The sequence below is a fragment of the Schistocerca americana genome, chromosome X (assembly GCF_021461395.2).
Source record: "Schistocerca americana isolate TAMUIC-IGC-003095 chromosome X, iqSchAmer2.1, whole genome shotgun sequence".
Lineage (NCBI taxonomy): Eukaryota > Metazoa > Arthropoda > Insecta > Orthoptera > Acrididae > Schistocerca > Schistocerca americana.
This window is the reverse complement of record NC_060130.1, coordinates 525,998,730-526,070,818: the sequence shown is the minus strand read 5'-3', so window position 1 is coordinate 526,070,818 and position 72,089 is coordinate 525,998,730.

The window sequence follows — 72,089 nt, the reverse complement described above, 5'->3', positions numbered from 1 at the left end:
AGCGATCTGTAGAAGATTATGAGCCCCATCCTTCCGTTCCTTGCTGACATGTATCAGAGCTTCCAATTCTTAGACCTCAAATACAATTCGTATAAATGAAAAGATGCACAAGATCTTTCTCGCGTACAATTTTTCGAGGAATATATATATACTAATAAGAGCTCTGTTCGAGAAATTTAAAATATGGTACAAACTTACTTTTGGAGGGGATAAGAATTTTTCCGAAGTTAAAAACTTTATAAATTTTTCCCCCATTTGTTGATTTTGTTACTAATTTGCCTGGGGTATGATGTCAGAATCCTTAGTCGGGCAGGTAGTATAGAAAATTTAAAAAGGAAAATCACTATGTGATGAAAAGTATCCGGACACCCCCAAAAACATCCGTTTTTCATATTAGGTGCATTATGCTGCCACCTACTGCCAGGTACTAGATGAAAAGTATCCGGACACCCTCAAAAACATCCGTTTTTCATATTAGGTGCATTATGCTGCCACCTACTGCCGGGTACTCGATGAAAAGTATCCGGACACCCCCAAAAACATCCGTTTTTCATATTAGGTGCATTATGCTGCCACCTACTGCCGGGTACTCCATATCAGCGTCCTCAGTAGCCATTAGACATCGTGGGAGAGCAGAATGGGGCCCTCTGCGGAACTCACGGACTTCGAACGTGATCAGGTGATTGGGTGCCACTTCTGTCATGGGTCTGTATGCGAGATTTCCGCACTTCTAAACATCCCTAGGTCACCTGTTTCCTAATGAGGGCCGTAATGTGTAATAAACAGACATCTATTCAGATCATCACACAGGAATTCCAAACTGCATCAGGATCCACTGCAAGTACTACGACAGATAGGCGGGAGGCGAGAAAACTTGGATTTCATAGTAGACTTGAAGCGTATGGAACACCTTTGGGATATACCTCTCCTCAGTCCAGCACTCAATTCTCCAAGAAACCTTCCAGCACCTGGTTGAACGTATGACTGCTAGAGTGGAAGCTGTCATCAAGGGTAAGAGTGGGCCAACAACATATTGAATTCCAGCATTACCGATAGAGGGCACCACGAACTTTCTACAGTGTAGACAGGTTGAAATTAGGTATAATGGGAATTACTGAAGTTCGGTGGCAAGAGAAGGAGGACTGCTGTTCAAGTGAATACAACAAGGAATACAAGATCAAATAGCGGTAATGCAATAGTAGGTTTAATAATGTTAAGAAAATATGAATGCGGTTAAGCTACTATGAGCAGTATAGTGAACGCATTATAGTAGCCAAGACAGATATTATGCGCAGACTCACCTCAGTAGTACAAGTTCGTATGTCAACTAGCTCCGCAGACAATGAAGAGTTTGAAACGGTATATGATGAGATGAAAGTAATTATTCAGATAGTTAAGGGAGACGAAAATTCACTATTGATAAGGGACTGGAATTCAATAGCAGGAGCCGGCCGGGTGGCCGAGCTATTCTAGGCACCACAGTCTGGAACCATATGACCGCTACGGTTGCAGGTTCGAATTCTGCCTCGGGCAGAACGTGTAAGTAATGGGGTGTTTCGGAATAAAAGAGGAGAGACAAATTTGTGGCACAATTTGATTAAAAGAAGGTATCGGTTAACAGGAAGCATTCGAGACACCAAAAGATCACCAATTTAGTATTGGAGGTAGGTATGGGGATAAAAATTGTAGAGGGAGGCCAAGATATGAATACAGTAAGCGGATTCACAAAAATGGAGGTTGCAGTAGTTATTCGTAGAGGAACAGGCTTGCACGTGATAGAGTAGTTGGAGAGCTGCATCATATCAGTCGTCGGACTGGAGACACAATAACAGCAACAACAAATATCTTCACAGAGAAAATAAAGCTTGGAGAAACATAATACGCTTTCATTGAGCACGAACGGTCTAAAGGCGGAGTTAAATTTTCTGTGAACGCTGTCGAACAGTTAATTCACTGTTGAGAACCAGACATACGCAGTTTTAACACAGTAGCGACTAAAGCACTTACAGAGAGCACGTAGATTATTATGTGCGTCTTCAGATGGAAAGTAAGACTCTGAAACACGCCGACAAATTTTGTAACTAAAATAATTTATGTAAAACATCCATTTACTTGGATAAAATATATCCTTTTAACACTAAAAGCGCTTTCTATCATATTATTCTTATAACAGTTGAACTTTATTGACTTAGCTATGGGCATATGGATTTTCTCAGATACCGTTGTGCGGCATTTCACTTCTTTTCTTTTTCAGAAGTGACAACAATAAGTGTTTTTTCCATCATCTATTTATATAGTTCATACGTTGAAAATCATGGCTCATAATCCGTATATATTATAATAATTATTTAAATAAAAATCTTGTTAATATAACACTTTTTTAAAACGGACAAAGAACTACAAAGTAATTTCTTCTAGTCCCACGTATATAGTCGCGAAAATTTGTACTTATGAATTTTTAATAGCTATGAAAATACTTTTAGCATTTAAAACGGAAAACGTGGGGCGTATGCAATAGCTAACAGTAAGGAGGTGAACTACTCATGCATCAATAATGTATTTCACGTTTTTCATTTTAAATTCTACAAGTATTTTCATAGCTATTAAAAATTCACAAGTGCAAATCTTCAGGACTAGCTGGATGCAGATAGAATCTGTATGGGGCAAGGAGAAATTATTTTATACTTCTAAGTGTGTTTTAAAAATGTGTGATATTACGAAGTTTTTTATTTAAATAATTCTTTTCTGTTTTTTCGTCTTGTATGTATCGAATTTTTTAACCGATTTCAAACATTCTGATGAGATTAGAAAGAAGAGATGTAGTAAATTTCAGCAATATTTCACTTTCTCTTTACCTGAATCAAACCAATACGTTGCTCCCACGATTATCTCAGAAAGACCTGGAAGCAACCATTTCTACCACGAAACTTACGCAGGCGAAACAGGAAAAGGGGGAAATCTCAGTGGTATATAAAGAACCCTCTGCTACATCCCAGACACGAGAGCGAGTTAATATTGCGTTGTCATTCACTTTTGAGTTATGTTGAAAGTTTCAAGTCTGTAGCTCATCCGGAAGCTAGTTGAAAATCAACTATAAAATCTGTACCGAATAAACAGACAAGAAAGCGACCTAATAAAAAGTGTTAAAAAGTATGTATGTATGTTCCACATCTCCTTCTAAACCAATGGACAGATTTCAACCAACTACGTACACATATCACTCACTGTGTGGAATGTATCGCTGTGGAGGAAGCAACCACCTAACTATCAAAGGGTTGAGAGTGGAAGTGAAAAAGAAGTATAGTGTACGACGCGCGAATATCCAGACTTAATACATCAAATATTTGAGAATGAGAGCATTTAAGGACTTACGGCATACTTTATATATAATTCCAAACCTTTACGAAACTTTTTCTAGCTGACAGCCACTACAAAATGATAAAAGTGAAAACAGTTATATGCTTACTATAGTGGATCTGCCAAGAGAAGCATAACGTTTTGATTTGTTACTTATTTACTACAAACTGTATTCACGGTACTTTTCGCAGACAGTACTCACGTATATCACTGAATGTACCTTAAAAATCACGTCATTCTACGAGCAATAGTTCAAGAGATATGACGTCATATCCACGGAGATGCGTGAAAAACTGCCGCATCATGTATGACACTTTAATTTGCTGCTAATTCGATTCACAACACATTTCGCAGACAATATCTACATAAACCGCTGATTTGATTGATTGATTTATTTATTCTTATGTGTGATTAGCTGTGAAGATATGCGTCATATGATTTCAAATTTAGATTTGTTATTGTTGACACTGCTCAAACTATGTATCTCTGACGGTTGTACGATATATTTGACGTGCTACCGTAAACATAGAGTCTAATTGTACGACATCAAACAATTATCTGTGTTTCGGTAGATTCGATATAAAATGCTGAGCGCTTTACGTCTGCTTTTGCTATTCAGATTTCAGATTTGCTTTAAATCCAGATTTGCTGTAAGTGAGACTGTGGAAAAAAATTAAATTCTTCTCAATCAGGTAGTTGTACGTATCGTTGTGTTAGAAGATCTTTGGTGTAACTGTTGAAGTTCTTAGTTGTTTTACAACGATTTAGGCGACTGATTGCAAAGAAAAGGTAAGTGTAATTTATATCAGTTGCAATCGACGTTTACGATAAAATATTTTACTTTTTGAAGAGTTTTATCGTCCGCACTTTGACAGGGAGCGAAGCATTTAAATATTGCTTAAATAAAATAAACTAAAGCGCCATTTTGTGTAAGAAGTATTATAAAAGTTTGGACGTGGCACATAAGATGAATTTACTCCGTGTAGACATCTAGAACCAATGGTCGCATTAATTTGTGTAACTTACGCTACGGATGTTTTTAAAATCACTTGGTTCCAGTGACTGAGGCTACCTGTTTTAATATTTTCGTACAGGAATTTGCGCCCTTCATGATGTATGAAGTGCAAAAACCAAAAATAAATAGATAATGTATGAAGTGCTAGTTACTAAGTAACGTGAAATAACTTTGGTTACGTTTTGACTTAAGCAGCCCAACAGACTAGAGACGGTTTCATAACTCATAACAACTAAATATAATTTCAGAGATTTGAATTGCGTTGATTTTTATAAATTTATTTTAAGTAAGAAAGCCATTTTGAAGATTCTTGAAAACATTGATAAGTGTGAAAAGTCTGAGAAATACGACTGTTGTTTTGAAAGTTGTTAAGGTTTCTTGCTCTCGAATAATCAGAGAAAAAGACATTCGTATTTTGCTTTATTTATAAATAAACAATTGTGATATATAATTATTTTACTTGTGAGGTAAAAAAATTGAAATGTCTGAGTTTAACGCGAGAGAATCCGGGGTTTTCGACCTCCTTGTCCTGGTTTATAGATTTTACAGATGGTAGTCTACTTCTACTGACCAAGTGCTCATGGCTCTTACGATATGAGTTTTAGAGCCCATGTTTACTGGACGCTTTTTCCCTCTTGGCCTACACTACCTCTTACCAATATATGGAAAGCATCGAAGATGAACAAGTGCTCATAGCTCGTAAGGTATGCATTTTAGAGCTCATGTTTACTAGAAATTTTTTTCTTGCCTTGATCCTTACCACCAACCCTGAAAGTTTTTCGATGGAGCTCTGATTCATTCCGCATGTAATACGGTGCTGAAGATAGGCTTGTGCACGATACAAGTCCATTTATCAATTTTTAAAAAAGTTCAGTCAGGTGGGCAGCTTATGTCTATCCCATGTCTACATCAGAGAGATAATTCAATTTGTGCAGTAGTTAAATATGATTACAAATCTTTGGATATTTAATAATTATAACGTAGAAGAAGAGGAAAAGTTATCAAGGTTTTTAGCAAGCTTTATGTTGGATATCTCTTTTCGAAAACTGCAGTGCGATGTTGAATGATAGCCCTGATTTCATATTTTTTTTAGTCATCGTCCCACCACCAGACTGTTACTACACAAATTAGGAACACATACAACAAGGAAAAACATATGGGCGTGCACTGCGTATTTCGTAGTTAAATTTATGCCACCCATAAAATCTTTCAGTTTTGCGTTGGGGGCCAATATTTGCTTTACGTGTCTGAACGCGTTAATGACAGGAACATACCGCCCAATATCCACATGATCCTGCGGAATTCGCGGTAGTTATTTGAATACATGTGATTTTATGACATATTAGTCACCACAGTGGTTGTTAAATGATGCACTTCACTGCGTTTATTTTCAGTGCTACAATTAGGTCTATATTTCGTAGGGGTTCCTTAAATTATGCTCAGCGCATTTAGAACGATAGTACTCTACAAACTCGCTAGAATCTTGAGCTCATTTAATTACAACTCTATGATATATTGGTTTTATTAACACTTGAAATATCACCATAAGACTGATGTTTGGTTTCATTTTTTTAAAACGAGAATCCATTTTACAATTTAACAGCAATGTTTTATGCTGCAACTGACAAACAGTGGGCTTTTGCCTTTCTTGTTGTAATTCTGAATCTCATTACCTCAGTTAATTAATTATAAGTGTCAACTTCAAGAAGCTCCCTTGCTTGTGCGTAGTTTAACTGACAAATCTCCGAAGTAACGCTAAATCATTACAGCAAAGGACAACCTAAGTGCAGTAGTGAGGTGAAGAAAATTTGTTCGCTCAGTATATTGTGTTTTTTGTACAATGTGATCAAAAGGCAGTATATGAGTAATATTCAGGCAGTTTATAAGTCTTTTGCAGCACCGTTTAACGATAGCGGTGGCAGAGCCCTGTGGATGTGACAGCGACATGGCAGCACGGCCATCTGTATCGCAGCAGCACCATCAATTCGTACTTGCTGCTCTGTTGCCAAATTTCGCTCACTGTCGTTTCCACAGGAAAAAATAAACTTGCAGCCAGTGTGAAGTGAACATTTATCAACAAGGTAGATTCTGGTTCCCAGCGTGGCAGCGCTTGTGTGTTTGCTACAGGGGGAGGGAGAAAGTGAGTGAGAGATAGAGATAGAGAGAGAGAGAGAGAGAGAGAGAGAGAGAATCGAAGTAGGAATCCATAAGCTCCGATCTGTTTACAGATGGATCGCAGGTACACACTGCTTGAATAAATGAACGTTATACTGTCACAAGAAACCTCACAGGACTTTCTTTTTCTCTATTAGCCACGGCCCTTCGCTGTTGACATACGAGCAATTATTTTCTGTGACCGTACCGCGATTTTCGTTATCTGTGGCTGTAGGAACTGTCATCTCACGATTGTGCGCAAATGTTCATGATTGTTCTTCGTTTGGGTATGGTCCTACTGATATTACGCTATTCAGAATTTCATATTTAAATCCCTGGAAGAGACACGGGACGGTTGTATTTCCGACATTCAAAGTAAGGTGGATGTCGGTGGCTGCTGGAGAGGCTTAAGCAACAATATCACGTAGATTTGTTTTGGACAGCACTGTAGCAAAAGATAATCTGTTCTCGGTGTGGAAAAGAGTTTGAAATCATCAGTCATCAATATTTCTAGTTATTAGAGCTGTCGATGAAAAATGGTTCAAATGGCTCTGAGCACTATGGGACTCAACTGCTGAGGTCATTAGTCCCATAGAACTTAGAACTAGTTAAACCTAACTAACCTAAGAACATCACACATCCATGCCCGAGGCAGGATTCGAACCTGCGACCTAGCGGTCTTGCAGTTCCAGACTGCAGCGCCTTTAACCGCACGGCCACTTCGGCCGGCCAGCTGTCGATGAATTATCTTCCAAAAGTCCGATGACCGCTACGCGCATCCAGTGCCTTATCCTCTGAGCAACCCCTCTCGGAATGGTCATTCTAGACTCATGTTAAAAAGGGAGTGTAATTTTAACGTCATACTCTATACGTATTTTATACACAGTTGCAAGTAGATTAGACGATATTTGGTAACAAGTACAGAGTGGTTATAATTAAACTTCCGCTGCTTGAGCCAGTGTAGACGGAAAACTATTTACTGTATGGGTAGTGAACTTTATAGGCATGAAGTTCATAGCTTGCTGTGTAGGATTTGCGTTGTTAGTAGTGTTGGTCTTATGACCTGGCGTTAGGTGGCAATACTGGTATGGGGACGTAGGGCTGAAATACGGGCATCAACTCATTACAGTTACAGACTGCAAAATGGGTCTGGACAAGACGAGCAGGATGTTACTCGGAGAGCTGTTTTACCAAAAAACAACAGCAGTAGTGCTGCTGCTCCTCACGGGTATTAACGCATTAAAGGAATACGGAGAGGCACTCTCTCCGAATCAGGATTGAACAACATAAATCGTAAGTTAGAATTAACTGGTGATTTTGGAATTGCTCCTAGGAGAGGCCAACGGCCAGTTGCGCCACAAATTGTTGCAGAAGTTACTGTTGCCATGGCTGAGAATGCTGGATGCAGCATGAGACAAGCAGTGCACGAGCTGTGTCATAGCTGCTGAATATTCCATGGTCCACCGTTCAAAAATTATTGCGCACAGTTATGAAATAGTAACAGTACAAAGTTCCTGGCTGTTGTGGATACAAATGGTCGTCACATTGACCAATGTTTGTTACCACAAGCATAAACATGGTACACAATTAATAATTGTTACCCTCTCATGTGGAAATCAAAAATGTGCTTCTTTCAATGGTTTATTCGTTACTTTTCTTCGCACGTCGTCACAAATTTTTGCACAAAGTTTCATTGTCCTACGATCACTCGTTTTTCATGGGACCCTCTGAAGTAGCGAAAGTTTTATTATTATTATGCAATGATTCGCTAGGCGAGAATGGCAAAGGCAATTACAAACGAAATCGTAACAATTGAAATTTTCAACAATCTGCTGCTGAGAGATAGTGATGAACAATATAGCGGATAAATCAGGACAGCGTCTTTTGTAGAAAATAATGAGGCTTTTTCAGACAAAGAAAGAAATTAAAATTAATAAAACAGCTCCAGCCTTTGAATAAACTGTTACCTGTAAGAAGATTTTTCTTGTTGTTATCGGCGATCTGTAAATGTGCTTTATAGTTACGTTTCACTGACGCCAGGATTTCAGCATTGTCAGCCGTTGACGAGCTATTGGAGCCATTGTCTTTACCACAATACTCCGCAAGTAATCTTGTAGTGTGTGACGGAGGGGACCTCGCGTACCACTGTCACGTCTCCCATTTCCCGTTCCAGTTGCGAACGGTTCGCGGGAAAAACGATCGTCGGTAAGCCTCCGTGTGTGTTTAAACCTGTCTAATTTTATTTGCATGACTTTTTCGTTTGATACATGTGGGAAGAAGCAATACATTTGATGAGTCTTACAGGAACGTATTCTCTGGGAATTTTCAATATATATTTTATTCTTATAGGAACGTATTCTTTAGGAATTGTAACTGTAAACTACACCGTGATGCAGCTTCAGTGAATGGTAATGGAAGAGACGTTATAGTTTTACATCTCACTTAAAAAATAAAAATTTTACTAACGACAATGCAATCTTCTTCATAATGTGGCTACTGGTATTCCGCCTGTATTGAATCAGTTGTGAGCAGGGCGTGGACTTTTAGGTTTTTGTAATAAGGATTTTAAACTTTTATTTTCTTGTTATAGCCATTTTAGGCTTAAACAAACTACTTTGGCGTTTAGGAGACCTTTAATGAAAAATCTAATGAAAATTGATATTAACATAGAAAATATTATTGTAATTTTTACCCACTTATTCGAGTTCTTTGTGGAAAATACACAGTTAACTATTCCATATACCGATACTCGAAAAAATACCCAAAAACTGAGATATTTGCTCGTGATACAATTAATTTCTATTTTTGTAATAATTCAGTGAAAAACCTTTTACCCAAAAATTTTGTTTCATGTGTCACTCACGTGTGATGTGTACCTATCTATGACAACAATTCGTGGCCAAATCTGCAACTACAAGAAATTTTATCTTACATTATGGTGTTGCAGTGCACAATTGCAAAGTGAAGCTTTTTCTATTGTGTGTCAGAACATTTTTGTAGGCTGAGAAAGATATATTTGCAGCCAGTGCTCAGTGGTGCATAATTCATCGTCGCAACTGTTTTTGGCCCCTAATACGATCCACATTCGTACATTATAAGCTCAATAATGACGGACACTTTCTTCATAACCCGTATTCATCTGCAGAATTTTCCTTAACTTAGTTACGCACGTTGTACCCGCTTAACGTGGTATGTATTCCAGGTTCATCTGCACCTCGGAGATCATGCTTACAGCATCTTTCAGTGATGGATATGTCGACATAATATAAAGTTGCCAAGAGCAAGATGCACCGACGTGTAGGTGTGGATTCAGGTGGGGAGGAATGTTTGGAGGTATTTTCTTAAAGAACTGAATGCGAGTAGGAGCGCTAGGAAATACTTTCTAAACAGAGAAAATGATACTATTAACCTCAGGAAAATTATTTCTGACTTCCCCTGCTATACGTTGTAGGTTTGTAGGTGATGGTCGCGGCAGGTGCGATGCATCATATAGGGATAGGATCATTCATTGTTGCTCCTGCTTTTATCATATAGACAGGACAGTCTGTTACCAACAGCAAAAATTCCTATCTTTTCCTCGTTATAGAATACATAGGTAGGGCATCTCTGATAGTGTGGGCTACAGTATTGTGATTCTTCTTCTCCAATTATTTATACATGAGTAGGTGAGATTTCCCTGGTGCTCTAGAATCTAATCTCCATAGCATGATATTAGCTATAAATCTGCAACTGCCCGTGGTCACGTCGACTGAGAGCCAAATATAGTGGTTACCCATGCCTGTTTTAATATCAGCAATAGCCTTGTCATATATTTTTGCACTATGTCAGCTCATCTGGTATACTGCGGCTGCTGATACTCTCCAGGAAACCCTAAAAGTAGGGTTCTTCAGCACGTTCTACGGCACAAGTGGCGACACTAAAGCCTCACACAACTTCAGATTAAAGCTGTCCTCTGCACTACATGTCATCGAGGAAATTAATGGTTGAATGTGTTTTTTGTTCTTCTTCTTAGTGATGCTTGTAATGTGAGCTGCGGAATCTCTGTGTTGAAGGATTTGTGACATTTTATCATGGCTTATTTAAAATTAAATCAAACGAACACTAAGGGGATGACAGTAACTAAAATACAAGAACCAGGTCATGCAAAATATCCACTGCAGTTGAACAGCATATGTATGTTAGTAAAGGAATTTTAAATATCGATTTGGAATCGAGAGAAAGAGAGTCGCAAGAAGACTGGTAAACAAAATGAATGATTAAAATACCCTGTGGTTACCCAATTGCTTTTGATAGACTTGGAAAAAAATTACTCGGCCGTTAGTTTTCAAATTGGAGTCTTCCCAATCCATTGCCGGAAAGACCTATTTTTGACGATTTTTGTTTAGGCATGACAAAATTCCACTTCAAGTGCACTACTTAATGCGAATCAACACACGACACCACTTTATTTTGTAACTACAAAAATAAATAGACTAAGTGTCACCGATTTGTTCCTTCAGCATACCACTCTGTTCTCGGACGGCATTCAAGTAAAGGCTGGTTGAGTTTGTCCCAATGCAGTGGCGTGTGGACATATTCCCAAATCGACAACGCGGCAACAACGCGTCAGTATCTGTCTTTTAACATCAGCATCAAAGTGGTTCCAAGAATTAACTAAGTCTTTGAATCTCTAGAGACGTTTGGATGCTTCACTGACACCTAAGTGAAATGATTGACGTTCACATTTAATTATCGCTATCCTGGACTCCATTCATAAAAAGAAGTAATCTGAGACTTTTTGGGACTATCATCACGCTGCACTCAACTGAAAACAATGTTGTCAGTGGGAGTGCTACACTGTTTAAGTTTTATAGTAACACAAAGAAACAGATGCACCGTCTTTAGCATTGTCATACAATTCAGATGCAAAATATTCCGTAGATTATAAAATTTGGTGACTTATTCTGTATTAGTGCTTATCAAAATACCTAACCACAATGCCGGAGTATCTCATTGGTTAGATTAGTGAATTCACACGGGTCGTATATCAATAAATTCAAGAGAAAATATACTAAATTTCAGCGAAATTTATTTAGCACTTTTTCGTTAAAATTTTTTGCAGTGACGTTTTCACTCATTTCTGTACACTTCGTCGGCTTAATTTTCATTCTTTCCACGATAAATGAATCGGTCCGTTGCTCTTTAACCACTCCTTGCCATTGTTCCACTGGTCTGAACGATGTTTTTTCTTAATTAAAAAACCTACACGCTTTGTTCGTGAATTTTGAACTCCCATCATTCTAGTCGGTTTGGCAAAATGAAGTCTCAAACCTACATTGACTGGCAGCTAAAATACCTATCATCTTTATTACGTATTTTTACAGTTCTTGGTTATGAAATATTCTGGATGTCCCAGGCGGAATGGTCAGTATTCAAGGATACGAACAATCATTCGAAGCAAAAAAAGTCTAGTAAACATAGGCTCTAAAATGTACACCTCAAGAGCTATGACCACTTCCTCATCTTCGATACTGTGAAACAAATGTCCTCTACTACAAGCTCTTTGTTTTCCACATTTTGGACGGAGGTAGTCACAAACTTTACACTTATACGATACGATATTGCAGTACCTGTGTTATTCTTATTACGATGCAAAGTTCCTTTGGACTTGCATGCAATATCTTATTTATCTGCCGTTATCAAGAAAGCGACTTTCAAGTACAACGTCTGACCTGTACGGTAATATACATAATGGATGTACGAGTACAGGTCGTAGACGGATGGTTAACGACATATGGAAGTTTGGATCTCGCCATGAGCCCTGCACGGATAGCCAAATGATAAGGTGACCGCTCGCGATAAGCGGGAATCCGAATTCGAGCCCCGATCCGGCACAAATTTTCATTGTCGTCATGCCATTCCACAGCTGATTGTAATCTATTGCGAGTAAATTTAATGTATAACTTTATACTTTGTCTGTTCTTCGCAGATTGATGTACTGTATGTGGAGATAATAATGCTTTCAGGTTCTAAAAATTTCTTACCATCTTTTCTTCTGTTGCTTCTTTCGCCTAATTTGAATTGTACCTTTTTCTGAAATAGAGGGGAAAGTATTGCGTCGCAGTAACACAAGTAAGGGTCATAGAAAACTTTAGTAAGCCACAAAAGCAAGCAGAACAGTGTCGCACACAAAGCTTCCGTCGATTCCTACCTTCAGTGCGCAACGTATTAATCTATCGCTGTTGGGCCCGAAACACGCCTTTTCTGTCGATCTTTACCCACGAAAAGGTGCACCGTTTTTCATAACATGAGTGGGCGCGTGGCGTACTTTGTACGCAGGTAAAGAATAGATGTCTTTACGTTACCAAAGTAAACATGTATGAGGAAAATCACAGTTTAACCTTAGTTTAATTAAACAACGATAAAAGAAACTTATAACGTGTGAAAGTCTAATTAAATAACGATAAAATAAACTTTCATTTTACGAACTAAATCAGCGATTAATTAAACAATAAGAAAATAAACTTTCGTAACATCAGTCTGTTGCCGCGTACACTATTGCCACACACTAATGACCCAGTCGAAGCATTAAACAGCGCAGCTACATCAGACCCCTTGCCAACGGCTTATTTTATTGCTAGTTATCTTGCAGGTGACGCCTCAGTGTGGGATTTGCTGCTATCTCGGAATCTGGGTCATTTTCTTGCGCGGATCGTACATTTATTGTACGGAACTCGCTGTTTATTTTATATTACTGATGCTCGCTTGGACGTGTGAGAACACAGCTTATCACTGTTTAGCTGAAACAGTAATGAAGCAATAGGTACGGACTCGCAATTGTAAAACAACAATGGAATGGCACAAAACAATATTTTTTGTGGCTGATGCAATTTATACATAGTCGCGCCTGCTCGAAAGTTAAGGCTGCAATCTCAGTATTACGTGTAGGTCAGTGGATATGTAGATGCAACACTACAACTCAGAGGCCCGATAATCAGTTATTAGTCTGCCCTATGTCTCCATTCCGTCACTTATCGCTTCGTTCCTATCTAGCAATGATTTCTCTTTGTGAAAAATGGTGAGGTGTACTGTAATGCTGAACTGCAGGTCCCCTTGTAACTGGATTAGTGAGTCAAGAGCAGACACATCCAATAGGACCATGCGTAATAAAGCACTGCGGTGTTCAGGTCATCCTTCGGATTGAGAGAAGCTTTACGAAAATGAAATACACGTCAAACTCAGTTAGCAAAAGCAGGATGTTTTACGTATTGACGTAAAATATCTCCTCTTCAAATTATTACACGTGAACGTCACCGCGGCAGCATTTAAGCCTTTCGTTTGATTTGGATTGTATACCGTACATAAGTGTCACAAATGCACATGTACCATGAAACAAAACGTTTGGTAAGTCTATAACCGCCCAATCACCTCGGTCGCTTCACAGTGTCGTTGTGAGAGACGCACTGTTCAGTAGCTACATTGTTAGTGTCTTTTCAAACAGTATGCGCTAAGTATTGTTAGACAGTACTTCGTGCATACTGCTTCGTCTAAATAAATCATTGGTCACTCCAATTGTGCAACAAAACTTGTTGAAAAATATCCCATATCGCGACCATGTTTAGTCGTTCGTTAAATACCACTCGTTTACTTTTGCCCATCTTCAAAATGAATGTTCGAGATAGGTCATATTTTCCTAATTCTTTTTTTTGTTATCTTTGAAATCCGTCTGCGTGTTAGAAATCCAGAAATTTTTTCACACCTTGATGGTATCTTCAGCAGGATATTTCTTTTCAGCATTTGGCTTGTTAGTATCTAGCGAAGATATTCGAATGCTAGAATACGACTTCCATCGGCATAATTATGTGTACATAGTCTACCTGTTTTATCCTCAACATTTTGCCATCATGCTCTGTAGACGTCTCTGCCGGCAATGCCCCTTCCTTTCTCTCTCTTTCGCTCTCGTTGTCAAGAACTTTAAAGATGTTAATACCAAGCCATCACGCCTATCCACATAGAGATTTTAATCTGCGACCGCTCGCACCTATTGTTATCACGCAGTAACTCTCGTGTTAATTTTTTTTTCTAGTAAAGATAAATTTTATGTTTTTTAACTGTAAGCTGCATACAAAGTTACATTTATCAAGTAAATTTCTTCTTTATTATTAACAACACATTATAAATTCGTATGACCATTAAATGATACATGTGTATTATTTGCCTAAAATATATCAGTATGCAATAGTTACAGAGTTTAGCATTGCATTCGCTACATATGCCTGAACAGCGCTTCAGTGCAATCGTACTAAGTGAGCAACTAAGGTTAACTTCATTCTCGTTTTACCAAACTGTGTCAGGCCCCTCTTTTTGTGACATTTTCACTTCTGCGCGGTAAATGTAAAACACCAAGGAAAGCCGATAATTCTTCAAAATCTTTCTGTGGGTAGTCTCGAGCACTCCGTGAATAAGCGGCTATTCTGTCTAACAGTTCTTGGTTTGTGTATTTTGCAAGACCGTCAATTAAGTGGCTGTATAAAGTAGTTTCCAGGAATCCAGAGCCGTGTTAGAATCCTTTGTTCCCACTTTTCACCTGGAAAATTTATGGTAATATTTTGACGAGCAGTTTTGCTCAGGAGAGTGTCAGTATCTGGATGAAAACTGGTTAATTTTAGCGTCAATTCACTATCTACGTTCAGACTACTCCCGTACTTATTTTACAGAAGGGTTAAGTTGAAAATGCTCGTTTACGTTGATTGTTTGTCGGAAAGCCCATCAATTGTCTCAACGCAGTTTTGGCGGTTGCTGGATAGCCTTTCCGAAACACTTACCCAGAACATGACTAATGGACTGTTTAAAAAAAGGCGGTTTAGGTTCTTAGACACATGATAGTTCAATTACTTGACGACATTATTAATTTTTTTTAAAATAATAATCTTTAAAGGGATTTATGATCCATTGGATTTCGCCCTCAAGTTTACGGAAGTAGTTCCTAAAAGAAACATAAAAAAGCTTGAACACTCCTATAGTAAGTCCGGTCAGTAGATTTCTTATTTATATGAATGAAAAACAAAATGTATAATCGTGGTATAAGGCAAGTAACTGTAATAAGTTACTATTAATTTCAGAAAACCTAGTGTTTGAAAAGTTAACTACATCAGAGAAAGGTTCAAATGGCTCTGAGCACTATGCAACTCAACTGCTGAGGTCATCAGTCGCCTAGAACTTAGAACTACTTAAACCTAACTAACCTAAGGACAGCACACAACACCCAGCCATCACGAGGCAGAGAAAATCCCTGACCCCGCCGGGAATCGAACCCGGGAACCCGGGCGTGGGAAGCGAGAACGCTACCGCACGACCACGAGATGCGGGCTACATCAGAGAAAGCTACAGTTTAAAGGATATTAATGTTTACAATTAGACCCATTAAAACGTTTGCATAAAATTTAGGAAAGTATATAATTTTATGTTATCTGAAGTTGGAGGACAAATATCTGAGATGATCTTTTATGGTTGTAGCTGTTCTTTTATGACTTTTGGCTATGCTGGTTTCCGGAAAATCTTGTAATACCGAAATACGTCGAAGAAATCTTGTTCCACTGTTGGAGCTCATCGCTGAAGATTCATTATCGTTGCTTCTACATTGTCTAGCACAAAAACTTTTAAACGTCCTTGCCTTTAGGAGTTAAGAACCTTCAGGAAATTGAGAATATCCGCCAGACGTGCCAACCGTGTCAACTAATTGCCATTGGTCACGCAGTCTAAGTAGGAACTTGCAAATTTTCCATCACAGACTCCATCCATGCTGTAAGAAAAATCGTGAGTTCGTCGCAGAGTTCAAAAAATCTGAACAATCCTGTACCTATCGCCAACGATCAAACTTTACATTGAAGTAGAAGCTGTGTGTATTCACTGTCGATTTCATCTTACAAACCACCAAATAGTCTCCAGTTTTTAGGCCTTGCTTTAACAAAGTTGACGATTTTACTGCATAATCAAGAGATTCTTTGAGATTCTCGTCCAAACCTTCAACTGCAAGAGCCTCTCCCTGCATACTGTAATGTGCCCACTGAACCAAGGGAGCAACTGATCTAACTTGGGTGACTGAGCCACTGTGACTACCAGACATAGCAGGTGCAACCCCCCCCCCCCCCCCCCTCTTCCCTCAAAAAACTTATACAATTCGGCCAATCTGGTACATTCCCTCTCATAAGTTTGAAAATCTCTTCGCCAATTGTATTTGTCGGTGAAGAATGGCAAAACAATATTGTTTTTCAATATTACCGTTAAACTCAAAACGACCAAAAGCTAGTAAATTAGCTTGACCAGCAACGTTTGTACACTCATCAAGCTGCAGCGGATAAAACGATTTATTGACAAACAGCACGGATTCAGGCAAATCGTTCTTGTGAAACACAACTAGCTCTCTATTCTCACAAAATAATGAGTGCTATCGACAGTGGTTGTCAAATTGAGTCCGGATTTTAGATTTCCAGAACGCTTTCGACACTATTCCTCACAAGCATTTTCTAATAAAATTGATTACTTATGGAGCATTGTCTCAGTTGTGCAACTGGATTCGTGAGCTCCTGTCAGGAAGTCACAGTTTGTAGTAACTGACGGAAAGTCATCGAGTAAAACAGAAGTAATATCTGGCGTTTTCCAAGGAAATGTTATAGGCCCTCTGCTGTTCCTGATCTTCATAGACGACGTAGGATACAATCTGAGCAACCCTTTCAGATTGTTTACAGATGATGCTGGCATTTACCGTCTTGTAGTCATCAGATGATCGAGACCAAATGAAAAATGATTTAGACAAGATATTTCTATGGTGACCGCTACGTTCGCAGGTTCGAATCCTGCCTCGGGTCTACAGAGTCTAGGGGACTGATGACCTCAGATGTTAAGTCCCATAGCGCTCAGAGCCATTTGAACCATTTGTTAGAGAACATCAAGCATTTAGTGAAGTGTCCTTATAAACGAGAGCTTGGTAAGACACAAAAAACGGGCCTCGCCTTACAATCAACGCATTGCGGGCGTTTCACAACTACGCCCCGTGGCAGCCGTGCATACATTACTGCTAATTAATAATTTTTTCACACATCCCTTTGTCACAAATATTACTATTATTCAACGGTTCTGATAAATATGATACCAACGAAAGCTCAAACTGCATTAAATACCCGATAATCAAGTTTCAGCATTTTTCGCTTGACGTAATTGTGATAAGGCGATTAACATGAAAACAATAAATTGAGAAACATTGTATCCTTAACATGTATTGTACATAGGAGATTGCTCACAAAAATGTGGCCTGTCTTACTGAAATCTTTTACAAAATTATCCCAAATATCATCTTTCTCGTAAGTAGTTGCGTATACGTCACCCGCTCCCCCTCTTTCAACTAAAATAAAGTACTCTCATTGTAAACGGAAGAAGACGATTCAGCGATTATGGCGAGGTGTGATATACCTATGTTTATGATCCGATGGACCGACAACCGGAGCTCGAAACGAAAGGTCGGTTGTTATGAAATCGATATCACTACTATACGTAACATGCAGTACTTTCCCATTCGGTTTCTAACGACTTCTTTACCAGTGGTTGCACTGAAAACCCACCTGTTTTATACCGACATTTAGCCCATCAGTTGCGTGACAGTTGAACAATGATGTCTTCTGCTTGTTACCGGCATCTAGGTGGCACTTCAAGTACTCGGTGTTACATGTCGTACATTCCTCGCCATTCCGGCTTTCAGATTAGCAGCTGTTGCTCTTGCATCTTGTGCACTCAGCAGTCTGTAAGTTCTTTTTTGTGGTCTTACAATCGAGAGAACTTCGGCTTCTGTTGAAGGAAATGTTTATATGTCTTTAAATTACAAATTGTCTTCCACAAGCCGTTGGCAAGCATCAGATTTCGTACTAAACAAGATAAACGTGTGGTTTCAATCTGTTATCATTGGCAGGTAAGGGTCATGTCATCTCCTCTTCTCAGCCAAGTAATCATAGAATTTACAAGCTGCTGACCTGACTAGTAAGTTGTAATTTTAGGTACTCGATGAATTACCAAGTTACCATTGGTCACTAATCTCCGACAGTGACAATGAAAGTGGATGTGGAAATAGTGAAGATACTAAGCTAAAAAAAAATTTAAAAAAATGTGACAGTGGAGTCTAGTATTTCAGACGCGGTGTGACAGAAAATGATGCTGAAGAAATACGTGTGTTACCAAATTGTAAAATCGAAATAATTTATCTTCAGCATCTCGGACACAATACCATTACCAACTGTTTGGGTTGGACTAGACCCAACGTTTCCATTGTATCAAGTATTCCACCATAATGTTTACAGACTCTTCTTACTCCTGAACTTGTAGAACATGTTGCACATCAAACTGATTTGTGCACAACATAGAAAAAGTGAGGAACAGCGAACTTTCAGCCAATGAATACACGTAAATTAAAAAAAATTCAAGACATCTCCTTATTAGTGTGAAAAGGCTTCGCAGTTACTCATACTACTAGCATTCAGAGGCAACAATGCGGACAACTGCATCTCGCTTATTATGCCTTGAAACAAATTTTCATGTCTATAAGTAACGTTCATGTAAATGCCAACATCTAACAGCAGAAATGTATGTGCTATACATGTGACGTTGGACTCTGCATGAGTAATAATATTAACTGTTCGCGGGGTACCACAAAAAGTGAACATGCGATGATTTATTAGTGGTTTTGTTCTAAAACCACATACAATAAAAATATAACACTTGTTCTGAAAATGCTTGTGCTTGCTTTGTTTTTACTTGATAGTATGTGCAAGGGCATTCTGAAAAGTAATGCTCCCGAGTGTTCTATTCTATTCTAAATATCCGTTTAGGTGTTACATATCACACATATTACTCGATTGGTTCAAATGGCTCTGAGCACTATGGGACTTAACATCTATGGTCATCAGTCCCCTAGAACTTAGAACTACTTAAACCTAACTAACCTAAGGACATCACACACATCCATGCCCGAGGCAGGATTCGAACCTGCGACCGTAGCAGTCGCGCGGCTCCGGACTGAGCGCCTAGAACCGCTAGATCACCGCGGCCGGCTTACTCGATCGACTTTCCCGCTTCGCTGACGCAAGTTGTAGCCCGCTGCCGCTAGAGGGCTCCGAATCGTAGCGTGTAACATGGCGGTGTGTGATGTAGCGATGTCAGTGAGTGAGAAAAGTGAAAGCTACGACATCTCTAATAATCCCGACTCCCCGGTTTCACTGTCATCGATGATCTTATACAGGGTGGTCAGAAAATGTGTGAAATGCCTGTAGGAATGTTACAGGGCAGGTTGTACTGAGACATAAATGTTAAGAAAGAAATTCGATACGTTGCTCCGTTTCCGAGTTATTTAGCATAGAGTTTAGCCAATCGGGGCGTCGCGCGCTCGCATTCAAGCAGCCTGCCAGGGGCGGTGTTGCCCAACGAATGCTTTGTCTCGTTAGCTGAAACTTGAATTTACGCGCGCGACCATCTGATTGGCTAACTTCAATGGTAGATAACTCGGAAACGGCGCAATGTATCGAATTTCTTTCTTAACATTTATGTCTCAGTACAACCTGCCCTGTAACATCCCTACAAGCATTTCACACATTTTCTGATTACCCTGTATACTGTACCGAATTGGCCCCGTCCGATTTTGATCTGTTTTGTAAACTTAAACAACATCTTCGAGGACTTCACTTTGGCAGCGATGAAGCGGTGAGTAGAGGTAAGGTCGTAGCTCTGCCAACAATATCAGACAGTGATAACAAGGTCTATAGTGACAGTATTAACAGACTGGTCTCTCGTTAGGAGAAATGTGTTCGTTGCCAGGATGACTATGTTGAGAAATAAATATGTAGACATGAAGAATAAAGATGCAGAATGTTAATAAACTTTGTTTTATTTAAAAGCTTTATGAATTTTTACGTAAAACATTCGAGGCATTACATTTGAGCACGCCCTTGTATGATGAGAAAATCCATTACAATCTAAAATTTCTCTATGCGTTCTCATGTTATTTCTGATAAAACAATTATGCCTCCTGCTACGCTGTATATAAAACCATTAAATGAAAAAAGAGAGTTATATGGAATCGCTGACTGGAGGAAGCCGAGGGTTTGTTCATCTCCATAATCAGAAAGGGATATCTTCCGCCAAGCACAATGCACCTATTCCACGCGATGTGTTAAGAGTTGTGTTTTAAAGTGCATCATGTTGAGTGTGTGTGATGGCAATTAATGAGTGTATAGTATGGTGTTATGTTTGTGTTGTACGATGGCGAAAAATGTAAGAGGGTGAAACGAGATGCAGTTTCATAGCTGACTTCTCTCGATTAGAACCGATGGTGCCGTCTAACTTACGTTTACATTGAACGGGCGGATAAGCATCAACACCGCCACCGTGAGACACTGCGGAGAGGTCTCGAACTTCATACAGGACACAGGCCGAAAGTTCGGCGATCAGGAACATTATACCGCCAACTCTCTTCCCCTTTTCAATCAAATACTGGCGGTGAACAGTTACTTTCCCATCAGGATTCTATCCGGCTAACTCCAAGTCGAGCAGTACCACTCTGGTGTACGTTAGTGACCTCGGCTACGGGGATGGGTAGCCCCGCTGGTAAAAATATATTGCTAAACTTGATTTTATGGTAATACTGAAGCTGATGCTTATGAATTTCCTTGACTTTATTATGATCTTCCGTTTTCTTATGGCTGTCATTAATTTTGATTCTTTTACAGCCCTGTTAAGACTTCCTTGTATTTCGTATATGAGTCAGTATATTCAACTTCTCCTTGCCTTTGCCTTCGCCTGTTGGCGACAATATGATGCTTAAATTGGGGCTGATGGTCTTCTCTGTGAACAGTTGCTGTGAGCTGAACTTCTTGCTACAATGTGTAAGTGTGGTACAAAAATGAAATATTCGTTTCCGACCATTAATTCTTTATCTAAAAGTACGGAGGTTGCACAAAAATATGGAAAAACTGTGAGAGATGCATCCTTGAACATAAATGCAGATGCTAACCAAGACTGCAAGTTGCGTTGTTGTATTTCACCATGAATGGCAATTGGGCAATGTCGTCAAGAAGTTGCAAGTGCCAGTCGTCTTCAGAACATTGTTCTTTGAAGTTGTGAATGAATTATGTCGGAGATAAGTGAATTCGAACGTGGCTAAGTTGTTGCTGCCCGCGTGAAGGGTTCTTCTGTAGGGAAGGGAGTCGCAGTGTTATTTCAAGAAGCACCGTACCGAAGATTATACCACACACATGGAAAGCGGAACAAACATCATCCGCTACCATCACAATGAATGTGTGTGTTGAGTGATTGTGACAGACGATCATTGAAGAGGATTGTGACGAAAAATCAGGGGAAGACAGTTGCAAAAGTCACTGCAGAACTGCGAACCATATCAGCACAAAAATAAAATGAATTGAGGTCGATGAGCAGGGAATTGCAGGGCGAGTTGGAATTTCAAAATAAGTCATCAGCGATGCAAAGCTGCATGACAGGAAAACGTGGTGCTGAAGCCATAAAACGTGGACTATGGAGCAATGGAAGACAGTCATTTGGTCGGAAGAGTCTCATTTCGCACCTTTTCACAACTTCTGACCGAGATTAAGTTTGGGTACGCCGTCCCAAGCCTACCATGCAGACTGCTTGCTGCTAAGATTGAAATACGGCGGAAGTTCGGTGATGATTTGTGCAACCATATCGTGATATTCAAAAATGGTTCAAATGGCTCTGAGCACTATGGGACTTAACATCTGAGGTCATCAGTCCCCTCTAACTTAGAACTACTTAAACCTAACTAACCTAAGGACATCACACACATCCATGCCCGAGGCAGGATTCGAACCTGCGACCGTAGCGGTCGCGCGGCTCCAGACTGTAGCGCCTAGAACCGCTCGGCCACTTGGGCAACCTACCGCTGTTTAGCAGGAAGGCTGGTATAAGAATCCCTTGAAAATCATAGAGGACATGTATTTATCCATTCCGAGACGACGGGAAGAATGTGTCGTGTTTTTGGTGTTTCCATATTTTTGTTGTCCCCTTGTACTCAGTTTAAGATGATCCATCTACATAATTTTGATCCTAAAAGTTTCGGACACCCTGGCTCTCTTAAGTTTTGTGGCTTGCCAATGCTCTCTTTGAAACATGTTTCATCTTAGTAAATTTCTCCTGGTTTCTAGTCGTCATTCAGTTCTGTACGTGCCGGACTAAAACGTTGACTACCTTAACGTTCAGATGGGATAAGAAGTCGCACTGTTGGAATGTTGGAACAAATTTTTGCGGTTAATCTTGTATTCTCTTTGTATGTTATTAGTTGACTTACCGACGTGGACTCTGTCCCTACATCCAGCTGTACATTTAGGCCATCGATTGTTAATATGACTACGGTCTTCTCTCAACTATGTACTTAAGGCACCCGGATACTCTAGTGTGTTTCTGAGTTGCAGTTTGAGTAACAAAAATAATAATAAAAAAGCAAACACTGACGTACCTAACGTGTTCCAAGATCTGAGGTCACTGTTAACTTTCTTTTGCAATGTTCTTTCTAAATTTGTTGAACTTAATAGAAGAGACAGAGAAGATCAAAAGTAGAGTGGCACGTTTCGTCTCGGGTTTGTTTACTAGGCGCGGCAGTGTTATATGGAGACGCCCAATAAATTCTAGTGGCAGACGCGACAGGAATAGCTTTCGCCTCAGAAATACCTCTACGATTCGAAATCCGATAGCGTGCGTTCCAAGATGAGCGGGGCACGATATTACTTCTCCCCCCATACGTTTCACGAAATGACTACGATGAGAAAATCATTGAAATCTATGTTCATACGGAACTTTGCTGACTTGTTCTTTTCACAAGGAGGTACCGCAATACCATCCGGGACACACCATTTAGTGGCTTGCGGAATATAGACGTAGATGCACGTCGTGGTAAGTCAGTTTAAGCGGAGTCATTTTGCATTGTTGAGCTACTTTTCTTGTTAGTGTTTCGTCCACCAATGACGTTGTTCGTTAAACACAATTAAGCATCAACCATATATCAATAATGTTATTTTTATTTTGTGGTCGGGTGCTTTCCTTGCCGTTACAGTCATCAATTACGCAATGGGAGGAATGTCATGGGCACCATCTACCTGTGAAACACATTTTTGTAGACTTTGTTCAGTATGTATTCATATTTTTCGCGACAGGTGTAACTCATATCCGTGTCTTGAAAGAAAGCACACTCCACGTTAACTATTCGAGCTGGTCTGTTTTGCCATATTAAATGGTAACGTATCAACTAGCATGGTTACAGTGCCCCATGCAAATAGCTGTTGTAGTAATAGAGTGGCAGTTGGACCATCAGTGGAAGAAAACGCGTCAAATGTAAAAGGGTGATTACCCTTTAACGTTTCTTCGATGACGAGGTCATTAGAGACGGATCACAATCTCAGAATGGGGAAGGAATCTGCTGTGCCATTTCAAACGTAACTTCCCGGTATCCGCCTTAAGCTGTTCAGGGAAATCACGGATAATATAAATCTGAACGGTCCGACGGGGATTTGAACAGCTGCAATGCCGAATACGTGTCCTGTGTCTTACCACTCGGGCACTTAGCTCGGCATACCAAACTTTTTTGCTCGTCCTTTTTTTTTTTTTTTTGAGGGGTGGGGGGGGGGGCACGTTGCGTGTACCCTAGCATAAGATAGTTGGTTAAAAGAGTAGCAGTTATCATAGTAATAGCAATTTACTACTGATCGTTTTATTAACGTCAATAAGTAATTTGTTACGTTATGAAAGATGAATGAATGAGCATACCTTTTCCAATTAAAGCACGGACTCTTGGCTGCAGCTGAATATAAAAATCTCATTCTAGAGAAAGCGAAATAAGAGGCTGAGGTTTGTGGACAAACAGATTGGAGAACAGTCCGACAATTTCCCGCATTAAACTACAACTACAACTTTGTCTCCAGAGGTTTCTGTCATTGAACATGATTGTGTAGACATCTGTATCACTTCGTTTGTTTTCTCAATCCATTTCGTCTACAGAGGCCTAAGTAAGGAGAAATCATGTGAAAAGCAACTGTATGAGGATGTTACGAACAGTGTAAGCCTTGTGAATAGCAATATCGACAGTATGTTATTTGTATTCTCTCAGAGAATTGCTATCCAGAAATTTCCTACATTTAGTTAAGGCGTAATATGTGGTATATTCTACGTCATTCGAGACACAACGGAAGCTCAGATAAACATGCGGGCTGGAGGCAAATGACAATATTCTTTTTAAGGGGCCATTGTGAATTTAGACTGCGGCTGAAGTTTCTGGGAAATGACAAATTCACACCTCGCCGTATAGAAATAAATGGTATTTATTTCGCGTAAATGATATTTATTTTGCGTGACTGATTTCGAATCTTTCTTTCTCACATTTTATGAATATAGAGTAAGTGGAATAAGGACGGGAAAGATCCGCCGTGGTTTAGTAACAAATGTCGGAAAATTGGACAATGCCGAGGAAGCAGAGACTGCTGCACTCTCAGTTCAACAAAGAAAGTGCACATGACAAACACGTAAAAGAAGTGAAACTTCCTGGCAGATTAAAACTGTGTGCCTGACCGAGACTCGAACTCGAGACCTTTGCCTTTCGCGGGCAAGTGCTCTACCATCTTTTTTTTTTTTTTGTTTTTTTTTCGTTGCATCTGCTCGGGGCGGACGTCTTAAGACGTCCGTTTAAGTTCTTTGTTGATCGATTGACTCAGTTTTTTTATTACAGAGGGCTGCTAACCCTCTGACCGAACACGCTAAGCTACCGTGCCGGCTAACCATCTGAGCTACCGAAGCACGACTCACCCCCGGTCCTCACAGGTTTACTTCTGCCAGTATCTCGTCTCCTACCTTCCAAACTTTACAGTAGCTCTCCACGTAAAAGAAGTAATTCGTGTATCTGTAAAAAGATCGGTCCACGAAGTATACAATAATTTCCACCGCCATACCTTAGCATAATATCTTGCTGAGAACTCGAAAAAATCCTGATTCTGCATAAATTCACTAAGCGGAACGAAGGCTTATACTCAGTCACTCATACACCAGACTGGTGTGGTAATAGAAGACAGCAAAAGAAAAGCTTAGTTTTATTTCATTTTATTGGCGTTTGAGCATTCTCCATACAGCCATCCACTAAATCATAAAGCGATGCAACTGCCCTAGACACCAATGCCAACTGATAAAACAAATGCAAATGATGATGACATAAAACAAAAGGAAAAGCAACGTTCAATAACATACCGCGGTCACAAAAAGTTATTTACTTCACGTGAGCTAGCTCATATCTCTCTTTTCGCTTCCGTTAGAAAAGCGTAAAGTTGTTTATACCCTCCGAAGTCTGTAGTTGCCAATAATGTTCGCGCAGATGTTAGTAGCTGGTATGTCTTGCTCACAACATTACTTAGCAGCTTTGATGAGAGGTCCCAACGGTTAGAAAATATGTGATTTGTGTCTTTCATTTCGCGGTAGACACAAAGTGGAGATGGTGCTATGTCCGTGCAGTGTAGGTGCAGTGCAAATCGGCAGTGGTTGAGCTTCAGTCGAACTATGGTAGCTGCAAATTTCCGTGAACATCTAAGTCCGTGGTTCGAAGGCCTGTTTGGTAACACTGGTTTTATTTGCGCATAGTATTAGCTTAAGTTTTGAATTTCGCGTTCAAGAAATCATTCAAACAGGAGGATCGTACAAACATACCGTAGTTTGATCGTCGCGCAGACACCGGTATGGAGGACATAGAAATAGGCATCCTTGCGGTTGAGAAGAAACTTGAAATGAAAACAAGTAAGCCGTCAGGTTCAGGTGGTGTCCCAGTTCGGCTTTACGGAAAGTACTCTACGCTACTGGCCCTTTATTTCGCTTGCGTTTCTTGCGAAACTCGCGCCCAGCGCAAAGTCCCCAGCGAATGGAAAGAAGCACAGGCGGCTCCCGTATATACGAAGAGTAAAATAACGGTCCTACAAAACTGAAAACCAATATTCTTAACATTAGTTTGCCGCATAATTCTTGAGCATATTCAGAGTTGGAATATAATAAATTTGCGTGAGACGGAAAAGATTCTGTCGACAAATTAGCTCGTGTGAAACTCAGCTTGCCCTTTTCTCACACGATATCATACGCACCGTGGATGAAATGCAAAAGGTAGATTTCGTATTCCTAGATTTCCGGGAAGCGTTTGACACGGTGCAACACTACAGACTTTTAACAAGTTTGGAGCATGCGAATTATGTTCATAGATGTTTGAGTGGCTTGAAGACCTTCTAAATAATATCCTCTGCGGTGAGTGTTTATCAGAGACAACGGTATCGTCAAGAATGCCCCAGGTAAGTGAGATAGGGCGGCTCCTATTCTCTATATACTGTAAATAAGTGACTATCACGGACAGGATGAGCAGCACTCTCCTGCTGTTTGTTGTGGACGCTGTGGTGTACGGGAAGGTGTCGTCGTTGAATCACTGTAGGATAACAGAAGATGACTTAAACAAAATTTCTAATTGGTCGGATGAATGACAGCTTGCTATAAATGTAGAAAAATGTAAATTAATGCAGATGATTGGGAAAAATAATCCTGTAGGGTTCTAACACAGCATCAGTGCTATGCTGCTTGACACAGGAGCATATAAGGGCGGTAATAGAGAAGACGAATGGTCGACTTCGGTTTATTCGAAGAATTTTAGAGAAGTGTAGCTCATCTATAAATGACACTGTCTACGGAACACTAGTGCGACGCATTCTTGAGTACTTCTGAAGTATTTCGAATTCCAAGCAGATCGGACTGAAGGAAGACATCGAAGCGATTAAGAGGTATGCTGCTAGATTGTTACCGGTAGGCTCGATCGCCACGCGTGTACTGCAGAGATGGATCTTGAATTCAAGTGGGATTTCCGGAAGGGAACACGACGTTCTTTTCGCGAAACACTACTGAGAAAATTTAGAGAACCGGCGTTTAAAGCTGACTGCAGAACAATTCTACCACCACCAACGTACATTTCGCGTAAGGACCACGAAGATAAGGTGGGCAGCATGCAGCCCAAAGCAATCATCAGTGCGGCCCAAGAAGTGCGCATCTATAAGACGCTCGTTTTTTTAAAATAAAAAATAAAAAGAAATAAAAGAATTATGCATAAAATTCCGTTTATGTGAAGTTATGATAAACTGAATGTTTTCCATTTGATACTCCTGGTCCTTCCAATTTTTCCTTTTTTTCGGGGATTATTGTTAGTGTTAAATATATTGTGTGTGACAGAAAAATATTCGTCTTCTCCCAATGTGGTCCAGCTAAGCTAAAAAGTTGGACACCCCTGCACTAGAGGCTGCATCGTGGTCGCAACTAATATTATGTAAAATAAAAGGTGACATGAGCGCATAATCTGATAACTATGTTGCATCAACAGTCGTAACAGTAATCAGATTTTTAAGTGTGAAATGCGAGTGTGGAAAAAAAATACAATGTTAGACACTTCATTTGGGGCAGGCGTAGGCAGGAAGAATCAAATTCCAGTACACATATTTTTAATTACATTTAATTTAAGATAAAGATAGAATGGGATGGATAGACAAGGATTTGGACTCACTGACTCCCAAGGAAGTGTTGTGAGTCGGTCAGTCAGGTACCGAACGTCCCTCTATAGGTTACTAGGTGAGAATCCCGGCTTTACCCAGGTATCTATTGACTCCTATCTTTTATTAGTCCACCTACTCCTCCCTCCTTTCTATCTCCATCTCTTCCTTCCTCCTCTCTTTGTCCGTCTCTTCGTGCCCCCTCTCTTTGTCCATCTCCCTCTTCCCAATCTCTCTGTCCATCTCCTCCTCTGCCCTCCCTCTGTCAATGTACTCCTCCCCCCTCTGTCGATATGCTCCTCCCCTTCTAACTCCACCTCCTCCTACTCCTCTCATTGTCAATCATCTCCTCCCCCTCCCTATGTCCATCACCTTCTCCCATCTCTCTGTCCATCTCCTCCTCTCCCTCGTCATCTCCTCCCCTTTACTTTCCGTGTCCATCTCCTCCTCCTCTCCCTCTGTCTGTCCATCTCCTCCTCTTCCTTTTCTCTGTCCATTTCCTCTTCCACCACTGCCTGTTCATATTCTCCTCCCCCATCTCTCTACCTGTTTCTTTCGCCACATGTTTCTGTCCATCTCCTCCTCTTTCCTGTCCCTGTCCATCTCTGTCTCTCTCCTCGCCCTGTCCATATTTCCCTCCCTTATCACTGACCATCTCCTTCTCCTCGTATATGTGCCTGTATCCTCCTTGCCCCTCGTTTTCTGTCCATATCCTCGTCCTCCCTTCATTCTCCACATTATCACACTCACCCTACAATGTTTATTTCCAGAATGTAATTGATACGTGTACCAAATTTGATTGAAATCGTTCCAGGGGTCTGGATGAGCCTTTTACCCATGGCTATATTAGCATACGCACGTGACAAATATATTTCACATGTACTAAAAATATTTCACTCGTATTTGTAAACGTATTTAGCCCTGCAGTTTCATTTTCACGCAGTTTAATGTTTATACCTTCGTATCTCGTGAACTATGTGTTGTGCGGTAATATAATTTTGCACTTACACCCAGTGGTGCATGTTCCTACTGTCTGCTTAATGTATTGTGAATAGAGTTAGTAGTAACGAACTAATAAATTAAAACGTCATGTTTGATGCGGCAGTTTCTGACGCATCTCTGTGTTTATGACGCCACATCTCCCGAATCATGTGTCGTACTTGACATATTTTTCTAGGTACATTTAGCGGCATAAGCGGACACCGTCTCCGAAATATGTTGCGAATAGAGTTAGTAGCAAAGAAGTAATAAATTAAAGCGCTATTCATTATACAGCAGTTTTCTCTTGCATCTCAGTTTTGACATCACATCTCCTGAACTACGTGTCGTACAATGATATATGTGTGGAAAGTGTTACAAATAGAGTTAGCAGCAACCAAGTAAAAATTTAAACGTCTTGCATGATTGATGCGGTGGTTTCTCACGCATTAAGTGTATATGACGTCGTACCTCTTGAACTAAGTGTCGTAGAATGATGCAATCTGTATGATACATTCAGTGGTATATGTGAATACTGTCTCCAAAATGTGTCATGAGTAAAGTAGGTAGTAAAAAAGTAATAAATTAAAGCGTCATGCTTCAGTTAGCAGTTTTACTGCATGAACAGAGAAAATGTAGTAAGCGACAAATTTTTTTTCCTTTCATCATTTTGCGGGGGTCTTTAGCTAGAAGAAGTTCCGTAAAGGTTTGAAATTATGTTTGTTGCAAGTCTCTAAGTGCCTCTCACTCTCAGATACTAAAGTATTGGTATTCGAGCGTCGTGCGCTAAATGCTTTTTCACTCCCCCCCCCCCCCCCCCCCCGCGTCCTCCGTCCCATCCCCCTGTCCCTCCACCCTCCTTTGATAGATGGGTTATTCTTACCCCCACAGTGATTCTTTCCAGAAGTAAATTACACGTGTACCATCTTTAGTTGATATTGATGCAGTGGTTTAGGAGGAAGTGTGGAACATACATACATACACATACTAATCAAAATATCCACGGGTGTGCTGCCGGTCTATAGTGTCCAACGGGCACAATATTTCGGCTATCATACATGTCGCCATCATCAGGTGAACTGACGGACTGAGCTCCTGTGAACGTGTCGGCACGGAGATCCGTACGCTATGGCTGCTCAGAGGGAACTGGGTTCGGTCGCCGTACCGTGTGAGTCACGTGCAGTACCCTGCACGATTTGTAGCAGGTTAAGCAGATCAACTGCTGTTCCAGCGTAGTGGATTTTCTTGATAGATGTGGTCCTCACTTTGTTGTACGTCTTCTCGTAGTCACGGATTGCAGGTCAACCTCTCTGGCTGCATGGAGTTATTCCAACAACTGGTCCGGCCATCTGGTCGCTGGACGCCAGTGGAGTTGGTTTCCCAGTCCACTGACCAGCGGGTTTCTAGACGTCCTCGCCGACTCGTAGAAGTTCCTTGCGAACGCGCGGAAGCGGCGCTTCAGCATCGGAACTCCCGCGATGACGTGGAGCATCCGAGTGTTGTAGTCCCTTGGCAGGTGGAGCGCCAGCCGAAGGGCCTTGTTCTGCACTCGTTGCAGCGTCTGGACGTGAGTGTCGGCGGCATTTCCCCACACCACGGCCGCGTGCTCCAGCACTGGCCTGATTAGTGCTAGGTAGAGCGTGAGGCCGCAGTGGGGTGGCAGTGTCGTCGTGGGGTTGAGGAGGGGGTAGAGCGAGCGCATCCGTCCAAGCGCCCAGCCCCTCAGCTCCCAGATGTGTGGACCCCAGGTCAGGCGTCGATCCATTGTGACGCCGAGGTACTTTCCAGTACGCGACCACGAGATGGGGCCTCCCATGATCCGTACTTGCGGCAGCGCGTCGGGTATTCGGCGACGCCTAAACACCACCGCCTGGCTCTTCCCGGCGTTGAACTTGAGCCGCCATTTGGTGGCCCAGGCTCCAATCTCATTGCAGGCGAGCTGCAGGCGGCGGCGCATCAGCTGCGCGCTCATGCTGCGCGTGTACAGCGCTAGTCATCGGCGTAGAACGCCAGATGGACCCTCGGCGTCGTCTTCGGGACGCCGGCGGTGAAGAGGGAGTACAGCAGGGGGCCAAGGACGGACCCCTGCGGCACTCCAGCACGTATGTGGCGCGCCGTTGACGCGCCACCGTCTGCACGCACATGGAACGTGCGCCCTTGCAGGTAGGACTGGATGAGGCGGACGTGCGACACGGGTACCCCCTGTACCAGCAGCTTATACAGGAGGCCGTCGTGCCACATGCTATCAAAGGGCTTGGAGACGTCGAGGAGTACCGCCCCAAGGTACTCGCGACGCTCCAGGGCCCCCATCGCCTGCTCCACCAGTCGCAGTAGTTGGTGCTGTGTCGAGTGCCCACTGCGAAAGCCAAACTGCTCGTCAGGAAGCAGGCCTTCTTCGCTGACGTGGCGCTGTAGCCGTTTGGCGAGTATCCTCTCGAAGGTCTTCGAGAGGGAGGGCAGTAGGCTTATTGGGCGATAGTTCTGCGCCAGCCTGGGGTCCTTGCCAGCCTTCGAAATGGCGACCACCTCAGCGTGTTTCCACGCATCGGGATAGGCGCCTGTGCGAAAGATGGCGTTGAAGATTGCTGTGACAATACGCACTGCTTCCGGTGGCAGCTTCTTTAGCAGTGCGTTGTCGATCCTGTCGCAACCCCCTGCCTTCCTGGGCTGTAGGACGTCGAGGTGGTGTTGCACTTCCTCCGCAGTGGTTGGTTCAATGACGTCGTCCGCCTCCTGATGGGTCAGGTACAGCGGAAGTCGCTCTTGCACCTCCAGGATTGTCTCTTCGTCGACCACATCGTCCACAGTGATGAAGTTCTCGGCGAAGGTGTCCGCAAGCACTCTGGCCTTCATGTCCGGCTCTGCGGCGACGTCACGGCCAACTTGTAGCGGCGGGATGCGCTGCCCCTTGCGCAGAACGCTCCTGGTCATGGCCCAGGCGCTTCCGTCGTCGATCCTGAGCGTGGCTATTTTGCCAGCCCAGTCCCGATTACGGTGGTGGCCGACGGCCGCCGAAATCTCCCGGCGCAAGCGGTTTAGCAGCCGCTTGGTGGCAGGGTTTCTCGTGATCTGCCACTCACGAAAAACCCGGTTCTTCTCTCTGATCAGAGCCAAGATGTCCGGCGGAAGCTGCTTGGAGTTGTCCTTCGGCTTCCGCGGTCCTCGCGGCGCTGCTGCATCTGCCGCCGCAAGTGTGTAGTGGGTGAGTGCTGCTAGTGCTGCACCCACCCCCTCCTCGTCAGGGTCAGGTGTGGCTGTGACCGTCTCTGCCAGGTGCTGCTGGAAGTGCGCCCAGTCGGTGTTGAGGCGGATGCTGCGGTGCTCAGGTGGCGCCATACCGTCTGTGTCCAGGTCGAAGATCACTGGCAGGTGATCGGACGATAGGGTACAGCGAGTGCTCGCGATCGCGTTCTGTGCTGCCCCTTTCACAATCGCGATGTCGAGCACGTCGGGGCGGCCGCGCGCCGGGTAGTGCGTCGGGTCGAAGGGACCCAGCACCACGGCGTCGTGGTCGTTAACGACACGGAGCAGCCGTCTGCCGCTGATGGTGGTGACCCTGGAGTTCCACTCCGGGTGTTTTGCATTGAGATCGCCGCCGATGAACAGGTTCCCGCGCATCGACAGCAGCGTCTCGATGTCCCTGGAGTGGAGGTGTCCTGACGGCTGTCGGTAGGCCGCCACGAATGTTACGTGGCCCACGGAGGTGTTAACCACGACGCCGGTCGTCTCCAGGGTTGGCGTCACCGGGAGCAGCACCTGGTGGTGGCGTAACGACGTCTTCACGTACACCGCCGTTCCGCCGCCGTGGGTGGCCCGGTCGGTGCGGTAGCAGCGGAAGTTTGCCGCCCGCACGTCCACACCCGGCTTCAGCCAAGTTTCTGTGACGAGACAGACGTCCACGTGTTCGTCTCGCAGAAACTGGCGGAATTCTCCCGCTTGGGAGCGTATGCTGTTCGCGTTCCACACGCAAACGGTTACACCCTGGATGTGTCTATCCATGTTTGGGTGTGGGAACAGCTGGTGTGGTGGTGGCCTGGGCGGCCGACTGCACTGCAGACGCGATCATCTGCGGGAGTTGTTGCAGGAGCAGCTTGAAGTCCTCCCTCAAGGCCCTGACTTCATCCGCGACGCTCGCTGCGGATGTAAAGTCAGTGCGGGGAGAGGATGCTGGCTCCTGTGCTCGAACAGCGGGCTGTGCGGCTGCTGGCTCGCGGGCCGGGCGCTCCCTCCGCCGTCCGCGCCTGCGGACGTCCCTGGCTGGCGTTGGGTGCTCTCTCGGCGGTCCGCGCCCACGCATGGCTACCGCCGCTGGCGCAGGCTCGGGCTGGTGCTCTCTCGGTCGTCCGCGCCCGGCTACCGCCGCTGGCGCAGGCTCCGGTTGACAGTAATCTGCTGTTAGTAGTAAATGCCTCCTTGGTAAAAACTACCTTTCCTAAGTTGACACTCTGAAGAAGCGGACCGGCTCCGGTTGACTGCCACGCCCCTGGACGTCAGCGGGGGCGACAGGGCGCTGCTCGACCGATTTGGCGGGTGCCTTGTCGGTGGCAGCGGATGCGTAACTCCTTCCGGTTTGCACCCGCGCGGAACGCGCCGGCTGACCTCTTCTTGATGCGGCGCGCCGGAAGGCAGTGCAGCCGCGGTAACACGCCACATGCTTTTCGCCGCAATGGCAGCATGTGGGCGCGTGCGTCCGCGTGATTTTGCACTCCCGACTGGGGTGCTCCCCCGCGCATTTGACGCAGCGGGGAGGCATCTTGCAGTACTTCGCCACGTGGTCCAGGCCTTGGCAATTGAAGCACTGCGGTGGGCCGCGTCTTCTGCGCAGCTTCTCCACGGTGACGCCGACATCGGCCACGTGGGTCAGCTGGAAGATCTCCCGATTCTCGACGGTGTCGTCGAGAACCGCCATAAATAGCGGCATGTCGGAGAAGTCCCTGGGTGACTTCATACGCGCCGTGGCGCGTATCGGGAAGCCCAGGTCCTCGAGCAGCTCCCGCAAGTAGCCAGGGTCCATACTGAATGGGAGCTTGCGGAAAACGACTTTCAGCGTCTTCACCGGCTCCGAGGAGTAGGTGAAGCTGTGTAGCCCTTCTCTCTCTGCGAGGTCCATGACCCCGCGGTAATCTTCTGCAGTCTTCGTTATGACTCGGTTCAAGTCACGCCCTGCGACTCTGAACGTCACGTTCCCTTTGACGACAGATTTCACTTTCTCCCTGAACTCGCGGAAGTCGCCAGTCCACTTGATGACCACGGGAGGTGGTGGGGGCGACTTCATCTGCTGCTGCTGCTGGCTGTCCATGGGCTCACTGGCATCATTGGAGAGGCCAGCGAACCAGTTGCCGGTGTGCACCGCGGACTGTTGCGCAAGCACCACAGCCCTGGCTGTGTGCTTGCGGGAGTGCTGTATGAAACCCTCGTCGTCCACGGTCGGGGGAAGGGTCCTGGATCCCTTCCGCGACGCCTTCCGCTGGGTGCGGAGCGTGGGCGCGCTACTAGACGTGCTAGTGGCGGTCCTTTTGCTGTCTGTTTCCGCACTCGCGTCAGCTGGTCGCTCACGCGAGTGCTGCATCACTTCCCTAATATCCGGAGCTGGTTTGGCGCCTGGGATGAGGCCCATCAGGATGGCGAGCTGCCTTTCCGCTTCCGGCGTGTGGGCTCGGTCCCCAGAAGGCGCTGCCTCCGTCGAGGTGGTAGCCTCAGGTGTCGAAGCCGTCTCTCTTGCGGCTCGCGCCTGTTGGGCGGGCGGCTGTGGCGCGCATGAGGCCAAGGGTACGGCCGGCGGGCCACCAGCGTCGAGCGCGCGAGGAAAGGCGTGCAGGGGCATGCCCCCATCCGCCGAAAGTGCGCGCCTGCCTCTCTGGGTCACGCCCGTCCGTCTGGACCGGTCGGTCGTAGGTGGGAGGCGGTTTGTGACCGCCGTCGGGGCAAGCCCCGCCGTGCGGCCGTCCGCCGCGCCACTCGCTGCCTCAGCCGAAGCTGGGGTCGCAAAACAACCGCCCTGGTCGAACCTGCACAATGGACTGAGGAAGATATCCTCGACTAGGGGCGAAGTACTAGCGCAACAAGGCGCTTCACCTTCTGGCATGACGGTTTGGCTAGGGAAATTTCATGGCGTTATTGTTCGGCTTGATTCTTTGTGCATTTTTTTTTTTAATAAAAGAAAGAGGAAAGGATAGTAAGAGAGACAGTGAGAGAAAAGGAAAACGAATGGCCCAATTGACTGGCCGGGAATTACGATTAGTTACAGAAGAAAGGACAGAAGGAGGAATAGTGAGAGTGAGTGAAAGCGAACGGCCATTATCCTGGCCTCTTCTGCTTCGTAGCGGCGACGCGATGGCGGCGGCAGGCAGTCTTGAAATGGCGAATTGGGGGGGGGGGGGGGGAAGAGAAAGAAGTCGACCGCCCTGGTCCCGAACGGCGATCCGCTACACCCTCCGCTTCCACACCGCGGTCCGCTCGGTACGGCATCACGGCTCGGAATGGGTTCGGTCGCGGCGGCGGCCGATTTAAATACCCTCCGCCCGCGGCGCGCTCCCTCCGCCGTCCGCGCCCCTCCCCACGGTCGCGCGGTGGAACAGATTGCGACGGCGTCTGAGATGACGTCGGTGTGATGGCTCTGTCCGCCGTGGTCGTCACAACTATACGTTTGCTCGATTTACTCTTGATTAACCCGATCGCTGGTTCCCAAGCCTTGCTAAGATTAAGCCACAGTCACGGTTTATGAGGTCGCCATTGGTGCGAATTTCGATGGCCTCTCTAACAACGCTGTCCCAGTATCTCGACGTCTGTACCAGAATCCTCGTGCGGTCATACTCCATGGCGTGATTTTCCGACAAACAATGTTCAGCGACCGCCGACTTGCTCAGTTACATCAGTCGAGTGTGCGTCTGGTGTTCACGGCATCGCTCCTCGACGGTACGCATCGTCTGACCAATATACGACTTGCCACATTGACACGGAATCTGGTACACGCCGGCCTTCCTCAAACCGAGGTCATCTTTGGCGCTCCCCACCAGTGCACGAGTTTTATTTGGAGGACAAAACACAGTTCCGACCCGGTGTTTCTTCAGAATGTGGGCGATTTTCCCCGAGAGTGCGCCTGTGTATGGAATAAATGCAGTGCCTACCTCCTCCCTCGTGACTTCATCCATCTCAACAGGTTGTGCTGCAGTGGTTGGGCGGAGAGCACGTTGAGTCTGCCACTTTGAGTACCCATTTTTTCGAAATACAGTTCTCAGATGTTCCAATTCCTGGGGTAGACTCTCTGCATCAGAGATAGTGCGCGCCCTATGTACTAGAGTTTTAAGTACCCCATTCCTCTGTGAAGGGTGGTGGCAGCTGTCTGCGTGCAAATACAGATCAGTGTGCGTAGTCTTCCGATACACCCCATGACCTAGGGTGCCGTCAGCCCTTCTCTTGACCAAGGCGTCAAGGAAAGGTAATTTACCCTCCGTTTCAGTCTCCGTAGTGAATTTGATGTTGGGGTGTATGGAGTTTAGATGTGTAAGGAAGTCAAGGAGAGTTTATTCATACCATGTGGCCAGATGACGAACGTGTCGTCCACGTAACGGAAAAAGCAAGTAGGTTTCCATACGGATGACGACAGGGCTTCCTCCTCGAAGTTCTCCATGTACAAATTCGCTACCACCGGTGAGAGTGGGCTACCCATGGCGACTCCCTCCGTTTGTTCGTAGTATTCTCCATTAAAAAGAAAATACGTGGAAGTCAAGACATGCCTAAAATGTTCAGTGGTCTTCTCGTCAAACTTCTGACTAATCAATTCTAGTGACTCTCGCAGGGGTACCCTCGTAAACAAGGAAACGACGTCAAAGCTCACCATGATATCTGACTCATCCAACCTGAAGCTATCAAGGCGTTTAACAAAATCCACGGAATTACGGATGTGATGAGGGCATTTACCCACATAAGGACTTAATATTCCCGTCAGGTATTTGGCCAACAAATATGTAGGTGCCCTGATGTTGCTGACAATGGGGCGTAATGGTACCCCTTCTTTGTGAACCTTCGGGAGTCCATATAGTTTAGGCGGTACAGGATCTTGGGGTAACAATTTCTTAGCGTCACCCTCCGGTAAATCTGCGTCCTTGAGAAGCGCCCTCGTCTTGTTCTCCACCTACTTTGTAGGGTCAACGCTGATCTTCCGGTAGGAATCGTCATTTAGCAGGCTCTGCATCTTATCAGTGTAGTCCTTACGGGAGACAACAACTGTAGCATTGCCTTTGTCAGCCGGTAAGACAACAATTTCAGAGCGCTCCCTCAGATCACGAATGGCCGCCCTCTCTTTACTGCTGATATTTGACTTCATCGGCTTGGATTTCGTCAACGCACGACAAGTTTCACGACGTATTTCCTCGGCTGATTCTGGCGGAAGTCGAGCTGCAACCTGTTCAAAAGCACTAACAATTTCTGCGACCGGAGGGAACTTGGGGGTGGGAGCGAAGTTGAGACCTTTCTGCAAAACCGAGACCGCATCATCACTCAACACCATGCCACTCAAATTGATGACAGTCTTGCACGGAACCTGCAGAGATGGTTTGTCAAGGAGACGTGAGAACTTAGCTGTTTGACGTCCCGTAGCCTTCTTATGGGCGGAATCAGCTGACACCCAGGTGACACCATTAATCCAATCCCAGGAACAAGAAGTGAACTTACTAGCCAGTTGCAAATGTAGTTTGAGTAATTCCTGTGAGATAAACTCAAGGCTCCGGCGGGTGAATTGCACTCTCCCACGTACCAATGCGAGGCTGGCTCGTTTCTTGATTATCTTAGCTGCTGCAGAATCGATGTGATGCATAACCTTAGTAAAATTTGGAACAACATTCTCGGAACGACATCTCTTTAGAAAGGCAAGAGTACTTAGAAAACGACGTCTACGCTGGCGCAACTTTTCAAATTTTTTCATGCTGCGATACATCTCCTCCCCGTAAAGGTGTATGATGTGATTCTTGAGTTTCTCCCGGCGTATTTGATAATCAAAATATCCACGGGTGTGCTGCCGGTCTATAGTGTCCAGCGGGCACAATATTTCGGCTATCATACATGTCGCCATCATCAGGTGAACTGACGGACTGAGCTCCTGTGAACGTGCCGGCACGGAGATCCGTACGCTATGGCTGCTCAGAGGGAACTGGGTTCGGTCGCGGCGGCGGCCGATTTAATACGACTTCGCTTCGCTTTAAAACTCTGGCTACATAGGTCAGGTGTAAAGGCAGTTTAAGCAGCGGAGCTGCTGTTCCTGCGGTGACCTCTTTAGGGGTGCAGTGGGACCTAACGGGTTGAGCTGTCCTCACTGGGCGTCGTTCATTGCGACGCCCTTTGTGTCGACATCGGGCGGCGAAGGGTGTGGCAGATCGCCGTCCGGCGGAGCTTGCTACGTAATGGGGCCCCTTAGGGAAATGGCAGCAAGAGAGGGGAAGAAAACCAATGTGCACTCCGTGTGCATACCGGGGGGAGTCATTCCAGATGTGGAAAGGGTCCTTCCGGATGCCATGAAGGGTACAGGGTGCACCCATCTGCAGGTGGTCGCTCATGTCGGCACCAATGATGTGTGTCGCTATGGATCGGAGGAAATCCTCTCTGGCTTCCGGCGGCTATCTGATTTGGTGAAGACTGCCAGTCTCGCTAGCGGGATGAAAGCAGAGCTCACCATCTGCAGCATCGTCGACAGGACTGACTGCGGACCTTTGGTACAGAGCCGAGTGGAGGGTCTGAATCAGAGGCTGAGACGGTTCTGCGACCGTGTGGGCTGCAGATTCCTCGACTTGCGCCATAGGGTGGTGGGGTTTCGGGTTCCGCTGGATAGGTCAGGAGTCCACTACACGCAACAAGCGGCTACACGGGTAGCAGGGGTTGTGTGGCGTGGGCTGGGCGGTTTTTTAGGTTAGATGGCCTTGGGCAAGTACAGAAAGGGCAACAGCCTCAACGGGTGCGGGGCAAAGTCAGGACATGCGGGGACCAAGCAGCAATCGGTATTGTAATTGTCAACTGTCGAAGCTGCGTTGGTAAAGTACCGGAACTTCAAGCGCTGATAGAAAGCACCGAAGCTGAAATCGTTATAGGTACAGAAAGCTGGCTTAAGCCAGAGATAGATTCTGCCGAAATTTTTACAAAGGTACAGACGGTGTTTAGAAAGGATAGATTGCATGCAACCGGTGGTGGAGTGTTCATCGCTGTTAGTAGTAGTTTATCCTGTAGTGAAGTAGAAGTGGATAGTTCCTGTGAATTATTATGGGTAGAGGTTACACTAAACAACCGAACTAGGTTAATAATTGGCTCCTTTTACCGACCTCCCGACTCAGCAGCATTAGTGGCAGAACAACTGAGAGAAAATTTGGAATACATTTCACATAAATTTTCTCAGCATGTTATAGTCTTAGGTGGAGATTTCAATTTACCAGATATAGACTGGGACACTCAGATGTTTAGGACGGGTGGTAGGGACAGAGCATCGAGTGACATTATACTGAGTGCACTATCCGAAAATTACCTCGAGCAATTAAACAGAGAACCGACTCGTGGAGATAACATATTGGACCTACTGATAACAAACAGACCCGAACTTTTCGAATCTGTATGTACAGAACAGGGAATCAGTGATCATAAGGCCGTTGCAGCATCCCTGAATATGGAAGTTAATAGGAATATAAAAAAAGGGAGGAAGGTTTATCTGTTTAGCAAGAGTAATAGAAGGCAGATTTCAGACTACCTAACAGATCAAAACGAAAATTTCTGTTCCGACACTGACAATGTTGAGTGTTTATGGAAAAAGTTCAAGGCAATCGTAAAATGCGTTTTAGACAGGTACGTGCCGAGTAAAACTGTGAGGGACGGGAAAAACCCACCGTGGTACAACAACAAAGTTAGGAAACTACTGCGAAAGCAAAGAGAGCTCCACTCCAAGTTTAAACGCAGCCAAAACCTCTCAGACAAACAGAAGCTAAACGATGTCAAAGTTAGCGTAAGGAGGGCTATGCGTGAAGCGTTCATTGAATTCGAAAGTAAAATTCTATGTACCGACTTGACAGAAAATCCTAGGAAGTTCTGGTCTTACGTTAAATCAGTAAGTGGCTCGAAACAGCATATCCAGACACTACGGGATGATGATGGCATTGAAACAGAGGATGACACGCGTAAAGCTGAAATACTAAACACCTTTTTCCAAAGCTGTTTCACAGAGGAAGACCGCACTGCAGTTCCTTCTCTAAATCCTCGCACAAACGAAAAAATGGCTGACATCGAAATAAGTGTCCAAGGAATAGAAAAGCAACTGGAATCACTCAATAGAGGAAAGTCCACTGGACCTGACGGGATACCAATTCGATTCTACACAGAGTACGCGAAAGAACTTGCCCCCCTTCTAACAGCCGTGTACCGCAAGTCTCTAGAGGAACGGAGGGTTCCAAATGATTGGAAAAGAGCACAGATAGTCCCAGTCTTCAAGAAGGGTCGTCGAGCAGATGCGCAAAACTATAGACCTATATCTCTTACGTCGATCTCTTGTAGAATTTTAGAACATGTTTTTTGCTCGCGTATCATGTCATTTCTGGAAACCCAGAATCTACTATGTAGGAATCAACATGGATTCCGGAAACAGCGATCGTGTGAGACCCAACTCGCCTTATTTGTTCATGAGACCCAGAAAATATTAGATACAGGCTCCCAGGTAGATGCTATTTTTCTTGACTTCCGGAAGGCGTTCGATACAGTTCCGCACTGTCGCCTGATAAGCAAAGTAAGAGCCTACGGAATATCAGACCAGCTGTGTGGCTGGATTGAGGAGTTTTTGGCAAACAGAACACAGCATGTTGTTATCAATGGAGAGACGTCTACAGACGTTAAAGTAACCTCTGGCGTGCCACAGGGGAGTGTTATGGGACCATTGCTTTTCACAATATATATAAATGACTTAGTAGATAGTGTCGGAAGTTCCATGCGGCTTTTCGCGGATGATGCTGTAGTATACAGAGAAGTTGCTGCATTAGAAAATTGTAGCGAAATACAGGAAGATCTGCAGCGGATAGGCACTTGGTGCAGGGAGTGGCAACTGACCCTTAACATAGACAAATGTAATGTATTGCGAATACATAGAAAGAAGGATCCTTTATTGTATGATTATATGATAGCGGAACAAACACTGGTAGCAGTTACTTCTGTAAAATATCTGGGAGTATGCGTACGGAACGATTTGAAGTGGAATGATCATATAAAACTAATTGTTGGTAAGGCGGGTACCAGGTTGAGATTCATTGGGAGAGTGCTTAGAAAATGTAGTCCATCAACAAAGGAGGTGGCTTACAAAACACTCGTTCGACCTATACTTGAGTATTGCTCATCAGTGTGGGATCCGTACCAGGTCGGGTTGACGGAGGAGATAGAGAAGATCCAAAGAAGAGCGGCGCGTTTCGTCACTGGGTTATTTGGTAACCGTGATAGCGTTACGGAGATGTTTAATAAACTCAAGTGGCAGACTCTGCAAGAGAGGCGCTCTGCATCGCGGTGTAGCTTGCTCGCCAGGTTTCGAGAGGATGCGTTTCTGGATGAGGTATCGAATATATTGCTTCCCCCTACTTATACTTCCCGAGGAGATCACGAATGTAAAATTAGAGAGATTAGAGCGCGCACGGAGGCTTTCAGACAGTCGTTCTTCCCGCGAACCATACGCGACTGGAACAGGAAAGGGAGGTAATGACAGTGGCACGTAAGGTGCCCTCCGCCACACACCGTTGGGTGGCTTGCGGAGTATCAATGTAGATGTAGATGTAGAAGAGATGATTACTCTCGCAGTAGGTCTGGCCAACGAGTCGTTGGCCTGTGGTGGACCTGGCGGCCCAGACCACGAATCAAGCGGCTGCCAGACCGTTCGGCAGTGCTGCAGAACTGTCTGGCGATTTGCCGGAAGCGATCCCGCAGGAAAGGGATCCCAGCTTCTTCATGGAGCAGCCTCGTCGGATAGCGAGGCGGCTTGTGGAGCGCAAGACGCAGCGCCCTATTTTGCACTCGTTGGAGCGTCGCAATGTGCGTTGCTGGATTTAATACGACGACCACGGCGGACAGAGCCATCACACCGACGTCATCTCAGACGCCGTCGCAATCTGTTCCACCGCGCGACCGTGGCGCGGAGCGCGGACGGCGGAGGGAGCGCGCCGCGGGCGGAGGATATTTAAATCGGCCGCCGCCGCGACCGAACCCACCAGTGAGAGCAAGGAGGATCGCATTCGCGTGAGAGATGTCGAAGCGAACGGAGCTACGTACTGCGAAGGGTGTGGCAGATCGCCGTCCGGCGGAGCTTGCTACGTCGGCGGCCCCATCTGGCCCCCCACTTATGACGGACCACGCAACGAATGAGGACATGATGGATATCGCTATGGATGCGCTTACAGTTCCGCTTCCGGAGTCGGAAGAAGACGAGCCGTCTGCCGTACCACCACCTCGTCGGCAATCCAGCAAAAGCAGAAGAGAAGACGATACGGCCCCTACCGGCGGGCGCAGCTCCCCGGCTGAGAAGCGATCGAAACGAACGCCTGCTGACGATGCTGACGGATTCACTCGCCCGAAGAGACGCCACACAGCGCGACGACGGGTGCTGTCCACCCACGAGCCGGCATCCACTGCCAACACTTTTGCTGCCCTTGAGGATGCCCCAGAGGAACCACCGCGCCCTTCCACGGCGCCAAGGAGGGATGCGCCACTTCCGCCGATCGTTCTGAAATACGAAGGGACCTTCCGGCAGCTGCAACAGCTTCTCAATAGCTGGACGACGGCAGTCTACAATGTGAAGGTCGCCGGACGAGACATGTACAAGATTACGCTGCGCTCAGCAGACGACTACCGACGCGTGACGCAGGAGGCGTCTGAAAGGGCAATACCTTTCTTCACTCACGCCACCACGCCGGACCGCGTCCTGAAGATTGTCATCCGGCATCTGCCCTTCAACATGGAGCCGGATCACATTAAAGAAGAACTCGAAGAGCTCGACTTCAGTGTCAGAACTGTGGTCAAGATGAAGCAGCCCAAATCACGTGACTACATGCCCCTGTTTCTCGTCATCGCATCCGATACAATCGAGAACAGGAAGCTCTACCAGCTCACCCGACTCGCCAACGTCTCGGTGACCACAGAAGACTTGCGCTCCAAGAGAGGCCCTGTTCAGTGCTACCGGTGCCAGGGCATCAACCATGTCGCCCGGCATTGCTCCATGCCTGACAAATGTGTGAAGTGCGCCGGTGCACACCCAGCGAAGGACTGCCCCATCCCTCGGAAGCAGCAGCCAACGTGCGCTCTCTGTGGGGGCGCTCACGTTGCCAGCTACCGCGGCTGTGAAGCTTGGAGACGCGCCAGTGCTCGTCAGCGAGGCCAGCCAGTCGCCGCGAAACAGAAGAAGTCTGCCAAAGCTGAACCTACAATCTCCCACGCCACGGTTGTCGCCAGAGGACTGGCGCCTCGCCGACCCAACAGCGATGACGCCGACCATGCAGGCCCACAGGCACGTCGCCGCAATGAAGACTCCCACACCCGCGATGTTTTTGAAGACGCAGGGGCACGACATCCACTACTAAACTGCGCCACTCCACCTGTGCAGAATTCGTCGGACCCGGAATCGGGCCCCTCCTCTGCTGCCCTACCCGTGACGTCTGGTGCACGCCCCCAACGCCGCGGCGGCCGGCGCAAGACGGGGGGGTCGCACAACCAACGCCCCAGAAGAAGCCACATGCAATGGCGAAGAGGTGGCCACTTCCATCGGCGCCAGAGAAGATACGGCTCCTGCCGCCTCCGCCACGGACATCGCCAGTCTGATTACTCAACTCACCGCACTTGTGGCGAGCACAACAAAACTGCTTGATGTCCTCACCGCTGCACAGAAGATTGCCACTCCGGCAGCCACCAGACGCTCCTCCACTACTCATCATGGGAAGTGTTAGAGGACTCACGGTCGTCGCGTGGAACACCCTCTGTCTACGCACACAAGCTGGCGAATTTCGTCAATTTCTTCGTGATGAAGCCGTGGACATCTGTCTGCTCAGCGAAACCCGCCTTAAACCAGGCATTGCAGTCAAAGCGCCGAACTACTCCTGTTACCGTGCTGACAGGCCAACTGCCGGCGGAGGAATGGCCATCTACATACGGAATGGGATCCGTCACCACCAGATTCAACTGCCGCCGCTCGTGACTCTGGAGGCGATTGGAGTTGTCGCGCACACGTCAGCGGGAGCCATAACCTTCATTGCCATCTACAAACCACCGTCGCATCCATGGGTAGATGCGGACTTAGAATCTCTTCTCTCCATCGGAGGCAAGCTGTTCATCGCTGGAGACTATAACTCCAAGCACGTCGCTTGGCGTTCACGACTCACCAACAGAGACGGACGCCGCGTCCTACGAATCGTGGATCGCAATGACGCCGTGGTGGTGGGTCCCTATGATCCCACCATCTTCCCCGCTAATGGACAACCGGACATCGTCGACTTCGCGGTCGTGAAAGGCATTCCGCACCGCATCCTCGCCTCGACACGGAATGTTCTCTCCTCTGACCATGTGCCAGTTGTTTTTGACGTCGACCTCGACCCACTGCAGTTACCCAGGCGTGGGGTGTCACTCTCTGGAGTCAACTGGGATCTCTTTCGCCACACCCTGACCGAGTCCCTAGCTGGGATGCCACCTGTAGACGACGCGGAAGCTGAAGATTCTCTCCTCCACTTCACGGACGCCGCCCTCGCCGCAGTCAATGAAGCGGCTCCGCCCAGACGCGAGCGCCAGGACCACTCTCGACAGCTGCCCCCCGATCTCCTTGCATAAATTGCCGAGAAGAACAGAGTGTACCGCGAATGGCAGCGTACACGGAACCCCGCCACCAAACGGCAACTCAACCGTATGCGGCGCGAAATCACGGTGGCTGTGGACAATCACCGCAACCGAGAGTGGGCTAGCCGTGTGGCGACTCTTCAGCTTGCCGACGGGTCTGCCTGGAGAACCGCGAAACACTTCCTACGGCGAACGCAGCGTATGCCGCCTCTCCGAACTGCAACCGGAACTGTCTGTGAACCAAACGCGAAGGCTGATGCCCTCACCGATGTTTTTGAAGAGAACTTCAAGCCTGTAGAGGATCCACTGGACGCAGAACATGAAGAGATGGTCGCTGACCGGCTCCCTCGCTATCTGGAAACGGAGGGCGATGATGACATCGAGGCCACAACTCCTGAAGAAGTCTCGGCGGCTCTGAAGGCCCTCAATCCAAAGAGAGCTGCAGGCCCTGACGACGTCTCCACTGCCATGCTGAAACAACTGCCTGAGGACGCCTCTACTCACCTGGCTGCAATCTTCAACAAGACCTTTCGCACCGGTCACTTTCCCCTGCAGTGGAAGCATGCTGAGATTATGGCTATTCCTAAGATGGGAAAAGATCTGCGGCAGCCGAAGAACTATCGCCCGATTAGTCTGCTGCCTGCCATCTCGAAAGTTTTCGAGCGCATCTACCTGAAGAGGCTACAGCAACACGTCACCGCCGAAGCTCTACTCCCAGATGCCCAGTTCGGCTTCCGTAAGGGCCACTCTACGGAGCACCAACTTCTCCGACTCGTGGAAGAAGCCTTCGATTCCCTGGAGAGGCGCGAATACTTCGGAGCAGTCTTCCTTGATGTCTCGCGCGCTTTTGACAGCGTCTGGCACGATGGGCTGCTCTTCAAACTTCTCGAAATGGGGGTCCCTGGACCCCACATCCGTCTGCTACGGTCCTTCCTCGATGGACGGACTTTTCACGTCCATGCAGAAACTGGCCTGTCGACAGTCCGTCCCATCAGAGCAGGCGTGCCACAAGGGTCGGTCTTGGGGCCGATCCTGTACACGCTCTACACGGCTGATACGCCGACGGTCCCTCGTGTGCATCTAGCACTGTACGCCGACGACACTGCGCTCTACTCACGAAGTATGCGCGCGGACACACTTCGCCAGAGGTTGCAGCACGCTGTCGACACCCTAGCCGATTGGGCCGTCAAGTGGAAACTGCAGTTCAATGGCGCCAAGACGCAATTTTTCATTGCAACCCGTCGTGTCATCCCAGCCGCTCTGCCCCCACTCGTCGTTGGAGGCAGTCCTGTCAACTGGCGACCGACAGCGCAGTATCTTGGGGTCACCATAGATCGCCGCCTCACCTGGGGCCCACACGTGAAGGGCGTCGTAAACAAAGCAAGGGGTCTACTTCTCCAGCTCTACCCCCTGCTCAACCCGACGTCGACTCTTCCTCCGCGACTGGGCGTCACGTTGTACAGGGCGCTAATCCGCCCTGTCTTCGATTACGCGGCTGTCGTCTGGGGGAATGCGGCAGACGACCACCTGAAGAAACTACAATCTCTGCAGAACAGGGCTCTCCGCCTCGCGCTGCACCTGCCGCGGGACTTCCCATCTGGACCGCTGCACGACCTCGCTGAGGTCCGCAAAGTCAAGGACCACGTCCGTATGGTTGCCCGCCGCTTCTACGAACAGGCGCGGCAATCCGAGAACCGGTACATACGCTCTCTGGGGCAGAAGATACGGCGCAATGCCAACACACGCTGGCCCCAGCTCCTTACGGCATAGGCTGTAACTGAAGAAGAAGACAGAGTGGAAACAACCAGCAGCCAATCACCTCTAGAAGACGCACCACCAGAATAAATAGGAGGCAAAACATGTATATGTTGTGAACTCCGCTTTACTCGAAGACTGAAGTTTCTTCGCGAAGAAGCCACGCAGACCGAACCCGAACCCAGACCGACCGAACCCAAATAATAAAAAAAAAAAAAAAAAAAAAAAAAAAAAACCCACACCAGGCCAGCCATATGAGGCCTTTCGATTTTCACCACTTCTACTGTCTCTCTCTCTCTCTCTCCTGTCTTCTTTGGGTTATTAAAAAAAAAAAAAAAAAAAACGCAACATGCACACCACCAAGCCATTCTCTACCGCCACGACTCCACTCACCACACCGCCATGAGGAAGGCGAAGCGCCCCGGCGCTAGAACTTCCGTCTCAAGCCGAGGGTCAACCCTCACCAGTGCAGCGTCAGCGTCAGCGTCAGCGCGACCGAACCCAGTTCCCTCTGAGCAGCCATAGCGTACGGAACTCCGTGCCGGCACGTTCACAGGAGCTCAGTCCGTCAGTTCACCTGATGATGGCGACATGTATGATCGCCGAAATATTGTGCCCGTTGGACACTATAGACCGGCAGCACACCCGTGGATATTTTGATTATCAAATACGCCGGGAGAAACTCTAGAATCACACATACACATACTGATCAGCCAGAACATTATGACCACCAACCTCCTGTCGATATAAACCCGTCTAGGTGATAGCACTGTCACCTGGTGATGAATGACTGCTAGTCAGACACACGCACTGTGTATGTACGAGGGTTGTCCAGAAAGTAAAGAACGCATTTTTTTTCTTGAACAATTCTTTATTGAACATAATGAGAATTACACACACGGAAAAATGGTGTTTGATCTACATACCCTATTTTTCCATGTAATCTCCATCCCGTTCCATGGCTCTCCTCCAGAGCGAAACAAGGGCGTGTATGCCCTGTAGGTACCAATCCTTGTCATGGTGGAGGAGCCAGTGCTTCACTGTGTGACTCCCCTCCTCATCGTCCGCAAAATGTCTTCAATGAATGGCGTTGGCGCCCTTTAATGGCCCAAACAAGAGGAAGTCAGAGGGGGCTATGTCAGGGCTGTAGGGTGGATGGGGTGACGCTGTCCAACGCTGTTTTGCGATGTGTTCAGCAATCCTTAGACTTGTGTGGCGCCGAACGTCATCGTGTTGCAGAAAAACATCTCCTAGGTTGCTGTGGCGCCGAAGTCGCCAGAAGCGCGTCTTGAGTTTTGTTAATGTGTTGACATGTGCTTTTCACCTCTTGGCATCACATCAATGAGAATCACACCTTCACAGTCCCAGAACACGGTGACATGTGCTTCTCGCCTCTTGGCATCACATCAATGAGAATCACACCTTCACAGTCCCAGAACACGGTGATCATGACCTTACCGGGGGAAGCAGTCGCTGTGAATTTTTTTTACTGTGGGGAGTGGGAATGGCGCTATTTCATCGACTGTCGTTTTGTTTCGGTCTCAAAGTGGTGAAACCAGGTTTCATCACCTGTCATAAGTTGGAACAAGAAGCCTCGCACTCAGTTTCAAAACGTTGTAACAAATTAAGAGAAATGTTTTTTTCTGTCCGATTGCCATTTTCACTGCGAAATTGCCGGCTTACTCATGTCTGGAGTAACAATAGAGGGCTGTTTGCCTGGGTTGTCTGCTAGCGTAGTGAAAGGTGTTTGCTACTGCAAGGGAAGTCTGGTTTGTTTTCGGTTCTAATCTCGATGGTGGCAGATAGATTATCAGTAAAGCAATTTTAAGAAATTCTCGCGCCCCCAATACGTTTTATTGCTACCATTATTCTGTACTGGCGCCCTGTGGATGTCAATATGAAACTCTTGTAGAATTTCATACTTCTTACTGCCTTCCTTTTTCCACTTTTGTCAGTAATTGAATTGACTTACGTGTGGCACTGAATGATTTTTAACTGACTTATGAATCTTCACGCATTGCTAAATTTGCACACTTTCATGGTAGGTCAGCAACGGCAATCCACTATGACTGGTCTGAACGTTGACATAAACCGTTTCGCAGCCGAATGCGCATAATATTTTGCTAATTCGTAACGATCCGGGGTACTTTGTCTTACTAGAACAGCTGTCTTATCTCGATAAGTTGAAATTCATTTTTATTAGTATAGTTCATACTAATTAGCGTTTCTTCTTTCTTTTATACCTTATATTTACGTGTTGTGTTTAACACACTAATCAGCATTAATGTAGTCTTACACATGATTGAAAACAGTCTGACAAAGTTCGGATAGTTTGTCAATTTCAGGCCTGTGCATAGTATGTTGGTAGCACTTCGTCGCCTTGTTTGTTATGCTGTGTAGCAGACTTTAAAGCTGTGCGGATCGGCATAACGAAAAGGCGAGGGTCTCGCTCGTTTTGTCCACGACTGTACCGGATGCTGCATATTTACAACTAGCTGCCGGGCACGTCTTTCGAAGCGACAGAGGTGTTCTACCACATTTTAATGCAGTAAGGAGTCGACAGTTGAAAAATGGGGGAAGTATGGGGGGAGGGGGTAAACGTTCTAGAGGGAGACCTAGGCTCGACTACATTAAACAGATGGAAGTAGAAATAGGTTGCAGTTGTAGTGCACATGTGAAAACACTTGCACAATGCAGACTAGCATGGAGAGCTGTAAAAACCATTCGTCGCATTGAAAACACTATAACAACCTGAGTTGTTTTCTAAATCGTATGGTATTTGCCAGCCATTATTTGGAATGAATCAAAGTGATTGCTGGAATCTCGTTCATTTTACGTCGTTTGTGACAGTTTTGCGGTGATGGAACCCTACCATTTGAAAAAATAAAACGCACGAACTAAACGAAAATACGTCAGATGTGAGAGCACTTCATTAACCGTTTTACTGTGCACTCGTTTCTACCCATGATGAAAATTCATTTGGCCTAGATGGGTAGGTTTCCGCGGTTCTGCAAGAGGAATTCAGTGTGTTTTGAACTTAAATCATGCAAGAGATCCAACCGTCTCAGAGTATCATTTCAGTTCTTTAGGTAAAAAAGAATATGACTTGTCCTAATACCCCGTTGTTACATCTCATTGCATTGTCTGAAGAACCAACAAGAAAAGGTGTCAGACTATTGTTACCGCAGCTACAAATAGCTTCGTGGTTTTGTATGTTCGTAATTTCAGTATCAAGAAACATGCATTACATTCGTGTATTGTGTTCACTGACTTGAATTGCTATCGTTATATGTATTATTTAAAAAATTCTTTAATAAGCTATTTGTTTTACACTGATGTATATTTCTTGTGACTACATCACTGACATTTATTCTTTTCTTTTTTTTCAGCTACGAACCAACCAGGATGGCCAATGTAAGTTATGCCAGCTTATGACTTGTGGACATCTGTATGTATGTAGACAAATTAAAATCTACTTTCCTTTCGTGAAAAATAGTCGTTTCAGGCTAGTAGCAAATGCTGGTAGTAACACAGAGAATCACCGAAGATGAGGCCTCAAGATTAATGATAGCGTAAGAAATTTAAATATCCTAGAGGTACGAGATAAAGACGCTGGCTACTGTTGTTTGTGACCACGAGACTTTTATATTATTCGCACATTATCATATGACTGTTATTAGCCTGTAATTCAAACGTTTGGCAAAGCACGTATTACAGTTAAACGCTATACGTATGTACAGAACGGTCTACAACTTCTCAATTTCCAGGTTCCACGTTTCTGTAAAATCATAGCAATGATTAACATAAATTAGACTGACAGTAGAATGTACTCTGCAGGAATTGCTCTCCGGTGTTCTTTAAGGACAATGTTCTTTCGGCTGGTTCCACACAATTCAACCTTATGCAGCCAGGAGAACTGATGTGGATAGTGCCGGTCTTGATTCTACAGTAGTATGTAAAATTGGATCATAATCAAAAAAGGAAACTACATCTGTCAACAGAAGACCAACAGAGTAAGGTAAAGCGTAATCGCAAGACATCACCACACATTACGCCAACGCTTGATTTAAAAATTGTGAACTGAAGATACACACTTGAAACAACTAACAAAACTGGAACTATATCTTCTACAACAATGAACCCGTGGGTTCATTGGTATACGGTGGCTTCTATCAGTCAACATTCTTGTCTTTTTTCCAACGGTAAGTCGAGGATCATTCTGCATTCCTTTGGTCCATTCTTATAGTCAATGCTACTGACTCCACAATAAACGTGTGTATATCAGCATCGCCGTGACTGCGACATATAGTTGCCATGAAGGCCATCCACTATGCAGTTTGGTAGGAAACAAAATACCGAAGCAACTGCAGTGTGTGTATACAATTCTCTTGCGGACATCGTTGGCTTCTGTCGTGTATTTGTGATTATATATTTGTCCCGCCATGAAATGAGTACTCTTCATCGATTTTGCGCTGGCTTCTACGACTAACATTTTACTTTTTTCGGAACCGTCGCCAGAGCCTTCAAATGACGGTTCGTGTCACATGCGAAGATTTAAAACTTTTATTTTTATTCTTGCATGACCAGCTTCAGTCAGGTCAAACAAATCATTGTTAGATCTACAACTATACAAAATTGAAAATTGCGATTGGTCCTGTTTGCTACTATACCTTCTCACTAATTTAAAAGAGGTTCTGTTACATGTTGCATAACAGAACAGAAAAAAATAAATAAAATTCACTATCGCCAACTGTGTAACACAACCGAAAAATGTTTTTCTTAACCAAAATTTTATACTTGAGGTGCGATAAGTCTCGTTAGACCAGTAGCAACAACGTAGGTGACCCCATTTCTTCTCTTCACGGACACAGATACGGTCGCGTCAGATGGGTAGTGTCCTAGTGCAATATACATAACTGAAGGTTTTACTGCGATTGCAGAGGAGAGGCCTCAGAAACAAACATATATGTTCCTTCTTCTGTTTAAATGTCGTCCCTCGTCGACTCTGTATAGCATTTTCGTATTTTCAGAAATGTTTATGTTTTTCCTATTATAAGTGAAAAAATAATGTTTCATTACTTGCACGTTTCTGTCCTTGCAGCACGTCAGAAAATTTCACCTCATCTTACAATCGCAGTCATCAGGCGTAATAATGAAAGAGATAGAATCAGTAATCTTAGTATTTTGATCTTGACGCTACGTCACATGCGAAATTATAAATTTTCTTTAACTTTGAAACATACGTTACCACGTTCTTTTAGAAATATACAGTCTATTTCGTTTGATATAATTCCACTGTACTTCATAGACATATATATATATCTGTTTGCATTACAATTGTAAAACAGTTTTCTTTTTACACTTAGGTTTGTTAATGTGTGTTCTATATTTGGATCAAAGACCTCGCCTTCTTGGTGCTTGTTTCAAAATTCAGAGCTCTTTCTCAGTTTCCTCAGTCATCAGCAACTATATTAATGAAGAGACCCATGCAAGTGGGCTTTTTGTTTGTACTAAAAACGTCTTCCTCATATCTTGACATCACAAAGTTAGAAAAAAATAGACTTTCTTGCGTAAAATCTGTCTTTAATTTCGTCTTCTGCCATATGTTATGCATTTTATGTGCTTGCTTATTTCATATTGGTTGACTTGATAAAGGCTGCCATCAGTCTAACCTTTGAATATTATTTTGTTCTTTATGACTTGTTCATCTTCAAAATATCTGTTACTAAAGGAGTAATTTAAGTATTTGCCCTGTGGTTACGAAGTTACTGCTAGTAGATAAACCATCTGTTCGAAGGCTTTGTCAATAAACATGCAAACTTATTTTAATACACTATTCTCAACAATATCTACTTTATTTTCAGCATGCATATTACCTACATCGGAAAAGGGATAAAGAACGGTATGTGGGGCATTTATATTATTGACTAACCTTTTACCCATGGCTTCATCCCCATGTATGTGTCACATATATTGCACACATATATGTCTCAATATCTCCTGTTTTACACCAGACTACTCCAGATAGTAAGTTAAAATTATCAACGGTAGTCAGATGTATGGCATGATCTTTGGTACCTAAAGATGTTGAGAAAAATATTGGCTCACTGTAGTGCATATTATCACGAGTTGTTTGACTCACTGAACAGCGAAAATAACGGCCAATGGCATGACATTTTTTTAAAGTATTCTAAGTCAACTAAATATAGAAAGGAAGTGCCAATATCTTGTTAAAGAACATTTTTACCCAGTCCCCATAGCTAGGTGTAGTATGGCAGGCAGGCTCTGAGCACTATGGGACTTAACTGCTGAGGTCATCAATCCCCTAGGTGTAGTATGGGTACCTTACCCCCATACTGCACACACACAGAAAAATGAGTCAGGTTTATATGCCAGGTTTTATTGAAATGACATCATGAAAATAAATAAGAAAAATTTTAGTTTCTCCCCATATCTGCATTTCCCCTTCTACTCCTCTCTCCACTCTTCCCCACGCCTCCTCTAACCCTGTCCATCTTACACTTGCCTCCTCACAACCTGTCCCTCTTCCATCTACTCCCCCACAGTCCCTCCCACTTCCATCTGCCTCCTCACACCATCTCCTTCTGCCACCTCACAGCCTCCCTCTTCCGCTTGCCTCCTTACACATTTTTTCCATTTCCGCCTGTCCACTGCAACCTTCTTCTTCCATATGCCACCAGCATCTTCCCCTATCACCCTCTGTCTTGCAATTTTCCGTCTCCTGCTGACCCCATTCTCTTTATCGATCGCCTTTATCCCATCTCTCTGTCCATCTCCTCCTCCCCTCCCTCTCTCTCCATCTTCTGTGTAACCCGTTTTTCACCATTACCTCAGTGGGGAATGAGAGTGTGGCCCCTACGTGTGCAGTACTTCTTTCCAGACAATAAGTGATATGTGTGCCAAGTCCAGCTGGAATCAATCCAGTGGTTTAGGAGGATATGTGGAACAACACATATACACGCAGAATGAGATTTTCCCTCTGCAGCGGAGTGTGTGCTGATATGAAACTTCCTGGAAGATTAAAGTGTATGCCGGACCGAGACTCGAAATCGGGACCTTTGCCTTTCGCGGGCAAGTGCTCTACCAACTGAGCTACCCAAGCACGACTACGCCCCGTCCTCACAGCTTTACTACTGCCAGTACCTCGTGTCCTACCTTCCAAACTTTACAGAAGCTCTCCTGCGAACCTTGCGGAACTAGCGCTCCTGAAAGAAAGGATATTGCGGAGACATGGCTTAGCCACAGCCTGGGGGATGTATCCAGAATGAAATTTTCACTCTGCAGTGGAGTGTGTGCTGATATGAAGCTTCCTGTATTTGCAGTAGTAAAGCTGTGAGGACGGGGCGTGAGTCGTGCTTGGGTAGGTCAGTTGGTAGAGCACTTACCTGTGAAAGGTAAAGGCCCCGAGTACGAGTCTCGGGCCGGCACACAGTTTTAATCTGCCAGGAAGTTTCACATATACATGTATTTCAATGAAATATACATTTTGTGGAAAACAGGTTTAATCTTTGATATTTGACTAGTTTGTTATGTGTAGATCTCTTTCAGCTTCTCATTTGTGTTTCATTTTTCATGTAAAACATATGTTATTAATTGTCCTGATAATTTTCTCCTTCACTTACTTTTAAATGCATGCTTTTAAACTATTTCTCCTCTGATCGAATAATATAAGGAGTTCAGTCTTCTTTCCATAAAATTTCCTGAAATTACCTATTTGAACCTTTCTTGGTTTATTTGATATTATGGTTTGTTAAGAAATATTTTTGTATAATACCGCAAACTGTGGTTCATGCAGTACAATGTAGTTGGCTGGTATGTTGCGAGTCACCAGTTGAAACCCATCCACCAGAAATTATTAGTTATTTAGCATTTATCAACTAGACCAGGGCTTCACAACATACGTGCTCGCGGAGCAAGCTGTGAGCAGCAAGGCGCGAGCTCGGAGCAGCGCGAGCACGCTACCCCCACTACTGGACCAGAGCGGAAAGTGGGGAGAGTCACGTGGGGCACACAACAGCTGCCGCCAGTGAATGTAAATCTGCGGCCACCTGCAGGGATATCACTCACGAATTATTACTGCAACAAATGAAACAAATAAAGGAGAATGTACACGTGCCACATAATTTTATTAGCTTAGTGTATGCCTCTACATTCGTATTAATTTGTGAACTGTTACACAATAAAAGGTGTCATTGAAGTGTGGGATTCTCGGGTATCTTGTACTTTTTGTCCTTTACAATTGCGTTTATGTTCGGAGTAATTGTTCTTGTGCATTGTAGGTGCAGCGTGCAGTTTAAATTTCGATCAGACAATGCGTTTCTCAGGTGCGTCTTGTTACATTTCATTGCAGAGAACAGTTGTTCACAAACATACGTGGAACCGAACATTGATATTATTGTAGCCGCCAGTTTGTGCAAACGAGGAAATCTATCCTGAGGGAAGTGTCTGTAGAATTACAAAATGTTTTTCTTGTTCTGAAATTTGTCTCTATTCTCTGTCACACTGCAGGTTAATAATTTCTAGTTGCAGCTCAGGACGAATCTTTTCAATATTCGCTGAATATGGAGAGGCGAACAGATCAAAATCTCTGTCTAGTGCTGTCAAATCTTGAAAGTGTTGATCAAATTCTTCCTTAAAGGCAACTAAACTATGTGAATGACGTTCACAGTCTTTGTGAACATCTTTCATGGATGAGAATTTGGGAAAATGAGCTATATTTCCTGTTTCCAGCTGACTCACACAAAGTGTCAATTTCATTTTAAAAGCTCGTATTCGATCTATGAAATGAGTAATTAGCAGATCTTTACCTTGTAGTGAAATGTTCAAAGCATTCAGATGGCTAGTTAAATCTGCTAAGAACGCGAGATCACATTTCCATGAAGGCTCTTTCAATTCAGGAACACACATGTTATTTATTTCCATGAACACATTTATCTCATCTAATACGCAAAAAAATCGATTTAATAATTCGCCATGACTAACCCAGCGGACCTTGCTGTGATAAGGCAGGCTACCATACTGGCTTTCTACACCCTCAAGAAAGCTTTTAAATTGCCTGTGTTGTAGTCCATGCTTCCTTATATAATTGGTTGTGTGAACAACAACCACCATCACATTTTTTTAGAGTGATACTCTTTGCACATAAGTTTTCCTGGTGGATCACACAGTGAACGCCCCTTATTTCATTCAGCACGGTCAGTTTTTGCGTTTTCTCCTTCAACAGCGCAACGAAACTTGATTTTGTTCCCTGCATTCGGCATGGTCAGTTTTTGCATTTTCTCCTTCAACAGCGCAACGAAACCTGATATTTTCTCTGTCATCGCTGGTGCACCGTTTGTAGACACTGAAACTAACGAATTCCACGAGAATCCTATATCTTCAATACTTTCTTCAACACTACTTAATATATCACCTCCGGTTGTAGTGTTCTTCATGGCTATTAAATCGAGGAGCTCTTCCCTCACCTGAAGATCTCTATTAACACCTCTAATAAATATGGCAAGCTGCGCTGTTCCAGTGATAACAACACTTTCGTCCAGAGCTAGAGAATACGCCATAAAATCTTTCCAGATATTTGCAAGCTGGCTCTGGACGTCATCTGCCATGTCCTGTATGCGACGCATAATGGTCATGTTAGATAATGGCACAATCCGAAACTGTTCAACTTGAGAAGGACACATACGTTCCGCTGCAACTACCAAACATTCTTTTATTAAATCGCCATCAGTGAAGGGGCGCAGGGATTTTGCTAAAAGCAAAGCAATTTTGTAGCTCAATCTGAGAGCTGCCTCAGTTGATTTTTCTTCGTCGTCCAGATCTTCTTCGGGTAGCTTCCTTTTAAGTTTAATAACTTCCTGTGCACGATCTGGTCCATCACATTTTCCACTTCCGTAGTCTTTCGCGTGGTACGGCATATAATGTCGCTGCAAATTAAATTTCCTGAAAGAATTCAGCGTTTTGTGACTTACTAAACATTTTGCAACACCATCTTTTTCTGTGAACAGATGCAATTCCTCCCAATGGGGGTTGAACTGCGAAAGCATGGTTGGGGTTACACAACGGCGACTTGACATGATTCTTAACCAGCGCAATGACTTTTAGAGCTGATCGTAGTGCTTTAAACGTTACACAGTCGGCGCGAATTCAATAGGCAAGCAGTAGCCCTATTTAAACGTGCGCGCGCATTTCCCCTCCCTCCCTACTCTGCGACCTTGAACCTGCTCGCGAGCACGTGCCTGAGCAGACGCGAGTACTCGCGCTCAAAACCGGCCAGTTGTTAAGCCCTGAACTAGACAAAGTTCTCAGAAATATAATAAGTTTATAATATTTGTATATCCTTGAATGTTAGGTGTTTGTATAAATAACAGCACTCGCCATCCAGGCTTGAGTTCTGTTTTGACTATACACTTTTGTTCGTAATAAATGCGCTTTCAGTTCGAAGTGTTGTTTTCGATTGTCGACTCTGCTATAATATTTGGACTACAGTGTGATTACAACGAGACATTCTTTTGATGGAAAGACCGAACACTTGAAAAGGTCTACATCACCATGGTTCCAACTGGGCAACATGAAATCTGTTGCCTAAATGGTCAGGGACTGGAGTACAAGCAGTATTGTTCGTACAGCCCATATGTTCAGGAGACCGGAGGATTTTATGCCAGCAGTAAGACAGCAGCACATGGGACATCCGTCAGTGCTTTCCAGAAACGCTGATGGGTACCCAGTGACATGGCTGACGCCATATGTCAGGAGGTATAGAGAGGATTGAAGAAGAGATGTATCAATCTTTGGCTCCAATCTCCACCAGCTATCGAATGAGCGCCACGAAGGACTCAGCCAGCTTAGACTTACGCCACCACAGTAGAACTGCAACACAGCACCTGACCCAACACAGGTACAACAAACTCTTCCACCAAGTGTAACGACCTGCAGTATGGACATTTGGAGGAAAGAGCACAACACGATGGGATGTTTCTGTGGCGGACGCTCTTAGACATGTTGTATGCTACTGCAGGGAAAGAAGACGAGTGTTTGATGACTGTTACGCCTCCAGACATTAGCCATCACAACAGTCCTATTAATACGAGTCAGTTGCAGACAGCTTTAATCGAACCGTGGGATGAAGATTATTGAAAAAGACGCTTCCAAAGACTCCGTAGCTATTCCCCATTGGCCTGCCGAGGTACCAGCCACTCGCCTAGCTGCCAAATTCAGGAAAACGAAGTGAGGCCGCAACAGATGAAAATCTTCCATGGTCTACGATTATCAAGGTAATAGGATATATTACCGAGCTCATCATCGACAGTTAAAATCCCTGGACGTAAGTCAAATAAGGTGTTTCTTTTTCAGGAATACAAAATGCTTTTCTTCACCAGCTGAAGAAAACTGTTCAGTGATATGAAAGCGGTTAGGCTGAATGGTCTCAAACAGATAATATTTCCAGCCAGTAGAAACATACAATTTAAGAGTAACTGAGTGGCCATTCGAATTTGGCGTTTCAACAAAATGTACTGATGATGTTATTCTCAGATGGGAAATCCTGCAAGCGTCACAAGCAGTCGTAGGCCCTGAAAGATGAGCGCTTGAGAATCGAACAAGCACACACAAGAAAGATGCCTCTGTGCGGTTGTCTGCTGTCATCAAGGAGACGATTTCTACTCGCTTATCAAGATACGTAACTAAAATATGGAGCTTTTGTTGACTGCAAAAAAACTATTCAGGCTCATAAAAGATGATCATAAGAATTGCCGGTAGTGAAGGAGAACTTTGGGTCACTGACTGTCACAAGCAGCATAACTCATCCCTAAAGGTATGTGTTTAGGGACAGCCGAACCAGGAAGAGCTGCTTACTGTCATTGACGAAGAATCCTGCTTTGCTACCAATACAGAAAATGTATGGGTGGAACCCACGGCCTAATTCAACAGGAGCTTGCCTGGCCAAGAAACAAGGACGGCGAATGATAGCAAAAAAGGAAAGGAAGATTGGAGTTTAACATTCAGTCCACAGAGAGATCATTAGAGATGGAGCACAACTTCAGATTACAAAGGACTAGTGAGTGAAATTGGTCATACCCTTTCCAAGGAAAATATGCTGGTAGTTGCCTGGAATAATATTGCGAAATCATGGGAAACCGAAATATGTAGGGCCAAATGGGGGTTTGAACCATTTCCTCTATAATGTGAGTTCAGTGTGTTAACCGTTGCTCCACCTTGTTCAGTACGAGTTTGCCCATTTTCTAATTATTTTTGGGTGCTTTCAAATCTGTGTGGAGAAAAGACTGACCAAGAAAACAATGGGAAAACGGCATACCAATAGTGGGGATCAACCACCTATTAGCCGGCAGTGTCATAGGGTATCGGTGACTGAACGACGCATAATCCAGGAGAAAATGGAGAAGATGTTGCAAGACGCCATCGCTTAAACTTTTACAGAGTCCTTGGTTCTCTCCTGTGGTCCTTTGTGAGGAAGGAGGACTGTATCTGGCGTTTCTGCATCGACTGCCGAAGACTGAACAAAATAACGGAAAAAGATGTCTACCCATTTCCACTCATTGATGATAGCTGAGACTACTTGAAAGGAGCAAAATATTTCTGAATTGTGGACATGGAGACTGCTGGCCATGTTGCCGCCACCCCTTTCATTGCTGCTCTCGCCGCTGTCCCCATCGTCACCGCCTACGGCGCAGTCTGTAGCGGAGCAGTGTTAAAATAGATGCAGCCTCGCTGTAGACGAGAGCAACGGGCCAGTAAGCCGTCCACCTCCTTAACGGTCGGAGCACGAAGATACTGCAGCACTTCCGACAGCAAAGTGGTCAAGTATGAAATGAAAGTTTGTGAAAAGATTTGTTCCTAAATATTACCATAATCCAACCTATTTGCTAAGCTGCAGTGTCAACATATATCATTCATTTTAAAAAATCCAGTAAAGCAATGTTTGTTTCTTCTTTTACAACCAACACTGTACAGTTAAATAGTGCAAGGTTGAGCAATTGGGCATCAGGCATTGATTCATAATGCTTGTAACAGGACTCATACTTTGAAAGAAGAACATTTTTAAACACTTGAGGCAGCAGTATAAAATATGTTAAATATGACATGTCGAAGTTACAAACTGTGTAGGAAACAATTAATAGTCTACAGCCTTCAAACTGTTATATCTTTCAGTAGCCGGCCGTAGTGGCCGAGCGGTTCTAGGCGCTACAGTATGGAACTGCGCGACCACTACGGTCGCAGGTTCGAATCCTCCCTCGGGCATGGATGTGTGTGATGCCCTTAGGTTAGTTAGGTTTAAGTAGTTCTAAGTTCTAGGGGACTTATGACCTCAGCAGTTGAGTCCCATAGTGCTCAGAGCCATTTGAACCATTTTTATCTTTCAGTAAGTTTCCTATAAATGTTCAAAAGAAATTTACAAATATTGCTTGATTTCAGCCACTCAAACACGCAATAGGCAGTTACATGATCATCGTCTCCTTCTTGGGTCTCATAGTCCTCCAGCTGAATCATCATAACATATTCGGGGATATCCAGAATGTCTGTGTTAAAGTGATTTCTTCAACACACCCAAGTTGCGCATTCGCTGTTCTCTCTTCTGAGCGAGGTAATGGCTGTTTTCAAAGATGTATCAGTGGCCATAACTTGTTATATATTCTCACTGCACTCGCACAAGTTACCAAGGACCATCTCTCTGCATACGATCAGAACATAATTCATTTTGTCGGTGAAGGGGCAGTAGAGCTCAGGGTAGTCGTCTTTCATATCGAAATCAAAGATAATATATATATTTTTTAAAAAGTTGCATACACTGCTGCAAATAATATACATTAACAGCGATTGATAAATAGGTCACCCAGTCATGAGAGAACTAACAAAGGCCGGCCGTGGTGGCCGTGCGGTTCTAGGTTCTTCAGTCCGGAACCGCGTGACTGCTACGGTCGCAGGTTCGAATCCTGCCTCGGGCATGAATGTGTGTGATGTGCTTAGGTTGGTTATGTTTAAGTAGTTCAGAGTTCTAGGGGACTGATGACCTCAGATGTTAAGTCCCATAGTGCTCAGAGCCATTTGAACTAACACAGGATGTAGATATCGAGATGTTCAGTGGGTGAGGTGAAGTTGCAACCACGTGATGTGGTAATTATCTGTTTTGTTTAATGTTAGCTACATTTTAATCACACCAGCTGTAAAAGCATCAGAGTGGGTGTGATATTGGACCAGGAGTTTCATCTGGCGTTGTATTCGAAAATCCGCGATTTGGTGATGTTGAAATGATATTATCCATGAGTGAATGGGTTTGACTGATATGTCAACGCAGATTTCTGCTTTGTTCCACAACAATGTTTACCCTCAGTCAGTGATACTGGGAAATCACGTGATCAAAGTGAAAGACTTTCTTGGAACACTTAAAGTATTTAACAACAGATAGTGTTCACATCTAGAGGAGCAGGGGTTTAAGAACCTAATGTTAATAGCTATGCAATACGGCAAGCTGCAGAGTGTCGACTAAGGTGGCACTCACATGACTACTGATTTTACAAGACATTGTGAAGTAATCTGTAGGCGTTAACTCGCCAAACTCTTTTCCCCTTGGGGAAACCATCGCTCAACTGTATGATACATGCTGTATAGAAGTAGAAATGTAGAAGCCCAGTGTGCTATATATAGACACAGATCAGCGGTTTTGTTTAAGTATATTTATATAACCTACAATATGTAAGCCTTTATAAATCAATAAGAGCTTAAGAGCTACGTATGTGCCATACAAAATACTCTGTATGCCAATGTGAGTGTGTAGTCATAAACGCGCGGATGAAACATCCCCATCACAAGAGTCTGGTAGTGACCAACTGTTCCTGCAAGGCTACTGGAAACCGGAAGTCGGAGGAAAAGTATGGATCATTACTTCTCAATAATATATGTGTTTTAACTGTTGAATCCTGTTCTATCACTGTTAACACATCGTGACGGGATCCGCTTCATGCATGTATATTTTTTTCTAAAACCTCGTTTCCACCCAAATAGTAGCTATTGCAGGAGATTTGACACAGTCTCAATAGAGTAAAGTACCAGATGTTTAGCGAAAGCAGTGATATTGCGCCACCTGAAAAAATAAAAGCCAAACAGCATCTTCATACTTGATGTTGCATTACAAAAACGAAACACCAGAATGAGACACGGAAATATTTCTGTTTTGGCTGGCACATGAAGACGATGTCTTCTTTTGAGCCAAACCTAATTCAGGATTCTGAAACAGTTGGTGAGGGGTAATGTGAGCCTTATTATCGCCTTCAAACAGGACAGTATGAATGTAAAGGATATCTAGCCGGCCGGAGTGGCCGTGCGGTTCTAGGCGCTACAGTCTGGAGCCGAGCACCGCTACGGTCGCAGGTTCGAATCCTGCCTCGGGCATGGACGTATGTGATGCCTTTAGGTTAGTTAGGTTTAATTAGTTCTAAGTTCTAGGCGACTGATGACCTCAGAAGTTAATTCACATATTGCTCAGAGCCATTTTTTAAAGGATATCTACCAAGCACATGTAGGAACCGATATGTTGTTCAGCGAATTTGATACCATGTGTGGTGATTGTAGGAATAACTCACAATATGGATTTCAGCTTATTGGAAAAACGGGAAAATTGAATGATGGTTGATATAGACGAGACTTTCAGTAGATTCTGCATACAACGTGTTCAAATGGTTGAAATGGCTCTGAGCACTATGGGACTTAACATCTGTGGTCATCAGTCCCCTAGAACTTAGAACTACTTAAACCTAATTAACCTAAGGACATCACACACATCCATGCCCGAGGCAGGATTCGAACCTGCGACCGTAGCAGTCGCGCGGTTCCGGACTGAGCGCCTACAACCGCATACAACGTGTAAAAATACTTAACTGTGCCAGTATATTGTAGGCTATGAATAAACTGGCATGTATGCAATGCTATTTAGTTGGGGGAGGCACAAGTAAAACATAGTTTATACACTGACAAAAAAATTAACGTAATATTAACGGAATAAGATGGCAGTGACAAGGCAGCAGCTTAGAAAGGTAAGGTTAGCGAAATTGGATAGCATTATCAAGGCAGCAGCTATGAAAGGAGAGATGTATGAATCTAAGGTTCAACAGTTGAATGACAGGCTCCAATGGCATGAGGTATATTACGGGAATATCAGTGGAAATAGAGTTGTACGAATCCCTGATGGGGTTACGAATGAGTGAGTCAATAAAAAGGAGAACAACCCACCACCACAGCAAGTTCCAGAGTACGTAAGATGCATTTGATATCCAACTCAGTTGAATATGCAGCAGCATGATGAGAAAATGTAAAGTGATGAAGACATAGAAGGTTATTGATCAGAGATTACAACTTTTGACATTGAGATAGTGAGAGGAAAACAGTCTTTCTGAGACATTTAAACTACTAACACAAAGCATTAAATAGTTCTCACACAAGCCAGCAGATGGTAGCGTAATAAAAGGAGAAGAAGAAGGAGAAAGATACGCTATCACTCATTTCAGTGCTAGCGACATACGAAATATACGAATATAGGGTCAGATAAGATCAGACCTATAGGCTATGCTTAATGAAGGACGCCATATGCGTTGGAGAAAAAGAATTTGAGCGTACAACAGGTTTAGTGGAACAAATATTCCTATAAACTTCAAACCCCCAAAAATTATTCGCCGGAAGGGATCACATGCTGAAATATTAGACATGACTGAAGCCCATTGACGAGACAATGACCCGAAAGGACGATTAAAAAGCCGAAACAGTAGAGAATACATGAACATTATTAGAGCAGCGTTAAGTGATATACACAGCGAAGGCAAAGGCATGGACAGTGACCATAAACCAAATATACACATTAAGTGTGGAGTGCATATACCCTATGTGATCAAAAGTAACCGGACACCTGGCTGAATATACTTACAAGTTCGTGGCGCCCTCCATCGGTAATGCTGGAATTCAGCATGGTGTTGGCCCACCCTTAGCGTTGATGACAGCTTTTACTCTCGCAGGCGTACGTTCAATCAGGTGCTGGAAAGTTTCTTGGGGAATGGCAGCCCATTCTTCACGAAGTGCTGTACTGAGGAGACTTATCGACGTCGGTCGGTGAGGCCTGGAACGAAGTCGGCGTTCTAAAACATTCCATATGTGTTCTATAGGATTCAGATCAGGGCTCTGTGCAGGCCAGTCCATTATAGGGATGTTATTGTCGTTTAACCACTCCGCCGCAGGCCGTGCGTTATGAACAGGTGCTCGATCGTGTTGAAAGATGCAATCGTCATTCCCTAACTGCTCTTTAACAGTGGGAAGCAAGAAGTTGCTTCAAACATCGATGCAGGCCTGTGCTGTGATAGTGCCGCACAAAACAGCAAGGGGTGCAAGCTCCCTCCATGAAAAACACGACCACACCATAACACCACCGCCTCTGAATTTTACTGTTGGCACTACACACGCTGTCAGATAACGTCCACCAGTCATTCGCCATACTCACACCCAGCCATCGGATCGCCACATTGTGTACCGTGATTCGTCGCTCCACACAACGTTTTTCCACTGTTCAATCATCCAATGTTTACGCTCCTTACACAAAGTGAGGCGTCGTTTGGCATTTACCGGCGTGATGTATGGCTTATGAGCGCAGCGGCTCGACCATGGAATCCAAGTTTTCTCACCTCCCGCCTAAGTGTCATAGTACTTTCAGTGGATCCTGATGCAGTTTGGAACTCCTGTGTGATGCTCTGGATAGATGTCTGTCTATTACACATTACGAGCCTCTTCAGCTGTCGGCGGTCTCTGTCAGTCAACAGACGAGGTCGGCCTGTAAGCTTTTGTGCTGTACGTGTCCCTCACGTTTCCACTTTACTATCACATCGGAAACAGTGGACCAAGGGATGTTTAGGAGTGTGGAAATCTCGCGTACAGACGTATGACACAAGTGACACCCAATCACCTGACCACGTTCGAAGTCCGTGAGTTACGTGGAGCGCCCCATTGTGCTTCCTAACGATGTCTAATGACTACTGAGGTCGCTGATATGGGGTACCTCACAGTAGGTGGCAGCACAACGCACCTAATATGTGAAAAACGTATGTTTTTGGGGGTGTCCGGACACTTTTGATCACATAGTGTACTATTACGGCCCCAACGAAGTCATCGAATGCCATGACTACTCAGAGCATCAGCCACTATGGGGAATACATCTCACATGAACGAGGTAATATCAGTCATTTCAGAACATCAAGAAAACTCATTATTAAACAATAATAATTATGGAGACTGTGGTCTGTGAACTCCACAGGTCTGCTCGCAAAGCATTATCTCATGTTGTTGTTGTTGTTGTGGTCTTCAGTCCTGAGACTGGTTTGATGCAGCTCTCCATGCTACCCTATCCTGTGCAAGCTTCTTCATCTCCCAGTACTTACTGCAACCCATATCCTTCTGAATCTGCTGAGTGTATTCATCTCTTGGCCTCCCTCTACGATTTTTGCCCTCCACGCTGCCCTCCAATGCTAAATTTGTGATCCCTTGATGCCTCAGAACATGTCCTACCAACCAGTCCCTTCATTTTGTCAAGTTGTGCCACATACTCCTCTTCTCCCCAATTCTATTCAATACTTCATCATTAATTATATATCTACCCATCTAATCTTCAGCATTCTTCTGTAGCACCACATTTCGAAAGCTTCTATTCTCTTCTTGTCCAAACTATTTTTCGTCCATGTTTCACTTCCATACATGGCTACACTCCATAAAAATACTTTCAGAAACGACTTCCTGACACTTATATCTATACTCGATGTTAACAACTTTCTTTTCTTCAGAAACGCTTTCCTTGCCATTGCCAGTCTACATTTTATATCTTCTCTACTTCGACCATCATCAGTTATTTTGCTCCCCAAATAGCAAAACTCCTTTACTACTCCGGCCGGAGTGGCCGTGCGGTTCTAGGCGCTACAGCCTGGAACCGAGCGACCGCTACGGTCGCAGGTTCGAATCCTGCCTCGGGCATGGATGTGTGTGGTGTCCTTAGGTTAGTTAGGTTTAATTAGTTCTAAGTTCTAGGCGACTGATGACCTCAAAAGTTAAGTCGCATGGTGCTCAGAACCATTTGAACCATCCTTTACTACTTTAAGTGCCTCATTTCCTAATCTAATTCCCTCAGCATCACCCGACTTAATTTGACTACATTCCATTGTCCTCGTTTTGCTTTTGTTGGTGTTCATCTTATATCCTCCTTTCAAGACACTGTCCCTTCCGTTCAACTGCTCTTCTAAGTCCTTTGCTGTCTCTGATAGAATTACAATGTCATCGGCGAACCTCAAATTTTTTATTTCATCTCCATGGATTTTAATACCTACTCCGAATTTTTCTTTTGTTTCCTTTACTGCTTGCTCAATATACAGATTGAATAACATCGGGGAGAGGCTACAACCCTGTATCACTCCCTTCCCAACCACTGCTTCCCTTTCATGCCCCTCAACTCTTATAACTGCCATCTGGTTTCTGTACAAATTGTAAATAGTCTTTCGCTCCCTGTATTTTACCCCTGCCACCTTTAGAATTTGAAAGAGAGTATTCCAGTCAACATAGCCAAAAGCTTTATCTAATTCTACAAATGCTAGAAATGTAGGTTTGCCTTTCCTTAATCTTTCTTCTAAGGTAAGTCGTAAGGTCAGTATTGCCTCACATGCTCCGATATTTCTACGGAATCCAAATTGATCTTCCCCGGGGTCGGCTTCTACTAGTTTTTCCATTCGTCTGTAAAGAATTCGCGTTAGTATTTTGCAGCTGTGACTTATTAAACTGATAGTTCGGTAATTTTCACATCTGTCAACACCTGCTTTCTTAGGGATTGGAATTATTATAGTGTTCTTGAAATCTGAGGATATTTCGCCCGTCTCATACATCTTGCTCACCAGATGGTAGAGTTTTGTCAGGACTGGCTCTCCCAAGGCCATCAGTAGTTCTAATGGAATGTTGTCTCCTCCCGGGGCCTTGTTTCGACTCAGGTCTTTCAGTGCTCTGTCAAACTCTTCACGCAGTATCGTATGTCCCATTTCATCTTCAGCTACATCCTCTTCCATTTCCATAATATTGTCCTCAAGTACATCGCCCTTGTACAGACCCTCTATATACTCCTTCCACCTTTCTGCTTTCCCTTCTTTGCTTAAAACTGGGTTGCCATCTGAGCTCTTGATATTCATTAGCTCTTGATATTCAGTAGTTCTCTTTTCTCCAAAGGTCTCTTTAATTTTCCTGTAGGCAGTATCTATCTTACCCCTAGTGAGATAAGCCTCTACATCCTTACATTTGTCCTCTAGCCATCCCTGCTTAGCCATTTTGCACTTCCTGTCGATCTCATTTTTGAGACGTCTGTATTCCTTTTTGCCTGCTTCATTTACTGCATTTTTATATTTTCTCGTTTCGTCAATTAAGTTCTGTTGTGGGCTCGCAGGAGAACCAACACCGGGTTACTAGAGGAAGCCGAAAGGCACGCGTTTTAGCTCACGCAGGGTGGCGTGAGGTATTATTCACAATATCAATAGTAACTGAACATGGTGCCTTGCTAGGTCGTAGCAAATGACGTAGCTGAAGGCTATGCTAACTATCGTCTCGGCAAATGAGAGCGTATTTTGTCAGTGAACCATCGCTAGCAAAGTGGGTTGTACAACTGGGACGAGTGCTAGGAAGTCTCTCTAGACCTGCCGTGTGGCGGCGCTCGGTCTGCAATCACTGATAGTGGCGACACGCGGGTCCGACGTATACTAACGGACCGCGGCCAATTTAAAGGCTACTACCTAGCAAGTGTGGTGTCTGGCGGTGACACCACATTCTTCCCCCGCAAACCGGCGCACGGTTGTGGCATAAGGCTTCCGCCCGCCGTGGGGAGGACCCCATGTTGACGTATGCGACGAGGTGAGGAACCTAACAACAGGCGAGGCTGTGCCACCCGCACCCTGCCATTCGGACCGCGGGGAGCTAGGAAATGCCTGAAAACCTGCTACAGGGTGCACGCCAACATGCGGTGTATGCGCCCGCAGAGAGACAGGAGGGGCCGAAGGGTCGACCTCCATCAGGCCGGGGCACCCGACGGGCGAAGACGACATATGGTCCGGAGCGGGCAAGAGTTCCATGTCGGAGGACAACTGGTCACGGGAAGCGATCGGCGGGGCGTGACCCAGGGAGGCGCCCGGAGGTTGCAGCGACGCGTCCACTGCGGGCGTCGCCGGCGGGAGAACAGCGGCGGCGGCGGCGGCGGCACGTCGCCATGGGGCAAAATGGAAGGCAACGTCGGTAACACCTGGGGCCGAGGCGAGCCAGTAGATGGGTCCCCAGGGCGCTGACCGGACGGCACCGTCGCTGAAAGCAGACGGGGAGCGGCAGATCCAGTGCGACGACAGAGGCGCAGCTGATTGAGATGCCGACGCACCTCACCAGAGGCCCCCAAAACCAGATACATAGCGCGGCCGAGGCAGCGAAGAATGCGCCCTTCGAGCCAACGCCGTGAACCTCGATAGTGGCGGTAGTAGACAACGTCGTCTGGGGCAAAAGCAGGTGTCTGCCGCTGCAGAGGAACCTGATGCGGCGGATGTAGCAAAGACATCAAGGTGCGATGAGGGCGACCGTGAAGCACCTCAGCCGGCGAGCGACCATCTCGGGGCTGAGAGCGATACGATGACAAAGAGAGCAATAACGCGTCCTGCCGAGAATGCGACGCTTTCTACTTCAACATCTGTGACATGAAAGTCCTGACCAGTCATTCAGCGGCACCGTTTGACTGTAGCGAAAACGGCGCGGACATCAGATGTTGAATACGTCGTGGAAGACATCCGGACAACAAAAGGAAAATTACTGAATGAATCTACTTCAACCAACCATCGAGCATTCCAGAATGGACCAGCAAAATCGATGTGTAAGCGTTGCCAAGGGGAAGTGGCTTTTGGCCATGCAAAGAATTTCCGCGGTGGTGCTGATTGTTGTTCGGCACACACCCTGCAAGAAGAGCACATATTCGTAATCGCAGCATCGATTCCGAACCAAGTACAGTGCTGACGAGCAAGTTGTTTCGTTCTCACTATACCCCAATGTCCTTGGTGGAAAAGCTGTAAGACAGAGGACTGTAACGAACGTGGGACCACGACCCTGGACTGATCATTATCTGAACGCAACAGCAAAACACCACGTCGTACAAAAAGTCTCTCCTGGTGAGCAAAAAGTCGGCGAACCAACGGATCCCCGAGCCGTGACTTTGACAAGGGCCATTGCGTAGCAACAAAACGCAGAACGGTAGCAAGGACAGGGTCGGCAGCTGTGGCTGTAGCTACACGACGAAAATCAATCGGAAACGATTCGACCACGTCATCGGTTTCCGAATCAATGAACATGCAAGCAAGCTCGGAGGAATCGAATGCTCTATCCTCAGTAACAGGCAAACGGGACAACGCATCGGCGTTTCCGTGCTTAGCAGTGGACCGATACAAGATATCGTAGCGGTACTGCGAGAGGAAAATAGACTAGCGAATGAATTTCTGCGCTGTACGTGGAGGTACAGGCTTGGTCGGATGAAAAAGCGATGTCAAAGGTTTGTGGTCTGTGATGATGGTAAACTGACGACCATACAAGAAAACACGAAACTTCGTAACACCAAATACGAGAGCCAATGCTTCTTTCTCGATCTGTGAATAATTTCTTTGCGCAGACGAGAGCAATTTGGACGTAAAGGCAATAGGGCGATTGTGCGATCCATCTTTGTGCGCAAGCACAGCACCGATCCCGAAATCCGATGCGTCCACCATCAACAAAAGGGGCTTCTGGGGATCGAATGGCGTAAGGCAAGTATTGGAAAGCAACGCCGATTTCAACTGGCGAAAGGCGCGTTCGCATTCCGCCGTCCAGACGAACGGAACATCTTTACGGCGTAAGCGATGAAGCGGAGCTGAAATGGAAGAGGCATCGGGAACATAGCGATGATAATAGTTAATTTTTCCCAGCACACTCTGCAGCTGCTTCAAATTCTGCGGCGAAGGCAAGTCTTGTATGGCATGGATGTGCTCTGGACTGGGATGTATGCCTTGGGCATTGAGTGCATGCCCCAGGTAGGGTAAGTCACAAGCAAAAAACACACATTTGTCCTTCCGCAAGCGAAGACCATTTTGTCGCAAGACCTGAAATAATGTTCTGAGATTGGCTAAATGTTCTTCTTCCGTCTTTCCGGAGATCACAATATCGTCCAGATAGTTTGCTGCAGTAGGGACCGACGCACAAACATTTTGTAGATATTGCTGAAACAATGCAGGGCCGGATGCACACCCGAATGGCAGTCATTTGAATCGATACAAACCAAGATGCGTGTGAACCAACAAAACGCGCTGGGATTCTTCGTCCACCGGTATTTGCAAGTACGCATATGCTAGGTCCAACTTCGAAAAATATTTACCCGGGCACAGTTTGTCAAAAAGATCTTCCGGGCGGGGTAAAGGAAAAGTTGCAGTCACTAGTTGTGGATTCACTGTTGCCTTGAAGCCTACACAAAGTCTCAATTTTCCGGAAGGTTTTGGCAAAATGACTAAGGGTGACGCCCAGAGAGAAGCCTGCACACGTTCAATTACACCTTGTGATTCCAAATCGTGTAATGTTCTTGCGACCTCATCACGCAATGCGTGGGGAACATTGCGCGCTCTGAAAAATTTTGGTTGCGCACTTACTTACAGTTCCAAATGTGCTTTATAGTTCTTAGCGCAACCAAGGCCCGGTGCAAAAATGTCTGCAAATTCTTCACATAGACGAGAAACACTGTCGGAAGGCACAGTCTGGTTCACTGATAGGGCCTGATTTACTATAGACAAGTTAAACAACTGAAATAAATCGAAAACAAAAAAGTTCACTGCAGAAGAACGAAGGATGTAAAAGGACACAAGATTTGTTTGTCCCTTGCATGTTGCAAGAAGGCTGCACTGTCCTAACACAGGGATCACTTGACCTAAATAGGTACTTAACTTAACAGTTGTGGCACGCGACGGAGTTGTGCCCAGCAGTTTGTAAGTGTCTTGATTGATCAGTGAAACTGCAGCCCCGGTATCGAGCTGGAATGGTATCACTTTGCCGTTAATGTCCACGTCCACAAAAAGTTTATTGTCCTGCTGGCGACAAGAGTGACTGTCTCGTGCAACGTGAACTGACACTGATACAAAATCACTTGCGACTTGACGGGAGTTCCTGCGATGTCGACGCACACTATTTGTGGGACAAACACAGTCACTGTTAGAGACAGTGGCACTGGGCGGAGTGACATGAACTACATGAATTTCCAAGGGCGAAGTTTCACGAGCCTGAGTATCCTTGGTTCGATTTCGATTCCGGCGCAAAGCAAAGGGCCTGGAATGATTTTAAGTTTCTGATCTGAGCTTTTTCTGGCAAACACTTTGAACATGTCCTTTTTTATTACAGTAAAAGCAAATAGCTTGGCGTGATGGGCAGTTCGCACGTGAATGTCTAGTAGCACACCGTGGGCATGATTTTAGCACTGCATTTGCTTGCCGGGGCGGTACACGTGGCTGAGAGCCTGGCGGCAGCGGCACAGCCAGGCGCGAGGACTGTTAACTGTTCCGTGCAGCTCGCCCGGCGGGCAGGTTAACCTGACACACGGGTGGCGAAGTTTCAAATGATTCCTGAGCAAAGTCAAGTGTGTCCTGCCGATCCAATATGTCCATCACTTGTTGAAGGGAGGGATTGACTAGTTTCAAAATCTGTTCCCATATACAAACATCAGAAACGTTCAGTGCAATTGCATCACGTACCATAGTATCTGAATAAGGGAGTCCACATTGACACTCAAAAGCATAATCCCTAGTAAGGCCTTGCAAGGTTGCAAACCACTCCCGATTAGTCTGACCTGCCGTACGTTTTGTAAGAAAGAAGTTATACCTTTTCGCAACTACATTGACTGATTCTTTGAAATATGCATTTAATGCAGACAAAATTTCGTCGTAGGAGAGAGTTGCTACGTCGCGTCGGGGAAATAATTTGACTATCACATGGTACGTGTGCACCCTTACGGAGGACAACAAAAAAGGCTGCCGCTCGTTACGTTGAATTCTGTAGGCGGCAAGATGGAATCCAAATTGGCGTGACCACTCCGTCCAGCTTTCCAGTGCAGCATCAAAAGGACAAAAAGTTGGTGCAACTGCGTGTTGTGGCTGCGTTAGCGGTGGAGCGGCGGCTGCAGCATCGTTTTGCATTGCATTTTGACCCTGGACGAGCTGTCCAAAGGCATCCAGTAAGGCCTGCGTCTGCTGATTCTGTAAGCGATAAAATTCGGAGAGTACATCTGGAGATGGTGGCGAAGCCATTACACAAGTAAATCAGGGCAGTACAGTTAAGAACGCAGTGTGCCT